The sequence below is a fragment of the Saimiri boliviensis genome, chromosome 4, assembly GCF_048565385.1.
Source record: "Saimiri boliviensis isolate mSaiBol1 chromosome 4, mSaiBol1.pri, whole genome shotgun sequence".
Lineage (NCBI taxonomy): Eukaryota > Metazoa > Chordata > Mammalia > Primates > Cebidae > Saimiri > Saimiri boliviensis.
Window position 1 is genome coordinate 1742879 of NC_133452.1, and position 71087 is coordinate 1813965.

At 49.6% G+C, this 71087-nt stretch overlaps 1 protein-coding gene across 1 annotated transcript; it reads left to right on the top strand.

Annotated features, from left to right (window-relative positions):
* Positions 1–16532: 16532 nt before the first annotated feature.
* On the top strand, positions 16533–52198 carry THBS2 (thrombospondin 2). The gene is made up of 22 exons (XM_003943441.4): positions 16533–16798; positions 19507–19580; positions 20942–21498; positions 23564–23648; positions 25695–25891; positions 27203–27343; positions 28056–28152; positions 30914–31084; positions 31342–31518; positions 33335–33508; positions 35734–35861; positions 35935–36087; positions 36537–36755; positions 39048–39155; positions 40206–40365; positions 42147–42265; positions 42905–43139; positions 44781–45008; positions 45754–46025; positions 46968–47065; positions 48123–48262; positions 50447–52198. The coding sequence occupies exons 2-22, from the start codon at positions 19529–19531 to the stop codon at positions 50452–50454; spliced, it is 3519 nt and encodes a 1172-aa protein (XP_003943490.1). The 5' UTR covers positions 16533–16798; positions 19507–19528; the 3' UTR covers positions 50455–52198.
* The last annotated feature ends 18889 nt before the right edge of the window (positions 52199–71087 follow it).

Consider the following 71087-nt stretch of genomic DNA (forward strand, 5'->3'; position numbering starts at 1 on the left):
GGAGTATCTGGTGGAGGACATTTTCTAAGTAGCAAAGCATTCAAGATATGATCTGGCTGTTTCTAATGGTTCAGATGTAGGAACAGAGAAGTGACTTGAAGCTGAAACTTACATTTAAATTGGAAGCAGAGTATAAATATTTGGAAAATTTGCAGCCTGACCATGTGTCAGAGAAAAAAAAAAAGCTTTAATTAATTTTTGTCCTTGGTAATTAATTTTTGTCCTGCTTGGGTTAACAGTTTTGGTACATATTTTTCTAGTCCACCTAGACTCAGAGGAGTTGGGATGTGTATTCAAGTGGCCTGACTACATGTTCTACCTCTTAGGAATTGCCTAGCGGTAACTGTTTTTATCCCAGCCAGGAAACATGGGATGGAATTTTGCACAGATTTAAGAGGAACAAATCTATTGAGAAAATGATTTCTTTCTTTCTTTCTTTCTTTCTTTCTTTCTTTCTTTTTTGAGATAGAGTCTTGCTCTGTCTCTAGGCACCAGGCTGGAGTGCAGTGGCGCCATCTCGGCTCACTGAAACCTTCACCTCCCAGGTTCAAGCAATTCTCCTGCCTCTGCCTCCTGAGTAGCTAGGACTACAGGTGTGCACCAGCACACCCAGCTAATTTATATATTTTTTAGTAGAGACAGGGTTTCACTGTTTTGGCCAGGATGTTCTCAATCTCTTGATCTCATGATCTGCCCACCTTGGCCTCCCAAAGTGTTAGGATTATAGGCATGAGCCACCACGTCTAGCCAAAAATGATTTTTTCTGCCATATACAGTATTATAAAGTTGAATGAGCTAATGATTATAAAGCACTTTGAAAGGCATTTAGTTGAACACTGTGAAATATGTGAAGAGATTTATTGTGAGCCAAATTTGAGAGACCATGGCCCATGACACAGCCCCTCAGGAGGTCCTGAGAATATGTCGGCACACGGCTTGTTTTTACCCATTTTAGGGAGGCAGGAGACATCAATCAAACCTGTTTAAGAAATACATTGGCTTGGTCCAGAAAGGCAGAACAACTCACAGCTAGGGCTTCCAGGCTACAGGTGAATGTAGACATTTTCTGGTTGACAGTTGGTTGAGTCTGTTTAAAGACATGGTATAGATAGAAAGGGAACGTTCAGGTTAAGCTGAAGATTGTGGAGATCAGAATGATTCTGAAGCTTTATAGCGGCTGCCCTTAGAGGCAATAGCGGACAGACGCTTTCCATTCCGATCTTAGTCCATCTCTTTAGAATTGGGAGGGTTGGAAGGAAAAGATCCAGCGATGTTGATAGAGATTCTCTACAGATGCAAATTTCTCCCCACAAAGACAGCTTTGCAGGGTCATTTCAGAATATGACAAAGAAACATGTTTGGGGTTAAAATATTTTGATTTTCTTCTTTGTTTCAAAATGTTATGCCAGAGTTGGGTTGGAAAGTGAAACTCATCAGAGGGCATGACTCCCAGTCCCCTTAGATAGGAGTGTGGGCAAGATAAAAAGACCAGAGTTAGTCCTCAGTGTCTTGTACAGACGAGTCTGATGTAAGTGACACGTAGGCTGGTAAAGGCAGGTCACATTTTATTATTCGATTTACACATTAACCTTTCCCGTTCTGTAATTTCCTGTGAGATCTTGGCATATTATTCTGAGGAAGAGACTTTGGACTGCTTCTGGGACAGTGCAGATAAAACAGGGTGTAGAGAGACTGAACCCCTTGTCTGGGGGCACATGCTCTGAATGTTTGAATGAGAAACTGACTCATAGGTTTTGCTTCCAATTTCATCTCTTACACCCACAGCAGCTTCCACAGTTTAGCTTCTTTTCTCAGTTCAGCCACTTATTCTGGGATTTCTCTGTTGCTGTCAACTCCCACATCACGAGCAAAAGGCTCTCTCCAACTTCTCCTCCAGCTGACTTTCTCTCGTCCAGCTTAAACTTATTATAGTAAACAGGGCCCAGAGCCCCACCTGCCTCTGTCACTGCAAAACAACTGAGTTGAACCACGTATGAGCAAATCTTGGAATCCACTTATTTTGTTAAATTTTATCTCTACTTCTATGGCAGACGATGAAAGGAGCTTTACTTTCGGCAATGACAGCAACAGGGTGCGCGGCTCCATGCAGGGTCAGCATCCCACAGCCCGTCTCTTCCAGCTTTGGTTCCTGCACCAGCAGGTCTTGGCCCCGGTTTGAGGAGTTGAGCCTGGACTCGCAGTGAGAAGGGCAGCAAGATTCTGGCCTTCCGGGCTCATTTGCATAGGGCATTCAAACTGCCTGGTCTCCTGTGGTTTTTCTACTGGGGTTAATCACCTACTGTACAGGGCAGATGCAAAGACCAGAATGAGAAGGTCACAGGAAAACTCCTCGCTGGTACTTCCTCTATGCCAGGCACTGTTTTAGGCCCTGGAAGAAAAGAGACTGAGACTCTGTGTTCCCATGAAGCTTTCGTTCTAGCAGATCCTTACAAACTCCAAAGCTCTGGGTAATGATAAGGCAGTGACACTTAATCCAGTTAGAGCCAGGGGTCTCTCTACCATATGACTGAAATCCATAGACCTTCCCCCCAGAAAAACGTCCATACACCCGCACCTGTATTTTCATTTGATCTCAGCAGTTTCAGTTGTTCCAACACTGATTCTGCCCTAAAGGCCTCTCAGCATCTATCTGCTCTTCTAAATGAGTGAAATGAAATACTTTATAAAATGACCTTCAGAGAAAGTTCCATCTTTTCCATTTTTCAATGTCTTCAAAAATCAGAAGCACAACAGAATGCACGCACTAAGAAGCACCTTAAGGATCAAAGGTTTAAACTGAAAGGGTTCCTTTTAACCCCTCCTGCCCTGGCTCGCTTTTGATCTACCCCTTTTCCTGAAGCTTTAAGGCAGTTGGCTGGAAGGGTGAGTGTGCGCTCAGTGAGTGTCACTTCGTGGCTCATGGCCCACCTGTGCCCACTGGGAAACTCCGCCAACAGAGGCCGTCCCTCTGCTTTCTCTTCTTTTGGCTTTTAATTTTTGCTCATGTAAGGTGTGAAGGTTAATTTTATATGTCAACTTGACTGGGCCATGGGGTGCCCAGATATTTGGTTCAATGTGACTTCTGGGGTACCTGTGAGGGTGCTCTGAATAAGGTGAGCGTTATGTTCCAATTGGAAGACTGAGTAGAGCAGATGATCCTCCCCAGGGTGGATGGGCCCTGTCCAATCAGCTAAAGGCCTGAACAGAACAAAAATGTTGATCCTCCTCCAAATAAGAGAACTCTTCCTTCCTGATTGCCTTTGGGCTGAGACATTAGACTTTTTCCTTCTTTGGTGCTGGAACCAAAGCATTGGTTTCTCCTGGGTGTTAGCCTGCCAGTCTCCAGACAAGAACGACACCACCAGCTCCCCTGCGGGGACACTTTGCTGATTGCCGATCTTAGGGTCTGGTCAGCCTCCCTAAACACATGACCTGATTCTTCATAACAGATCTCTTTGTCTCTCTCCACACACACATCTGACTGGTTCTGTTTCTCTGGAGAGCCCTGAGTAATACACAAGGTTTGCCAAGCACTGTTCAAAACCGAGTAGAAAATGAAGGACGTAAGGCCTGTTTCTGAGGTCATGCAGCTTAGGGCATCTTGCTAAATGTCACCTTATCACTAACTCGCAGTGACGTTGAGACAAAGGAAGATACTCTAAGCTCTTCCCATGATCGCCTTCTGCAAAAGGTTAAGCTTGCTCAAGTCTGAGAGTCATATTTACATCTGTCATGCTAGCTGGAGTATTTTATAATCACTGGAATTCTTTTGCCCTTTTTGACTAAATAATAAATTCCACAATAATAAGGCGTGCACATGCACACAGCGAGTGAGTGGTGAGCACGCGCGTGATGGCTGAGCGTCCTCAACTTGGTCTCCATGCTCAAATTCCTGCCTAATTACAAAAATATTGTGCAAATGTCAGTCATATGAATTTGTTTGTGAAAACCCCACGGCCATGTGTGCATTCTCCCAGGACACCACACAGAGGGTGACTCAGGACCAGCATGCTTCCCTGCAGAAGACGAGTACTGAGCAAAACACCCCTGAAGTTCAGCAGATGAGGGCGCAGTCCTACTGAAATGGTACGTGGATGTTAATGGTTCTTAATCACATACGAGGGTAGGAAAGAAGCCCATGTGTTTCTAAACAGCCATTCCCATGACCAGTTCTGGTCGGCGTGGCAGACCCTGGTTTTCTCTGTATAATGGATAATGGGTGCCAGCCTCCGGGATTTGACAACCATAAAAGCACCACGAATCTCTTCTAAGTTAAACACCATGAATGCCAGCTAGTGGACCATTGTTGAAGACGTGATGCAAACCCCTTCTTCCCACAGAGCCAGGCTCTGATCTGAGGCTCAACAGCGCATGAGATGCTGTGACTGTCGGCAGAGACCACCCCCCCGGTTTTACCTGGAAATGAGCAGAGATCGCCCGCCCAGATTCTGCGTGGACGTGAGCAGAGACCGGCCGCCCAGATTCTGCGTGGACGTGAGCAGAGACCGGCCGCCCAGGTTCTGCGTGGATGTAGGATGGCTGCAGCCACTCCCAGAGGACCTCTCAGCTGACCCCTGTGGATGGGGAATGACAGCATAGACAACATACCCCTGCCCTGCACGCGGGCCCAGGGACACATGAGCTCTGGATCCAGAGGAAAGTGTACTGGCTTGTCCACGAGAGGAGTAGGTGGTTCCCTTATAACAGCAGGCTTAGGATCCAGTCACGGGAAATGCCTTAATCTCATTTCACTCTAGCTCATTCTTCCATCCCCGTGTTCCCTGTATTCTCCCAATTCCAAGAACCTTCCAGAAATGGGGCCGCCCGGAGCCCAGCCCTCCTCTTCTGCACGGGTCCCTCCTGCTCAGGCCAGAGGGAGGTTTGCAGCCCAGCCTCAGCCTCTCCGGTCCTGGGGCAGCGCCTCTGCACACCCACAACTCCTGGCATGGGCCCACCTTGGGTTTTCTCCATTGAGCTTGGCTCCTCACCAAGTCCAGACCCTTTTAGAGCCTCTGCTGGCTCCTGCAAGGCCCTGGTCCCCAGCCGGGTCTGTTTCTTTCTCGCTTCGTCAGAGGAGCAGCATTGGACTCCTGGTCTCTCCCCACATGTGGCTGCCAGGCCCAGGTGACCCCAGCATCCTCCACCGCCCAGTAGGCTTGCGGGATTAAAGGGCCAGACATCAGGCTTTGCTTCCAGGAAGACTGTGTGCATTGAAGTCCGTTGTGTGGGGCGTGGGCACCTGCCTTTCTGTCCCCAGGACCATGCCAGTGTCTCCAGCCTCATTCTCTTCAGCTCCAGCTGCTCCTCCCCTCCCCCTCCTCCCGTCCTCCTCCTTCTTCCATGGCCTGTTTGGCTGAGGCCTCATGTGTAATCCCTGAGCCCCCGCTGCTGTGACACAACATGACAGAGCGACCATGGCTCAGAGATGGGAGGTGGGAGCCGGGAGAGCCCCGGAGGTGGAGAGACCGTCCTGTGCCTGATGAGCACCCAATCCTGTTCCCCTCCTTCCCACGGACGAGCCATCCTCAGAATTGCTCCCCTGTCCCTGCTGCTCGTGTGCCCACTGTCTGCACTCATGGGGCCGGACACCTGTCTGGGCTGGAAGATTCTTCCTTTGGGTGCCTTCGCACTCTGCCCTGGCTGCCATCCCAAGCCAGGAAAACACCCCTCCCCTCAGACGGGGCTAGAGTCATATGTGTGGGCGCTGCACCTAAAGCTCTGACTCCCTCCCCTTCACAGACAGGGCTAGTCATTTGTGTGGGTATATCCCTGTGTCCACCCCTGTGTTCATCCATGTCCATCCCTGTGCCCTGTGTCCATCCCTGCGATGTGTGTCCATCCCTGCGATGTGTGTCCATCCCTGTGACCTGTGTCCATCCCTGTGTCCATCCCTGTGTCCATCCCTGTGACCTGTGTCCATCCCTGCAATGTGTGTCCATCCCTGCGATGTGTGTCCATCCTTGTGCCCTGTGTCCATCCCTGTGACCTGTGTCCATCCCTGTGTCCATCCCTGTGTCCATCCCTGTGACTGTGTCCATCCCTGTGTCCATCCCTGTGTCCATCCCTGCGATGTGTGTCCATCCCTGCGATGTGTGTCCATCCTTGTGCCCTGTGTCCATCCCTGTGTCCATCCCTGTGACTGTGTCCATCCCTGTGTCCATCCCTGTGTCCATCCCTGTGATCTGTGTCCATCCCTGTGTCCATCCCTGTGTCCATCCCTGTGTCCTGTGTCCATCCCTGTGTCCATCCCTGTGACTGTGTCCATCCCTGTGTCCATCCCTGTGTCCATCCCTGTGACTGTGTCCATCCCTGTGTCCATCCCTGTGTCCATCCCTGTGTCCATCCCTGTGTCCATCCCTGTGACTGTGTCCATCCCTGTGTCCATCCCTGTGTCCATCCCTGTGTCCATCCCTGCGATGTGTGTCCATCCCTGCAATGTGTGTCCATCCTTGTGCCCTGTGTCCATCCCTGTGTCCATCCCTGTGACTGTGTCCATCCCTGTGTCCATCCCTGTGTCCATCCCTGTGACCTGTGTCCATCCCTGTGTCCATCCCTGTGATCTGTGTCCATCCCTGTGTCCATCCCTGTGTCCATCCCTGTGTCCTGTGTCCATCCCTGTGTCCATCCCTGTGACCTGTGTCCATCCCTGTGTCCATCCCTGTGTCCTGTGTCCATCCCTGTGTCCATCCCTGTGTCCATCCCTGTGACCTGTGTCCATCCCTGTGTCCATCCCTGTGACCTGTGTCCATCCCTGTGTCCATCCCTGTGTCCTGTGTCCATCCCTGTGTCCATCCCTGTGACCTGTGTCCATCCCTGTGTCCATCCCTGTGTCCTGTGTCCATCCCTGTGTCCATCCCTGTGATCTGTGTCCATCCCTGTGTCCATCCCTGTGACCTGTGTCCATCCCTGTGTCCATCCCTGTGACCTGTGTCCATCCCTGTGTCCATCCCTGTGTCCATCCCTGTGATCTGTGTCCATCCCTGTGTCCATCCCTGCGATGTGTGTCCATCTTTGTGACCTGTGTCCATCCCTGTGTCCATCCCTGTGTCCATCCCTGCGATGTGTGTCCATCCTTGTGACCTGTGTCTATCCCTGTGTCCATCCCTGTGATCTGTGTCCATCCCTGTGTCCATCCCTGTGTCCATCCCTGTGTCCTGTGTCCATCCCTGTGACCTGCGCCCATCCCTGTGAAACAGCTCAGTGTCCACAGCACAGGACCAGCCCCTCTGCTCCCTCTGCCACCCTCTTAGCCCCTGCTCTGCTCTATCCGACCACGCTGAGCAGCTGCCTTCTGGGGATTCTGCACCTGTGACTGAAAGCTCCACTGGGCCAGTGATGCTCACAGATGTCTGGAAGCAGAAGCCATCCTCAATTCTGGAAATGGAGCTCAGCTCTGTTCCTTGGACTTGAGATTGATATCTCAGATAAAGAACTCTGTAAGAAGCAGCCTTGAAACTCATCATTGCCTTGGATTCTCCCTCCACAAAAACAGCGTGCTGTGAGCCATGTTCACAGCTGGCACCTGCTCAGGGTGCTGTGAGCTACGTTCACAGTCAGCATCTGCTCAGGGTGCAGTATGCTGTGCTCACAGCTGGCACCTACTCAAGGTGCTGTGTGCTGTGTTCACAGCCAGCATGTTCTCAGGGTTCTGAGTGCTATGTTCACAGCTAGTTCATGCTCATTGACTAGCAGAGTCCTGGGTTTACGGTATTTACCAAAACTATGATTGACTTAACAGATGAACAAAGTTATTGGTTTATGCATTTCTGTGTGAAAACCAGAGTTTCTTCTCTTCTGACGGCATGTGCTGAGCATTAAGTCAGTTTCCGGTCCGATCAGCTTGGCTACTTTCCTTCTCTCCCAGCTAAACACCAACACCCCAGCTCACAGCCCAGAGTGGGTCCATCTGCGGAGAGGCTCACGCCCCCGGCCGGGGTCCGTCGCTGGCTCTGTGTCTGTCTGCGGAGAGGCTCACGCCCCCGGCCGGGGTCTGTCGCTGGCTCTGTGCCTGTCTGTGGAGAGGCTCACGCCCCAGCCGGGGTCTGCTGAGCCAGCTGACAGACGGTAAGGCAATGGTGAAATGACCCAAAAAGGAACTGGGATGCAGGGTGGGGTATTTGGTCACAGAAGACCCTGGTGGAGGGTTTGTGCCTGGAGTTTGGGTGACTAAAGACCCAGCCTCAGCCAGGCACAGTGGCTCACACTTGTCACCCTGGCACTTTGGGAGGCCGAGGGAGGCAGATCGCAAGGGCAAGAGATCGAGACCATCCTGGCCAACACGGTGAAACCCCGTCTCTACTAAAAATGCAAAAATTAGCTGGGCTTGATGGTGCGCACCTGTAATCCTAGTTCCTCGGGAGGCTGAGGCAGGAGAATCGCTGGAACCCAGGAGGCGGAGGTTGCAGTGAGCTGAGATCGCACCACTGCACTGCTGCCTGGGTGACAGAGTGAGACTTCATCTCAAAAAAATGACACCCTAGCCTCTGAGGATGTGATGGGAGAAAGGGCAGGGAGAGCTCAAGGGCAGCGTCTGAGGCACAGAAAGGCGGCAGGAGGGAGGGAGCCCGGGCGGCGCGGGAAAGCGGGCAGTGCTGGACTCCAGGAGGAGGCGGTGGGAGTCTGCTCTTAACTCTGAGTACACCGGGAGTTCCATGGGGGCTTTTCCAGCGGGGTCTCTGTACAGACGTCCCTGTGGTCGCCATGTGGGGAGGGGCTGGGGGGAGAATGGGCCCAGGACGGAGGACTGGGGTGCCTGGCACTGGTGAGCTGCTGACCTGTCTCTCCTGTGAGGCTGGGACCTGTTCTGAGTGCTCTGTGGGACGTGGCCTCACGTGGCCTCACAGCTCCCTAGGAGAGGGCCCCATTTTATATGATCTCAGTGCAGGAGGTGGCTCAGTGAGTTCCTGGGGACTCTGAGTGAGGATGTCTTGCTGACCACTCCCATGGCCGGGATCCAGAGGGAGAAGATGGTGGAAGCCTGGGTTTGCAGCAGCTGCCGTGAGGGCAGGAGGTGACGCAGGGGCCTGGGCCAGGCTCAGCTCTTGGGGCTTGCAGATGGATTGGACCCCAGTTCAGGGAGAGATAAGAGTCAGAGGTGACTCAGAGGTCTTGCCTTGCAGAGCCTAGTGGTCAGAACACTTGCTGGTTTGGGGGAGTTTGGGGTGAGGTGCGTCTCTGCCTGGGAATCGGGAGGAGTTTTACATCCATTGGGCATATTTCAGTGGAAGCCGAAGGGATGAGTCTAAAGCCAGGGTGATCCTTGGTTAGAGGCGATGTTTAAACCCAGGGGCAGGAGACAGTGAGGCCACTGGAAAGAGGGGGGAGCGGGAGGGGCAGACGGAGCCCCCAGGGCATGGACCGCAGGTGTGGCGATGGCAAGGGCCCCCTTCTCCCCTGGACACTCCTGCCCCTGATCCTCGGTTTCCGTTGTCCGTGTGTTCACGGACTGCATCAGAATCTGAAAATCCTGGTGTAGCTGTGTTCCTTTCACAGTGGTGCAAGCGGACACGTGGAATGTGTGTAGGCCGGGGCTGAAGACAGAGCATGGCTGGGGGCCGGGGCCAGGCACGCTCGACACAGCCCTTCCAACTCAGAGGTTTTTATGTCACCTCTTCCTGCTTTTCTCTGTGGCCTGAACCTGCTTCCTGCGCACCCCAAGGTGATCTGGGGATACTTGCCGGATGGGTGCTGCTTAGAGCTTGCTAAGATTGTCGAAAGAGCAAGCGGACAGACTTTCCCTAAACAGCTGCTCCAGCTGAAACGCACTCACAGGACACTGGGTCTGGCCCACAGGCAGCTTCTGACTCAGTGGGTGGGGGTTGGGGAATCTGACAGTGGCCTTTGAACAAGCTCCTCCACTCCAAGGTTATGCTTGGTGCAGCAAGACTTGAGTGACTGGAACTCAGCAGGCCACTTTTGTCCTGGCCACCATCCTGGGGTGGGCTTGTTGTCACCCATTCTACAGAGCGGAAAGCAAAGGTCCCAGGGCACAGTCACAGTGGCACAGCTGGTTTGCAGCCGGAGCTGGACTCTGCTCAACCCACCACCTTGCCTGCCTCTCCCGGGAAGAGAGGAGCCTCCGTCTGCCTGTCCGTCCACCGGGCCGTGTGCCTCCGTCTTGCGCAGGCCGAGCAGCAGTCTCTGCGTGAGTGCTCCCTTCACCCCAGCCCTGATTGCGCCCTGCCTCTGTACTCCTGAGCTTTTCAAAGGCATTTTCTTCCTCTTGCTCCCAGTCCAGGCGACGCACTCGCGCTGTCCTCTGTTGGATGGGAGCAGACGCGAGACCCGCTGCCTGCTCACTGAGCCCATGGGCTAAGAGGAACAGATGCCTGCCCCGGCAGCCTCTTAGCATCCAGCTCCCTGTCCCTGCTCTGGGATGCCAGGACCCACTGCTGTGCCCAGAAGACCTGAATGTGCCCCAGGACAGGGAGGTCACCCTGCATCCTGTGCCTCCCGGTTCCTTCCCCTGGGGCCCTCCCAAGGCAGAGAGTCGAGAAGGCGAGGCTGGTGCTGGGCACCCCTGGCTCACTCCCTCCTGGCTCTGGCCTCTCCTTGCCAACCCTGGGGCCCTTGGGACCAGGATCCTTCCCTGGAGAGGGGTCCAGAATTCCCAGGGCCAGGGCAGGGCCAGTCCACCTTGCTTCAGTCCCACCCAAGCTGCACTGACTCAGCATACACAGGAAAAGGAACGGGGGTCACTTTGTCGACAGCCCAAGCCCCCACCCTCTGCCCGAAATGGAGGCAGTGCTTGGGCAAGTGGACATGTTTCCCTTCATCCTCTTGCTCTGAGCTGCCTGGACATCCAGTTCGTCCTCCCTGTCCCAAGGCCTCTTACTTCCTGGTCCATGCCTGTCTCGCTGCTGGACTGGAGCTGCCACATTCCACACTTTGAATGCCTCCCTCACTTCCCTTCTTCGCCTCTCAGTTCTGACACCCACCTGCCTTCCATGCTGGGAGTTTGATTTCCAGACCATAGAACTTTGGTCTGGCTAGTCTGGTGCCCTTGGAAGGCAAGCTACATCCTGCTTGGCAGCTTGGCATGGGCCATTCGAGCGACCAGCTTGGCCACCCTTTTGGCCCTCGAGATCTTTCGCTCCCCAGTGACACGTGTTGACGTTGCCTCGGGGGCTGCCACAGGTGCAAGTTTGCTTGCTGTCTCCTCTGCGGCCCTGGCCACTGACGGGACGCTCACAGCAGGGCTGAGCACAGAGCCCACGGCCTCCTCACATGGTTCTTAAATGGCCACTGCCCTGCCTGCCTCCCCCTCCCTAAGTCGTCAGCACCACACGCACCCACTCTCCTGCCTCAGAGCCTGTCTCTGATCACAGAGCTCAAAATGTTCTACCTCTTTTAGAGCCTCCCACTGTAATGGGGCATCTTTGGGACTGTGTGACCACTTTAGAAACATCTGGAGTAATGGATTTAATCTGTTGGACTTGACAGACACTGTGCAGTGACAGAGGGAGGTCTGTGCCAAGTGTGCAGCTGCCATTTCTCCAACTGCAGGTGCTCGGTTCGTGGCTCTGTGTCATATTTTGCAATTCGTACGATGTTTCATGTTTTTCATGATTATTATGTCTGTGATCGGCGACCTTCAGTGTTAACTACCTTAATTGTTTTGGGCCATCCACAGTTGGAGCCGTATAAGATGGCAACGATCATTGATGAGCATTGTACGTGCTCTGACTTCCCCACGGACAGCGGGTCCCTCTTTCCCTCTCTCTCTGAGCCTCCCTATTCCCTGAGATGCAACAATATTGAAATTAAGCCAATGAATTACCTACAGTGGCCTCTAAGAGTTCAAGTGAAAGGAAGAGTTTTGGTTTCTCTCTACAAATCAAAAACTAGGCATGATTGAGCTTAGTAAGGAAGGCATGTCCAAGCTGAGGCAGGCTGAACACGTGGCCTCTTGCACCAGTGAGCCACATTGCAAATGCAAAGGAAAAGTTCTGAAAGGAAATTGAAAGTCTCCTCCAATAAGCACGCACATGATAAGAAAGCAGAACAGCCTTATTGCTGATAGGGAGAAAGTCTGAGTGTCCTGAAGAGAAAATCAAACCAGCCACAACATTCTCTGAAGCCAAAGCTTAATCTAAAGCAAGGTTCTAATCTCTCAAATTCTGTGAGGGCTGGGAGAGATGAGGAAGCTGCAGAAGAAAAGCTCGAAGCTGGCAGAGATTGGTTCATGGAGTTTAAGGAAGAAGCCACCGCTGTCAGATAGAAGTGCACGGTGAGACAGCAGGTGCTGATGGAAAAGCTGCACAGGTGACCCAAAAGATTCACCTAAAATGACTGATGAGGGGGCTGCATTCAACAACTGATTTTCAGTGAAGGTGAACTAGTCTTCTATTAGAAGAAGAGGCCATCTGCAGCTGTCACAGTAGAGAGGAGTAAATGCTGGGCTTCAAATATTCAAAGGCCAGGCTGTCACTTTTATTAGAGGCTAATGCAGCTGGCGACTCAAAGCTGAAGCTTATGCTCATGTACCTGTCTGAAAATCTTCAGGCCCTTAATAACTATCCTAAATCTATTATTCTTGTGCCCTTTAAATGGAACAAAAAAATCTAGATGACAGCAAATCTGTTCCCAGCATGGTTTGTTAAATATTTTAAGCCCACTGTTGAGAACTGCTGCTCAAAAAAAGATCTGTTTTAGAACATGACTGCCCTTTGTCAATGCACTCTGTCACCCCAGAGCTCTGACGGAGATGCTCCATGAGATGAATGCTGTTTTCACACCTGCCAACACAGGGTCCATTCTGCAGCCAATGAATCAAGGAGCGATTTGGACTTTCAATCTTACTATTCAACAAACACATTTCATGAGGCTATAGCTCCATAGAGAGTGATTTCTCTGATGAATCTGGGCAAAGTCAACTGAAAACCTTATGGAAAGGATTCACCTCTCTAGATGCCACTAGGATGTTCATGGTTCATGGGAGAAGGAAAAATATCAACACCGACAGGAGTTTGGAAGAAGCTGATTCCCACTGTGAGGGGGAAGGCTCCAGGCTTTTGTGGAGGAAGTCACTGAAGATATGGTGGAATGAGCAGGAGAATGATGGAATTAGAAGCTAGGCCTGAGGATGGGACTGAACTGCTGTACCCTCATGATAAAACTTGACTGGATCAGGAGTTACTTATTGTGGGTGAGCAAAGCAAACGATCTACTCAGATGACATACCCTTCCAGGGAAGATGTGAAATGCTTCACTCCTGGGGAGGATGCTGAGATGACAGCAAAGAATTCAGAGCATTACATAAGCTTAGTGAACAAAGCAACAGCAGGTTTCAGAGAATTGACATCAGTTTTGAAAGAAGTTCTTGTGTGGATAAACTGCTATCAAAAAGGATGGCATGCTACAGAGAAACTTGTTATAAAAGACAGTCAGTGGATGCAGCAAACTTCACTGGGGTCTTCCTCTAAGAACCTGCCACAGCCACTCCAGCCTTCAACAACCACCACCCTGATCAGCCGGCAGCCGTCGGCCCTCACGCAAGGCTCTCCCCCAGCAAGATGACGATTCATTGCAGGTTAGTAGTTTTGAGCAATGAAGTGTCTTAGAATTAAGATATGTAGATTGTTCTTTTAGACATGGTGCTATTATGACTAGACCATAGTAGAGTGTAAAGCTCACTTTTCCATGCACTGGGAAACCACAAATCTTTGCAGCTCACTCAATTGCAGCAGTGTGGAGCTGAGCCTGCGGTGTCTCCAAGGGGTGCCCGTCTTAGTCTCCCGGGCCTGCCCTGCTGCGATCATGATGGTATCACAAACAACACACCTCATTGCCCCCTGGTTCTGGAGTCCAGCAGGTTTAAAAGCAGGGGGTGGGGGTGCTGCTCGTCCTTGGGATACTCGACGGGGGCCCCTCCCTGTCTCCCGCAGCTTCTAGTGTTTCTGGCAGTCCTTGGTGACCTTTGCTGGTGGCTGCGTCACTGTGGTCTCTGCCCTCATCAAACAGTGCTCGCCCTGTGTCTGTGTGTTCATAGTCTCTGTTCTCCTTAGAACACTAGGCACTAGCCCTGGGGCCTGCCCTGGTTCAGTTCAACCTCATCTTAACTCGATTTCGTCCCTGAAGGTGCTGGTATTTCCAGTACGTTCATCCACAGGTTCAGGGTGGGTGTGAACTTGTGGGGCAGGATTCCACCTGCTGTGTGTCTGTGCCTGGTCCTCCTGTGCTCGAACGCGCCGCTGCCTCCCCCAGCCTCGCCGGCTCCCCCGCCCAGGCCTCTGCCTCCCTCAGCCTCGCCGGCCCTCCCGCCCAGGCCTCTGGCTGCTTTTTGATTCATCCTGACATCTCTCTTCCTCCTCACTCCAGGGGGCTGGGGAAGACGCTGACCGGGAACTGCCCCTCTACTCCCCATCTGCCCATCTGGCCTCCTGCACATCGGTGCTGAGACCCACCTCAGCCCGCCGGGAACCTGTGAAGGCCATTCCATGCACCTGGGCCTGGGCTCTGCGCCAGGAACCTGCTGTTCTCTGCAATATGAACACCCACCCACTGTCTGTGCCCGAAATCCTTTCTCCCTGGGGAAGCCCTGTCCACAGGCCACGTTCCAATCGGCTTCCTTCTGTCCCCTCTAAAGAGCCTTCCTGATTCTGGCTGCCAGGTCTTAAGGAAGGAGGCCCGTCACCTCTGCTGCCGCCCGTCAGCACGTGGAGGTCATGGCTGTGTTTCTTCCACACGCTGTCACTGCCACGGTCTCCGCCGCATGCTCCTAGGTGCTGAGCAGCAGAGCTGCGTGTCTTCAGCTTTAATCCGGAAATGCGTTCTACAGATGAAGGAACGGGGAGGCCATGGCAGAGCGGAGCAGGGGAGGCCGCCCTCCACATTCTAACCCCAGGAAAAAGTAACCTGGAGGCAGAAAAAGTCAAACAGATGCATGGATGGTGATCCACAAACATTCTCTAAGGGGAACTGGGTTATACTGTTTTGAATTTGAGGTAACATCAATCTATTTAAATTACTTTATAATTCAAATGATGACTTTGTCACCAGTAGCTTAAAAAGCAAACAATGTACCTTAAACACGGCACATACACTCTTGAAGTCTGTCAGAAATCGATGTTTGCCAATAAACAGGTGCCATCAGGAAAAATGGAGGTATTCAAAATTGAAAGCTCCCTCCCTCTCCCACAGCCCGCTTGCATATCCCCCCGAAGACAGAGGCCAGGAAGTGAGGCTGGCTCTCCATGGTGCCAGCCACTCTCTGCAGCTCTGGAGCCCTGTGGGGGGATGGCAGGAGGCCTGAGAGATGTACCCCTGCCACAGACATGGGGATAAGGGCTACGTCCACAGAAATTCGCTCTCATGTTCCCTAACTAAGACCTGGGGGGTCTGTGGCCAGGCTAACAACTCCACACAAATGTGACAGAGCCTGACAGGCAGGTGCCAACAGGAAGCACGTGCAGGGGGCTCTGGCAAAGCAGCCCCTCTCCCACTCACTACCCACCCCAGCTGGGGAAGAAGAGCCTCCCCATCCAAGGCCCACCCTGACCTGGGAGAAGCAGCCCGTCCCCTGTCCACCATTAACCCTGACCTGGGAGAATTAGCCTCTCTGCCATCCACCTTTCACTCTGACCTCTGCTGTCCATCATTAACCCTGGCCTGGGAGAATCAGCAACTCCCACACTTACCATCTACCCTAGCCTAGGAGAAGTAGCAGATCGCTGTGCACCATCCACCCTTACAGCCTTACCTGGGAGAAGCGACTCCTCCCCCATCCACCATCGCCCTTACCTGGAAGACTCAGCTCCTGCATCCCCCATCCACCCCAGCCCTGGAGCAGCAGCTCCCCTTTCCACTGTCCATCCCGACCTGGGAGAAGCTGCACGCCCCCATTCATCGTCCATCATGACCTCTGAGAAGCAGCCAACACCCCTGTGCAGAGAGCACCCTGATTTTGGGAGAAGCATGAGGTGGGCGAGAGGCAAGTCACTGCTGCCCCTTCCTGTGACTCTCCAGGGTCCTGCACATCAGGCTGTCCCTCTGGAGGAGCCCCCTGAACCTGGGCACCGAGGGGCTTGGCCGGGTTTGCACGTCCACTGGGAGACGTCCTTCTAGGGCTCCTCACTGAGCAGATGAAAGAGGACTGGGGTTAAAATAAGTTTTCCCAAAGCTGCAGTACAGCTTTCCGCCCTCTCACTGCCTGAGATAAACTCTGGCAACTTCCTTTAACATTAAATTTTCTGTTCGTCACGTAATAAACTTGATTATTGGCCATAAAAACTTCATTAATACACAGACTACTTACTTATACTCACCGATTTATTTCCTGTGTTATTGAGAGCCACTCATTTGGTTTAGAAAGGCCAGTATCACACTGAGTAATTCAAAACATATTTAAGGCATAGAACTTGCTTTTTTTTCTTCTTAAGCAAAATGAGGAGTTGTAGCCAATCTTGCTGGTGTTATTTATAGCATCTTATTTCCTGAGAGAAGACAGGAAAAGTGAGCCCCTGTCCTCCCTCTCTCTGTCTGGCTCCTCCCAGGCCTGTCTGGCTGGGGCCGGGGTGCAGGAGGAGGAGGAGGCGGCGTCCGGCCGGAGGGGCTGGACTTGGACCCCCCAGCAGGTACTCGGAGCAAATGGTGAGATCAGAAGGGGCATGATGTCATGCCTCCGAAGGAATGAATTAAACGTGTGTGATTGACAGCGCCGCACAGGAGAAGCGCATATAAAGCGTGGCCGGGAGCCGCTCGGCCACGTCCCCGGAGCGTCCAGCGCGGCAGGCCGTCCCCTTCCCACCCGGTCCGGAGCGCTGACGTCGGTCATCACTGCGTCTTCCTAGCAGACCAGGTAAGATCATTTCTTAAATTCTCGCAGTTACTTCATCGTGCTCTAGTTTTAACAAATTAGAGCTCTCCAATCCTAAGCAGGGGGGAAGGAAAAAGCGCAACACAGATTCTTCATTGAAGGTGGGTGGCCGCCTGGGATCCTAAAGTTCGCGTGGAGTTTCCGCTGCCCACCTGAAGAGCAGGCACGTGCACCCCACACTAAGCCTTCCTCCCCTGGGGCGCCCCTTCCCCTTGGAAGCTGTGGTTGCTGCTGTTTTAATGCATATACCTGCCTGGGAACCCAGGTGAATGCTTTAGGGTTCAGAATAAGAAGGTTCCTCTGCACAGTTTGCTACAGGGGAGGGGCTGTGAGAAGGGAATTAGAAACAACTCCCTGAGTATCCGAAAAGTGACCGGAGATGAGAGACTCTGATTGTAAACACTATAAGCAGCTGGAAAGTGGTTTTGAATGTAACTAGCGTGTTTGTGGTGAGTCTATGGAAAGTCCTGTGACGGGCATGCTGTGGCTTTTTACAGTTTTGCAGCAGGGTGCATATGGAAAACGAGCTGGCAGGTTGAATGGCTGCCACTTACGCAAAGCGGTTTTGGCTGCCCCGGCGGGGGGCTGAGCCCTCAGGAGCCTGTGATTCATCAGCCTGCTCTTGGTGGGGGGCAGCTCATAAACAATTAGCTCTCTGCAAAGTTATCTGACTTCCATTGTTCATATGAAAAGACCTTTGCAAATTCAAGCTACATTCTGCTGCAGGGAGGCACTGACATCTTTCTTTTGGAAAATCACGAGCGTGAACGTGGGTGTGTGGCGTGCAGAGGCCGGGCAGGGCATCCGGCAGCTCCTCCCCGGTTCCATCGCCGCCCGTGTCGCTGGAAGCGCTGGGGCCAGGTAGCCTGGCCGCTGGTTCTTTCTGCTGGATGGGAGCCTCGCAGTCCTTTGACGATCCGCAGCGGGGAGGCTTTGCTAGGCTCCTGCTGTTGTAAGAATCCACCTCAAGGCAGAGACAGTAGGATCTGGTTTTGTCCAAGGAGTTTGATTTACTTTTCCTAACCTGTCCTTATGAAGCTGGGTGTCCAGAACTTTCGCATTTACCGGTCTTGGCTGGCCTCCGCAGAGCCAGCCGCACACAGGCGTCCCTGGGGCCCGACATGTGCCCAGCTGGGTGGTCGGATGCGCGATGCCGTCCCGCCAGAGCCGGAGAGGAGGGACGAGCCCGCCGAGGCGGTGCCTGCGCGGCTGACTCCAACCCGTCTCTGCGGTGCTCACTGCCCGCAAGTTCACGGCCAAGTGTTCTCCTTGGCATCAAACCCTCGTAGAGCTCCATAGAGAGGCCCTATCAGCACCACCGTTATGACTGCGGCTGCCTCGGGCAGTCAGAGCAGAAAGCGTCCCAGACCCAGAGGCGCGTTCTGCTCTGGGAACCTGTGCCGGTGGCTTGCTGGGCTGAGTCAGCCGTCAGCCCCCGCAGAGATTCATGTGCTGAACTCATCTCTCATAACCACCTGATGAGGTGGGCGTTTTACATGACTATGGCTTTCATTCTACAGATGAGGAAACGGGACCCAGGTGTTAAGTCAGTTGCCTTAGGCGGCGCAGCTGGTGCTCAGCTGGTACTCAGCATTGCTGGGCCTGGTGCTCGCAGCCGCCGTGGGTGTGGGCCGGTGATGCTTCTGGAACCGGGATGGGTGCCCCCATCACTCAGGACCCTGGGGTCAGCACCGGGGGGAGCAGATGTGTGGGGGAGGCTCTGGAGGGGCTGCCTGGCATTTCTCTCCTTCTGGGGAAAGTTCGTCTTTCCTGGAAGGTGAGCATTTCCAGGTTACCAAATGCTGTTTCTGGAAAGTCCTTGGATTAACAATGAGAAGTTAATGGCCTTTGATATTCTAAATATGGGAAGAATGGGGGTCTCCTTCTTAGCTTCATCCTAGAGCACGGTGTGATTGGTTGCCAGAAGGGGCTTGGGGAGCTGTGGGACCCGCAAGCCCGATCGGGAAAGGAGAAGCTGAGACCCACGGGGTTAATCTGCAGCCGGGCTTCAGGCCAGGCCTCCTGACTTCGGGTCCAGCCTCCCCTGAGCTGTGCCAACTTAAAATCCCCAAGAATGGAAAAACAGGCCTGCAGGAAACTGAAAAGCCAGGGTCAAAATGATGGCTTAGTCAAGTGTTCTGTGTTTTTGTAAGCATAATTCACCAAATTAAGTTTATTTCTTTTATACAGTTAATATTTATTGTATTTTATTAGGTTATGCATAACTTTTTTTTCCTGGATATTTACACAAAATGCTTTCACAGATTATTTTTGTCAAGCTGGATATTTTTCTAAATTCAAACTTTCTAGATCTAAGTCCTGGCCACGTGTCCTGTGAACAGAATGACTCCAGGCAAGCGCTGAACTTGCTCATCTGTAAAATGAGGACAATTAGAACACCACTCGCCTCCCCCGCCATCGTGAAGATGAGACTATGGGAGTATTTAGAACCTGATGAGTACGGTGCAGGCCAGCAGATGCTGGCCCAACAAATCTTAGCTTCAATTGGAAGAATCCTGCTTGAAAAGCAAATCTCTTCCTTAGCTCTTAGCTTCCCACGAATCCAGTCGGTGCTGAGTTTCAGATGCAAACTGTTTTTCAATGGTCATGTGAGGCACCGGGCCAGAGTCTCTCACAGGCAGGATTCCAGCTGTCGACTCATCACTAACAAGGGGTTCTTGTATTCCCAGGAGACAAACTGCAGGAGGCAGCATGGTCTGGGGGCTGGTCCTGCTGGCTTTGTGGGTGTGGCCCAGCACGCAAGGTGAGTGTCTGCACAGTAACTTACTTTTGAGGCAATATGACATGAGATAATTTATCTTTGGAAAATTCAGGTGTTAGAGAAAAACACCATTCCACCTAGAGCTGCAGTGTCTTTCTGTGCACAGTTCACCTCGTTTCTGTACAGGATGTTCACAACACTGCAAGGATTTGGGGTGGGTGACTTCTTTTATCTCACTTTCTTCCTCCTTTAAATATTTTCCCATGTTTATCTTTCTACAATACAGTTTTTAATGACTGCATAATATTTCATCTCAGAGAAAGCCTCGTATTTTTCAACCAATTCCCACTTAGATTGGCTTATTTTCATTAGCATAAATGATGACACAAAACAAGTGAATAAATCTTAATAGCATTTGTGATTTTATCCTTTGGGTAGGTTGCAAAATTAGAATTGCTGAATCAAAGCTTTTAATTTTTTAAATTATTGCCAAATAGCTGCATGGAACTTAGTTGAATGCCCATATCTATCCGCAACACTGTGTATTACACTGTTGTGATTTGCCAGACGTTAGATGGGAAGGAAGTCTTTGTTTAAACTTTCCGCTCAGGGTATGACTTTGAACCGTTTAAACTGTTAGGATTTTGGTGAGGTCTGATCACTTTTCTCGCCAACAGTTTAGGTGGTGACTGAAAACCATTTGTTTTTCTACTTGAGACCCATCACGGTTTTGGACCCTTACCACAGGGTGCATTATGAGTTGGAGAATACATTTTTAAGAAATAACAAGATGCTGACATAACTGGGTTAAGGCAGCTGATCTCAAGAAAACAACATACAATTCAGCCGCTTTCTGACACTCTATCAGGAGGAAGGCTGAAGATCATGCCTTTCCTAGTTCATTCATTTATTTGATGTTTTCCGGAGCCACTGACTGGTAGAGGGGAAGGCTGGTTCTCAGCCTCAGATCTCAGATGCGAGAGCCAGACTGCGCGCTGTCTCAAAGTCACGGCCTGGGACGTGTGCCAGAATGTCAGTTGGGGCATGGCTTCCCTGGCCAAGAAGGTCGTGCCATGCAAAGGGCCCGTGGAATAGGCAGGCAGGGCACTGCCTGGCTCCACGATTTACCTCCTGGCACACGCTCCTCGACAGCCAGGGACAGAAACTGACCCACAAACCTGCAGCCGTGTTGGGACTACACTCCGAGTAGCGCCACTGGCACGGAGGACGGTGACTTTTCATCCACGATAGCTCTAGCCTTCCTGTCAAAGAGGGGGAGATGCTGCGAAATGGGGCTGGCCTTGTTCATCTCCTCGCACGCCAGGCTCTGGTTTGTCACCCTGGGTGGGGCGAGCTTCGCCCTCTTCCCTACGTCACCCTTCTCTCCTGTGGTTCCTTTGCAGCTGGTCACCAGGACAAAGAGATGACCTTCGACCTTTTCAGTGTCAGCAACATCAACCGCAAGACCATTGGTGCCAAACAGTTCCGAGGGCCCGACCCCGGCATGCCAGCCTACCGCTTCGTGCGCTTCGACTACATCCCGCCTGTGAACGCCGAGGACCTCAGCAGGATCACCAAGCTCATGCGGCAGAAGGAAGGCTTCTTCCTCACGGCCCAGCTGAAACAGGACGGAAAGTCCCGGGGCACGCTGCTGGCTCTGGAGGGCCCTGGGCTGTCCCAGAGGCAGTTCGAGATTGTCTCCAATGGCCCTGCGGACACGCTGGACCTCACCTATTGGGTGGATGGCACCCGGCACATGGTCTCCCTAGAGGACGTGGGCCTGGCTGACTCCCAGTGGAAGAACGTCACTGTGCAGGTGGCTGGTGAGACCTACAGCCTGCACGTGGGCTGCGACCTCATAGACAGTTTCACACTGGACGAGCCCTTCTACGAGCACCTGCAGGCAGAAAAGAGCCGGATGTATGTGGCCAAAGGCTCGGCCAGAGACAGTCACTTCCGGGTACGCCCTGTGGGGGGCAGCCCAGGAGGGAGGAGAGAGCTTTGCTGGGAACGGACCCGTGAGCGCAGCTGGTGATGCAATGTTGGGCTTGAGCAGGCAAAGCCTGGCCTTGGAGAAGCACATGGCATGTTCACACGTGCACACCACACACAGCCACAGGCATGTGCACACATGCATGCACACCACACCACACACACGTGAACACACACATGCAAAGACATATACACAAACACTGCATATGCACTCACACTCATGTGTCTATACATCACACACATGCACAGACATATACACACATCACACCACACACATGTGAGCATGCCCTCATATAGGCATGCCCATGTGCACAGAAACACCATACATGGGCACACACATACACCTGCATAAACACCAGGCATACACTCATGTGCACACATGCACACCACACACAGCCGTGCAAGCACACACGGGAACACATGCACACATATTTACACATAAACACCATACATACACTCACATCCACAGACGTGTGGGCATACCACACATGTACACAATACACACCACACACAGCCACACACATGTGCACACAAACACCTGACATAGGCACGCATACACACACATAAACACCACACATACACTCACATTGACTCACATGTGTGTACACACCACAGGCACACCACATACATACATGTGAGACACTCTCACACATGCATATGTGCACACAAACAGGTGTGCACATACTACACACGTGAACACACATGTGCACACAAGCATCATATAGTCACACACATGCACACATAAACACTATACATAGACTTGCATTCACTCATATCACACACACATACAAACACACAAACATATAGATGCAGACACAGAACCACACGTGCACACACACATACATATGCACAGACACCCATACACACATACACAAACACCACATGTGAACTCATGCATACACATAGCTCCAGCACGCCGGTGCACACACACAGGCACCCGTGCATACACCACACATGCAGAGCCACTGGCAATTGCAAGCACATACATACTTTCACACATGCACTCACCCCCACATGCAGACAACACACACAGCACACACGCAGACACAATAACGCTCACCTTTCTAAGCCGTGATTAATCAGAGAGCGTTGTCCCAGGTGTGCTTTCCTGACTGGGCTGATAATCATCAGCTGAGACTGAGGCTCCTTTGATGATCAAGGAATCAGTCCCATTTGAATATTTCTAACAACCTCAGACTCTAGATCACACCTGAAACCACTTCTAAATGTTTGCTTTAGTGGCAAAATGATGGGAGAGCAAAGTAGCAAGGGTCCTTTTCCAGGGGAGAGGGCGATTGATTTATGAGGGAATAGTGTCATGTCCATTTTACTTAAAACATGTTTGAAAATGAATCTTCCTTAAATCGCAAGCATTTAGAATCATGATGGTGTGTTACTTAGGACATTGGTCTCTCCTGAACATGGAGGTCTTGGAAAGAAATAAATACAAGGTTAAACTCAGTAATTTGAGTCAAACTCTAGCTAAACTCAGCCTAGAGACGTGTAGCTTGCTGAGTTAATCTCTCGAGGGCGTCAGGGAGTTCCACACCATGTAGGATTGGCCCAGCCCCACTGTGACTCAGCTGTGGAAGGCGCTTCTATAGGCCAAGATCTGTGTCTCTGAGTGGACCAGTGGGCCTCCGTGAGCCCCTTGGCCAAACGCAGGAACTCACTGATCATGAGTGACTTGCAAGGGAAGAATGGCCTTCACTGTCCTTGGGAAGTGCCCAGAGACACAGCGGGCCACCTCCTCCAAGGGCCATCCTCACTCTTACTGACGCAACATTTCCTTCTTCTAGTTTGTAGATTTCTTGCATTCCACTTCCATTTCTTGTGTCATGCTTAAAAACAAAATTTCAAAAGTAGTATATATAGAGAACCTGATTATAAAGATGTTACAAACCTGTTACACAGAAGGACATAGTCTCACTACTTGAAGATTCCGACTTGTGTTTTTAGAATGTCAGTTAGCTTGGCATCAGACATTGGATGTTTACCTGTCGCTCTCTTTTTCTCCTTATATCTATTTTCAGGGTTTGCTTCAGAATGTTCACTTAGTTTTTGAAAACTCTGTGGAAGATATTCTAAGCAAGAAGGGTTGTCAGCAAGGCCAGGGAGGTAGGTGTGCTTTCAAAAATTGATTTCATTATTTACTGTCTTGGATGGATTTCTATTGTGACATGGTGTGTGTGTGTGTGTGTGTGTGTGTGTGTGTGTGTATTTAAGTAAAATATTTAAGTAAAAATATTTGGATAACTACCACTATTGTCTTTGAGTGAGTTAGCTGGTCAACTAAGACATGTTGATATTTGAAAAAATAAATTGATTATAAACAATTAATTTTGAGTAGATTTTAATAATCCAAAAAAGTTTTGTTATACAAGACTAAAAATAAATAACTGGTCCTTTAACATGACTTTAAATACAGACACCTGCTCCTGTGTATTAACGTGCGAGGATTGCCTGCCTAAGGAAACATCACAGATGTTTGTCGAACTTGACTTACAGGACTTCTCTTACATGTTCATAGTTGTTGACTCCATCATATTATGGGACTCAGTGCTTCTTAAATCATTGACAGATGATGTGACCTTTTCTAAAAGTTAGTTACAATTGTGAATGATATTTCTAAGCATACTTTCCAGTATTGAGCATTTAATTACGAAGGTCGCTATGACAGGTTCATTCAATGCCGTACATTATTTAATCTTCAGAGTGGCCATGTGAGATGGGCACTTTCACTCTCCTCGTCTGACAAAAACGAAGGCTGGTGCCTCAGGGGGTTCTGTGTGGCTGCTGCGTTCAGCTCCTGGTGAGCAGGGAGCAGGGTGGCCCCGGGTCTGATAGCCTCACAGCGGGGCTGGCGTCTGCTACACGGTGGCTGTGTGTACACGAAGGCCACGCCATCTCAGTTCCAGATGATGACAAGTGTCGGTTGTCATTGTGTGGATCTGCACATCAGGAACACGTGGAATTTGGTATCTTTGACGCACAATGACTGCGACCCCGCCGCCCGCCTCAGGTCTGCGGTGCGTAGCCCGCTCTCCAGGTGTGCTTTGCCCGTCCTTGGCACTGTGCCTGTCCTGCGAGTAAGGAGAACAAGGAGGCATTTGATCATCAGCGCGGGGAGAGAGGGGCTGTAAGTCCAGTCCTCATCCCAGCGCTGACTCTCACCCCACCATCACGCTGGGCGTGCCTGTTGTCTGAGGGGTAATTTGTGGCACAGGCGGAGTTATCTTGGCTCCAGCCCTCTGAGTGCCAGGGCCTCAGCTTCATGAGGCTGAACTCTTCCAGGGGCTCCTGGGGTATAGGTGGCTGTGAGGCTTCTGGATACTTTTATTTTGCAATAATGTTTTCTCAATCTGATACATTATGTGTGTGTGTGTGTGTGTATGTGTGTGTGTGTGTGTGTGTGTTATCAGCATACACTGCTGTCTCCTGTCCTTGCTCTTCCTGGTGTCACCCAGCACGAGGCCTCTCTGGGAGCCAGGGCAGGTGGTCCTCCCTGTGATACTCTCTGTGCTCCTCCCTGTGTTCCCCCCTGTGGTGCCCTCTGTGGTGCCCGCTGTGATCCCCCCTGTGGTCTTCCCTGTGTTCCCCCTTGTGGTCCCCCCATGGTCCTCCCGTGGTCCCCCTGTAGTCCTCCCTGTGGTCCTCCCTGTGATCCTCCCTGTGGTCCCCTCTGTGGTCCTCCCTATGGTCCCTTCTGTGGTTCCCCCTGTGGTCCCCCTGTGGCCCCCTTTGGTCCCCCCCGTGATCCCCCCGTGGTCCCCCTGAGATCCTCCCTGTGGTCCCCCCTGAGATCCCCTGTGATCCTCCCTGTGGTCCTCCCTGTGGTCCCCCCTGAGATCCTCCCTGTGGTCCCCCCTGTGATCCCCTGTGATCCTCCCTGTGGTCCTCCCTGTGGTCCTCCCTGTGATCCTCCCTGTGGTCCCCCCTGTGATCCCCTGTGATCCTTCCTGTAGTCCCCTGAGATTCCCCCTGTGGTCCCCGCTGTGGTCCCTCCCCGCTGTGATCCCTCCTGTGGTATCCCCTGTGATCCCCCTGAGATCCTCCCTGTGGTCCCCCTGTGTTCCCCCCAGTGTTCCTCCTTGTGGTCCTGGCCCCTGCTGCTGGCCCCATCCGCGATGATGCTCACCATCTTCTGTGCTTCCTTCCCCTCAGCTGAGATCAATGCCATCAGCGAGAACACGGAGACGCTGCGCCTCGGGCCTCATGTCACCACCGAGTACGTGGGCCCCAGCTCGGAGAGGAGGCCGGAGGTGTGCGAGCGCTCCTGCGAGGAGCTGGGAAACATGGTCCAGGAGCTGTCCGGGCTCCACGTCCTCGTGAACCAGCTCAGCGAGAACCTCAAGAGAGTGGTGGGTGCCCTCGCGGGGACCGCCGGGGATCACAGGGCACGGGCAGTGTCGCCACCGGCCCGTCTCATCGGGTCTCCACACTCCCTGGCCTGGTGGCGGCTCATGCTGCATGTAAAAACCCACAGTTCACAGGGAGCTTGATGCCGGGCTCCTTGGGATCCCTGCTCAGTACTCAGTGTTGCGAGGGGAGTTGGCTACCTCGGGCAGTATTCTCAAGGAAAACGTCCCGGGCAGAGTCTTCAAAGTGAATTCTTTCTTTTTGTTTTTGAGATGGAGTCTCTCTCTGTCACCAGGCTTGAGTGCAGTGACGCGATCTCAGCTCAGGGCAACCTCCAACTCCTTCGTTCAAGCGATTCTCCTGCCTCAGCTTCTCAGGTAGCTGGGATTAGAGTTGCCCGCCAGCACGCCCAGCTAATTTTTGTATTTTTAGTAGAGATGGGGTTTCACCACGTTGGCCAAGATGGTCTTGATCTTCTGACCTTGTGATTTGCCTGCCTTGGCCTCCAAAAGTGCTGGAATTATAGGCGTGAGCCGAAATTCACCTCTTCAGTAAACATACACGTGTGAGTGTATACACACACACACACACACACACACACACACACACACTCACAGCCCTGCAGAGGAAACGTCTTTCCTTTCAGGCGGGATGCGCAGTTCCTGTGAGGCTGACATGCGTGAAGTGGGTTTGAGTAGTCCAGCGTGTCGGAGAAGAGAGAGGGATGCCTGCGGGGGTTCAGGATGGGCAGCTTGCAGTTTAGAGAAAGGGACTGAACGTGACGAGGTGCCCTGGGCCGCGGTGGCCTGAGATATCCCCATGGCTAACCAGGGTGCAGGAATGCTGACTGTACCTCATACTCGGAGGACACGAAGTAAATCACGCCAGGAGTTGGAGCCAGGGGCAGGGAGGGCGGCAAGGCCAGGAGGCTGGCTGTGTCCCTGCCAGTCTCGTGGCTGCTGCCTGGGGACCTCGTTCCCCGCCCACCAGTCCTCCCTTGTGTCCGCAGCTAAAGGAGCCCCAGTGTGGCTCCCACTGGCCCGGGTGTGCTGTGAGCCAGGCAAGTTCCTCTCCCCTGGAAGGCAGGAGGATGGGGCGCCCCAGAAGCCCACGCAGTGCTGAGCCGTGGCACGGGCCGAGAATGCTGCATAAGGAAGGAGGGCAGCTCCTGCATCGTCCTTCCAGAGTCAGGTCAAGTTCTACTTGACTTCAGAGGATCTTAATGAAGAAGGAAATGTATTTTCATCCTCAAGCGTGATGACTAAATGTGTTGTATGACCGTCTGTGCTTAAATGTTTCACTTCATTTTCCAGTCGACTGATAACCAGTTTCTCTGGGAGCTCATTGGTGGCCCTCCTAAGACAAGGAACATGTCAGCTTGCTGGCAGGACGGCCGGTTCTTTGCGGAAAACGAGACGTGGGTGGTGGACAGCTGCACCTCGTGTACCTGCAAGGTGAGGCCCCAGAGCAGGCACCGCCGGACACTCGGCACAGCTGGCCTGCCGGGAAACGCCAGCGTTCAACGCCATTGTGCAAAACCTATTACACTGTGTGAGGAGATCCGAGGGTAAGAGCCATGGAACGGCCAGGAACGGTAACTATGACTTGAATCAACCTCTTCGTTTGCACACAAAGAACCAGATCCCAGAGTGACGGAGTGACCCAGCCAGCGTTGCCAGTCAGTTAGAAGCAGGAGGGACGGGAAGCCAGGTGTGGCTCTGGTGGAGCCCTGAGGCTCGGCAGAAACATTTGGGGAAATAGAAGTCCCTGCCTGAAGTCTTACAGACAGACCATTCAGTTTCTCTCCGTAGTTCACATTACTCTGTTTCTGCTGACAGTGGCCTCAGCCTCAGCTCACAGGAGCTCCCGCTGCCCATCCTTTCTTCCCTCCTCCAGAAAACGTGAGACTCTGTTGCCCCTTTGCTGCTCAGTGAAGGGAGAAAGGAACAGAAGGGCTGCAAGGAGCCATCTGGGGGCCCGGCTCTCATTAGGCTCTGAGCACTCATGGGAGAACAAGACGCCCTTATGTCCACACCTCTGTTTGTGATGTATGGTCCGTGGGATGGAAGACATTCAGCCGTCCCGTTCACCCTTCCAGTCTCAGCCCTGTGCCAGTGTCCCCTGCTCTCGAATGAGAGCCCCATGCATGCCTTTTTTTACTTGTAGAAATTTAAAACCATCTGCCACCAAATCACCTGCCCGCCCGCGACCTGTGCCAGCCCGTCATTCATTGAAGGCGAATGCTGCCCTTCCTGCCTGCACGGTGAGTATCGCCAGCCCGCAGGCGCATCCTGCATTTTTAGGAGTTCCATGCTTGTGTGTTTAATAATTAATTGGTTAGTTTCAGAGAACAAGAGTGAGGATTAGCCTTGTGAGGACAGGTGAGGGCCACCCCAGCCACTGGTGATCCACTGTGGACTGACTCGTGGCCAGAAATGAATGTAGAAGCTCTGGGAACCCAGGGGAGGGAAGGCCTGTCCTGCCGCTTCTCAGACGCGAAGCTGAGCCCAGATGTCAAGCAGGCGAACCCAGAGCAGGCCCCGACGGAGCCCCAGCTGAGAGTCAGAGAACACACCCAGATCTGTGACCGTGTTGTCACCGCGAGTGATCCCTGCACACACACTCGTGGAAAAGAACAATACAAAATCAGACAAACAAGAACTGAAGACTCTTACCCAAGGACTATGCACTAAGTGATAGAAATATGTTTCAAGGAACAGAAACGGAGATGGAGGGGAACCACGCGTGGACACCCTGGGGGCCCCCAGCCACCCTGAAAACTCAGTGCATTTTCAGAGACTGGGTGGCCCCAGTGCTGCCTCCCACCTCTGCACTGAGTTCCATTCCCAGATTGGCTCTGCTGACTGCACCCAGAGCTCCTGAACCATCAGTGGCTCCCCAGTGCCATGCCATTGGGAAGGTGCTTCAGGTCCACACCCTGAGTCAATGCTGCACTAAGACAAGGCAGTGCTTCTCCCAAATGAAGCTAGTCGCCATCCCCCAAACATTCCTGGAATTTCCCTCTGGCCCCAGAGCTGTGTCCTCCTCGGGACACCTGACCTCTAGATGTGGACAGAGAAAGCAGAGGCTCAGAGCTCATGCTCTGCCACTCTGTGATTTTGAATAAGATGGGATTTTTCTGAGCTTCAGATTTATTACCTGTAAAATGCAGAAATTTAATCCCCTGTACAGTTAGTCTTACAAATTAAAATCGACAATTCGATTTTAATTTGTAAGAACAAATTTGTGAAAACACCTGTTAGATATTCACAAAGTTAGATCGCTCCTGGCACAGCATAAAAATATAATTGATTATCAAAGGGCCCACATTAGACTCAAAGGAGACAGTTTATGTTTTTTTAAGTTATTTATTTATTGCACTTTAAGTTCTGGGATACATGTGCAGAACATGCAGGTTTGTTACATAGGTATACACGTGCCATGGTGGTGGCTTGCTGCACCCATCACCCCGTCATCTACATTAGGAATTTCTCCTAATGCTGTGGCTCTCCAATACACCCATCCCTTGCTATTCCTCCCTTAGCCTCCACCCCCAGGCCCCAGTGTGTGATGTTCCCCTCCCAGTGTCCGTGTGTTTTCGTTGTTCAACACCAACTTAGGAGTGAGAACATGAGGTGTTTAGTTTTCTGTTCTTCTGTCTGTCAGTTTGCTGAGAATGATGGTTTCCAGTTTCATCCATGTCCCTGCAAAGGCCATGAACTCATCCTTTTTTATGGCTCCATAGTATTCCATGGTGTTTATGTGCCACATTTCTTTATCCAGTCTATCATTGACAGACATTTGGGTTGGGTCCAAGTCTTTGCTTCTGTGAACAGTGCCACAATAAACATACGTGTGCATGCATCTTTATAATGGAATGATTTGTAAGCTGTTGGGTATATTCCCAGTAACAGGATTGCTGGGTCGAATAGTTCAATTTCTATATCTAGATCCTTGAGGAATCGCCACACTGTTTTCCATAAAGGTTGAATTAATTTACATTCCCACCAACAGTGTAAAAGTGTTCCTCTTTCTCCACATCCTCTCCAGCATCTGTTGTCTTCTGATTTTTTAATGACCTCCATTCTAACTGGCGTGAGGTGGTATCTCAACGTGGCTTTGATTTGCATTTCTCTAATGACCAGTGGTGAGGAGCTTTTTTTTTTATGTTTGTTGGCTGTGTAAATGTCTTCTTTTGAAAACTGTCTGTTCATTTCCTTTGCTCACTTTTTGATGGGGTTGTTTGTGTTTTTGTTGTAAATTTGTTTAAGTTGTCTGTAGATTCTGGATATTAGCCCTTTGTCAGATGGGTAAATTGCAAAAATTTATGTTATAAAGAGCATCATAACCAGAAAAAGGCCTTCTTGACCATTTACCTTTTCTTTTCTTTTTTCCCTGCTCTCTAGAGCATTTTGTCATAGCACATTCGCTGGATTTAGCTCCTTCTGGGATTTTTTTCTGGCATTAAGTTGCTGTGTTTCCTCCCATGCAGGGGCTGTGATTACCGATAAAGGATTTCTTTACAGGGAATTGCCTTGTTATTCGCTTGTTTCAGTTTATTTGGAAATAAGCGAGCTGTAACTTTCACCAATAACTGAATGTTTCACTACGTTATGTAAATCAGCGGACAGAGGTTAAATGGAAATACATCAAATCTTTATAACTTGGATGAAACTTCATGTAGACAAGATCAAGCACTGGTCTTTGGCATGCTAGTTTATAAAATCGATTGAAAGAGTTTCCCGGACACATGGGTTTAGCTCCCCTCAGCACCCACCGGTAGACCCAGAAATGTGTGTTTGCTCTTCCCTGGAATGGCAGCCCCTGAGCTCCTGTGCAGGTCACGAACTTGGGTCACAGGGAGCCACAGGCCAGCCAGAGAAATGTCCAGCTGCCCGGCCAGGCACTGGCTCCTCGGACACCTGGATGCACAAACCAGGGCCCACGCAGCTGCCCTGTGCCTGCTCTGGTCTGTGGCACACCCGCCAGGCGGGGCCTGAGCCACTGCTTGCTTCCTCCCGCAGCAGCGGACGGTGAGGAGGGCTGGTCTCCGTGGGCAGAGTGGACTGAGTGCTCCGTGACCTGTGGCTCTGGGACCCAGCAGAGAGGACGGTCCTGTGACGTCACCAGCAACACCTGCTTGGGACCCTCCATCCAGACGCGGGCTTGCAGCCTGAGCAAGTGCGACACCCGCAGTGAGTGTCGGGCGGGTGGCGCCCGCTTGCCTGTGGGGTGGAGCCGGGCTTCTCTCAGTCACTGGAGACCTTTGCAAAGGACAGAGCTGCCTCTGGAGGATTCTGGCCAGGCGAGGCTCTTTCTCCCAGCTGTTGGTAGGGGCGCTCCTTCCCTCTCCTCTGCAGCTGTGAGGTGCTCCTGAGTTGGTAAGGCACAGGCTGATAGGCGCACACCCCTGTGGGTGGCACGGCCTGATCCTCTGTGCTTCTTGTGTTAGTCCGGCAGGATGGCGGCTGGAGCCACTGGTCACCTTGGTCTTCATGCTCTGTGACCTGTGGAGTCGGCAACATCACACGCATCCGTCTGTGCAACTCCCCAGTGCCCCAGATGGGGGGCAGGAACTGCAAAGGGAGCGGCCGCGAGACCAAAGCCTGCGAGGGTGCCCCGTGCCCAAGTAAGTGTGGGGAAGGCGTCCCCTGGATGGGCGGGTTTGCAGGTGGCTCAGAGTGAGCAGCCTCAGCTGGAGCCCAGATCCAGGTGCCACGGCCTGTTCCAGCCCAGCCCAGCCAAGCAGCACAGGAGGCTGCACCCAGGGCCTGGCTCCGTACTGGACCCGTCCTTTGTGACTGATTCTGCTCACCTGTGCTGAGCACCAGCCTCCTCTGAGGTAGCCCGTTTCATCCCTGCTCAGGACAGACTAAATGATGCGTGAGGCAGCACTGCAGGTGTCATGAGAGTGACTGTGGGTGGGAGTGAGTGGGTGGGAGTGAGCGTGAGTGGGAGTGGGAGTCGGTGTGAGTGAGTGTGGGTGTGAGTGTGGGTGTGAGTTTGGGTGGGGTGAGTGTGGGCGGAGTGTGTGTGGGTGTGAGTGTGGGTGGGAGTGAATGTGAATGGAGTGAGTGTGGGGGGAGTGCATGAGTGTGGGTGGGAGTGAGTGTGGGTGGGAGTGATTGTGGGTGGGGTGAGTGTGGGTGGGGGTGTGAATGGAATGAATGTGGGCAGAGTGAGCATGGGTGGGCGTGAGTGTGGGTGGGAGTGATTGTGGGTGGGAGTGAGTGTGGGTGGGGTGAGTATGGGTGGGAGTTAGTGTGAATGGAGTGAGTGTGGGGGGAGTGAGTGTTGGGGGAGTGAGTGTGGGTGGGAGTGAGTGAGTGTGGATGAGTGTGAATGGAATGAGTGTGGGTGGAGTGAATGTGGGTGGGAGTGAGTGTGAATGGAGTGAGTGTGGGGGGAGTGAGTGTGGGTGGGAGTGTGGGGGGAGTGAGTGAGTGTGGGTGGGAGTGAGTGTGGGTGGGATTGAGTGTGGGTGGGAGTGAATGGGTGGGAGTGAGCGTGGATGGAGTGAGTGGATGGGGAGTGAGAGTGAGTGTGGTTGGGAGTGAGCGTGTGTGGGAGTGATTGTGGGTAGGGATGAGTGTGAATGGGGTGAATGGATGGAGTGAGTGTATGGGGAGTGAGTGTGAGTGAATGTGGTTGGGGAGTGAGTGTGGATGGGGTGAGTGGACGTGAGTGAGTGGGGACACGGAGTAAGTGTGGACAGGGGACACCGCAGATGCACTGAACCGTGTGTCCCTGGAGTGACCTTTCCCTGAGTCTGTGCACCCCAGGGTCGGAGTTACAGAGCACTTGGCCCAAAGCGTCAGGGCTTCCCCAGGGAGACCTGGCTCAGGACGTGCATGAACATGCCAGGAGGAAGAGCGTGTGCAGCGGTTGCTTTGAGCTCTGCCCACGCCTCTTGGAAACTGCTTATGGTGACGTTCCGTGTCACAGCAGGCTTCTGAGTGGAGGCCAGCCTCCATGACTGAGGGACACCTTGGTGTGGAGTTCTGAGCTTCTCGGGATAAAAGGGGATGGGGGCTGGGCACGGTGCCTCACCGTGCCTGTGATCCCAAGGTTGTGGGAGGCTGAGGCAGGAGGATTGCTTGAGGCCGGGAGTTTGAGACCAGCCTGGACAACATAGTGAGACCTCTGTATTTAAAAAATTATTTTATTAAAAAGAAGAGGCTTTATGATTTTTCTTCTAGAGGCCAAGAGATCGCAGCAAAGCCGCTGGAAGTGCTGTCATCTGCAGCAGTCCCCAAATCCACCAAATCTGTAACAGGCTCAGTGGTGTGGTGACTCTCTGAACCTTAGTCAGCCATCCTGGGGAGAAACAGTTTGTGGGGCTGCGCAGGGAACACCAGGCCCCACCTGCTCTTCCCTCGCTCAGCCAGCTGGCGTTCTCCGCCCTGGCCTTGCTCTGAGCTACCCCTGCTTGGCTCTCCCCACAGTCGACGGCCGCTGGAGCCCCTGGTCCCCATGGTCAGCCTGCACCGTCACCTGCGCTGGAGGGATCCGGGAGCGCACACGGGTCTGCAACAGCCCGGAGCCTCAGTACGGAGGGAAGGCCTGCGTGGGGGATCTGCAGGAGCGCCAGATGTGCAACAAGAGGAGCTGCCCCGTGGGTGAGCGAGAGGCGCAGCGGGTACCGAACCCCAGGGTTCATTCTCATGAAAAGTGCACAGGCACTGGGAAGCCATATGAAAAACAGACAAGAAAAGTCCATTTTAGTTTCACACGCAAAGATAACTGCTTTTCACATCTGTTTCAGTCCTGCTGTATTTCTCATGCAAAAACAAAAAAGATGCCTTGTGGTTTGGCCTGTGGGATGTGGCTAGTTGTGTGTTGTGGAATGTGGTGTGTGGTTATCTGTGCAGTCTGAAATGTGGCACATGGGTAGTTGTATGGTCTGGTGTGGCATGTAGGTGGTTTTTAGTGTGGAAAGTGGCATGTGGGTAGTTGTGTGGTGTGAAACGCAGCATGTAAATAGTTGTGAGGACTGGAGCATGGCACGTGGGTAGCTGTGCAGTGTGAAACATGGCACATGGGCAGATGTGTGGTCTGGAATGTGGTGTGGTGGAAACATGGCACATGGGTAGTTGTGTACTGTGAAACCTGGCATGTGGGTAGTGTGTTGTGAAACATGGTGTGTAGGTAGTTGTGTGGTGTGGAAGGTGGCAGGTGGGCAATTGTGTGGTCTGGAACATGGTGCATGGGCAACTATGAAGTCTGGAATGTGGCAAATGTTGTGTGGTCTGGAATGTGGCACATGTGTGGTCTGGAATGTGGTGCATAGGTAGTTGTGTGGTGTGTCAGCTGGTGTGTAGTTATGTGTTGTGGTCTGGAACATAGTGTGTGGGCAGTTATGTGGTCTGCAAGCAGACACATGCTAGTTTTGTGCTGTGGAAGGTGGAACACAGGTAGTTGTGTGGTCTGGAACATGGCATGTAGGTAGTTGTGCAGTGTGACCCCTAGAGTATAGTTGTGTGTTGTGGAAGGTGGCATATGGGTAGTTGTGTGGGCTGGAATGTGGTGCATAGGTAGTGTGGTGTGGAACCTGGGGTGTAATCGTGTGTTGTGGAACATGGTGCGTAGGCAGTTTTGTATTGTAGAAGGTGGTGTGTAGGTAGTTATGTGGTCTGGAATATGGCTCATAGGTAGTTTTGTGGTGTGGCACCTGGTGTGTAGTTGTGTGTTGTGGGAGCTGAGGAGTGGGTAGTTGTATAGTCTGGAATGTGGTGCGTAGGTAGTTGTGCAATGTGGCACATGGCATGTAGGTAGTTGTGCAGTGTGGAAGGTGTAGTGTGTTGTGGAAGGTGGTGCATGGATAGTTTTGTGGTCTGGAACGTGACACATAGGTACTTGTGTGGTGTGGCACATGGCATGTAGTTCCGTGTTCTGGAAGGTTGTAGTTGTGTGGTATGGCATGTGGCATGTAGGTAGTTGTGTAGGTAGTTGTGTGGTGTAGCACATGGCATGCAGTTGTGTGTTTTGGAAGGTGGTAGTTGTGTGGTGTGGCATGTGGCATGGAGTTTTGTGTTGTGGAAGGTGGTAGTTGTGTGGCATGGCATGTGGCATGGAATTGTGTGTTGTGGAAAGTGGTAGTTGTGCAGTGTGGCATGTGGCGTGTAGTGTGTTGTGGAAGATGGTAGTTGTGTAGTGTGGGATGTGGTGTGTAGCTGTGTGGTCTGGAATGTGGCATATAGTTGTAAGGTATGGCACGTGGCGTGTAGTTGTGTGTGGAAGGTGATAGTTGTGTGACATGGCACATGGCATGTAGTGTGTTGTGGAAGGTGGTAGTTGTGTGGCGTGGCACGTGACATGTAGTTGTGTGTTGTGGAAGGTGGTAGTTGTGTGGCGTGGCACGTGACATGTAGTTGTGTGTTGTGGAAGGTGGTAGTTGTGCTGTGTGGCATGTGGTATGGAGTTGTGTGTTGTGGAAGGCAGTAGTTGTGTGGCATGGCAATGGCATGTAGTTATGTGTTGTGGAAGGTGGTAGTTGTGCGGCGTGGCACGTGGCATGGAGTTGTGTGTTGTGGAAGGTGGTAGTTGTGCGGCGTGGCACGTGGCGTGAAGTTGTGTGTTGTGGAAGGTGTAGTTTTGCGGCGTGGCATGTGATGTGTAGTAGTAATGTACATGTGCTCCTGTCACCCTTTGCACTGCATCCTCCTGAGCAATGCGTTCTCGGAGATAACGCCTCTTGATGATGGTGCAGCGTCACACCAGAGCACTCCTGACTACACAGTTTTATGGCAAGGACGTCCCAGAGTGTTTGGTGGCACACAGGGTTGGCTTCCTTTTGTGCTGAGCAGGCTGTGTGGTTAACTGTGCTTCGCCTTCTCCCGCCCAGACGGGTGTTTATCCAACCCCTGCTTCCCGGGAGCCCAGTGCAGCAGCTTCCCGGACGGGTCCTGGTCCTGCGGCTCCTGCCCCGTGGGCTTCCTGGGCAATGGCACCCACTGTGAGGACCTGGATGAGGTGGGTGACCCCGCCCCGGGCTGTGGGTGCCATGGAGGTTGGGAGTGGCCTCTCACGTCCGCTTGTCCCACAGTGCGCCCTGGTGCCCGATGTCTGCTTCTCCACCAGTAAGGTGCCCCGCTGTGTCAACACGCAGCCCGGCTTCCACTGCCTGCCCTGTCCGCCCCGCTACAGAGGGAGCCAGCCCACCGGGGCCGGCCTGGAGGCCGCCCAGACGGAAAAGCAGGTAGGCAAAGCCGGCCTTCCCTTTGTGTTGTGAAAGTCTTTGGAAAAACCAGATGAGTCCAGAAAAGCAGCAGGAGAAAGAAGAGGCAGCAGCGGCGTGGCCGGGAGGGCTGCGGGAGGGGGGTCCGGGAAGCACCTGCCGGGCTCGGGGCTTCTCGCATGGCTGCGGGCCGAGTGCTCGCCCAGGCGCCCGCGTCCGCCCACCGCCTCTCGGCTGTCAGCGGCGTCCTTGGGGAGCCGCAGTGGAGGCTCAGAGACGACGGCCGAGTCGCTCTCCGAGCCTTGGGAACGTCGGGCACCTCAAGCGCACGTCCGGAAAGCCCGTTCCAGTTCAGGACTCTCATCTGCCTGGGATGGGGCCTGCCGGGGCCCTCGTGCCCCGACGCCCCACCCCGACGCCTCCGGAGCCACCGTCCTGCCTGTTGCTAACCACATAGCCCTTCTCCGCAGGTGTGTGAGCCCGAAAACCCGTGCAAGGACAAGACACACAACTGCCACAGGCACGCAGAGTGCATCTACCTGGGCCACTTCAGCGACCCCATGTACAAGTGCGAGTGCCGCACGGGCTACGCGGGCGACGGGCTCATCTGCGGGGAGGACTCGGACCTGGACGGCTGGCCCAACCTCAACCTGGTCTGCGCCACCAACGCCACCTACCACTGCGTCAAGGTGAGGGCACGGGGTCGCAGGCACCCGGTGCCACGGGGTCCTCGTCCAGGTGCCAGGGATGCTGCGTCCAGCGGGGGAGCACAGCGAATTCGGAAGCATGGCGAATTTGGAGGGAGCGTTTCTCAGGCCTCCCGCCTAAAGGTAACGATCACCAGGTTGAAGGCATCCCCGTTGGTCCCCTTTCTGGGGGTCCTTACTGGACGCAGCCACATCTTGGTGCTGCCCACTGCTGGGCACCTGGGAACGGCGGGCGTCGCGGCCCTATTCCCAACTGTGTGTGTCATAACACCTGACGCCGTGAGCAGCGGGAGAGGCAGCCAGCTCCACGCTCAGCTCCAGGCTGTGCAGAGGCCGTGGTGTCTCAGGCAGGTGGGGACTGGCTTGGAAAGACTTAGGACATGGTTTTCTCCCCAAAGCGAAGCGTGCTGCAGTAAAGGAGCAGCTCAGCTGGCAGGGAGGAAGAGCTCGGTCACAGCCCATGGCAGGCTGGATGGCTTTCATGAGCGCCACGGCCAGGAGGCTTAGAACAAGATAACTCTGTTATCTCCCAGCTCCGGAGGCCAGAAACACACCGGCCAGGTGCTATCGGGGCCTTCCCTCTGCCTCCTGCAGCTTCTCCAGAGTGGCAGTCAGTGGGCTTCTGGGGCTGGTGGCTGCGTCACCCGGACCCCTGCTCCGCCTTCATCCCGCTTTCTCCAGTGCCTTTCTCTCTGGAAACTTCTCCTTTGATGAGAACACCTGTGGCTGTATTTAGGCCCCACCCAGATAATCCAGGATGAGGCTCCTTTCAAGGTCCTTGACCTGATTGCACGTGTTACCATACAGATGAAATTCACTTCGGCCATATCAGGTGACATTCCTGGGCTCCAGACAGCAGGTCATGGACATCCCCTGTGGGGACTGCCACTCAGTCCACCGCACAAGGTGTTCCAAGATGTTTCAGTGCAGTTTTATGCCTGAAGAAAGTCAGACATGTAAATGCCACAAACCGACACAAAATGTCATTTGAAAGTGTAAAGAGATTCCTGTATTTAATATTTAGTCATTCTCGTGAATTTTGTGTTAATTTTTCTTTCGGTCCCTCTTGATTAAAGGTGGCGAATGCTGACTGAAACAAAATATGAGTACGCTTTAAAATCAGTGGGGCACCGACCCCACCTGTGTTGCACCCCGTGGCCGCCCCGCCTACCCTTCCCGCAGCTCCTCACTTCAGAAAGTCAGCTGCAGCCGCATCCATGCTGCTGGAGACATCCTGATTATTCTTTTCATTATGGTGGAATTTTAGATGAAAATTTAATGACTTCAAAAGTGGTACATAATTTACGAAGTTACATATGTAAATATATAATTTATGAGAACAAAAAGATTTAAAAGTGAGACATGACAAAGGGCCCCTGTGCTGGTTCCCATGTTCCCCCGACACATAGGCGCTGAATCCTCCCCGTTGCCAAGGGCCCCTCTCGGGGACCTGGGTCCTCCCTGACCAGCACCATGCTCGCCTTTTTTAATCTGTGAGTGCTGAGACTCTGGCCTCCAGGACGGGACCCCAGGAGCTGCCCTCTGACTGAACGAGTGATGCGCTTTGAGCCACAGGGAGGAGACGCCCCTTGCAGCTCTTGCACGCGTGCTCGCGAAGCTGAAATGGATGATCTCCCTTTTCCCGGATCTTCAGTTCCCTCCAGCTGTTAAGGTCCGCACAGCTCAGCTTTAAACTGGTGTAACTGGACCGAAACGAGATGAGCTTTTTTCCCAGTTACACATTACACACTCACCGTGAAGGCCTAAGTTAGCAGAGAATTGCAAGGCCTCAGCCCTGGTTTCTGAACGTATCACATACACTTTCAAAAGACTCTTTTCTTGGAGATTGTGTAGGGGTTGAGGGTGAGACGTTTATAAGCTTTGGCTTTGGATTTATGAGTGGAAGTCCGTGGGAAGGAAAGGATCACCAAAGCCTCTTCTCTCTCCCATGTTCTCTCTGAGCAAAAGCTTGTCATACTCTTGTGTCTGAAGCTGTTTGGCAAAACCTCGCTGGGATTCTGGGTTCCGAACACTAGTTGCTTCTGTCTCCCTCACGAGTGGTGGTGACATAATTTCCAGGGCAGGAGTTGAGAAGAAATGCCTCGCCTCTGGCCTCCTGGCCTCCTCCTTGAGCTCCCGGGAGCGTGCAGTCCGAGCCGGGGCAGACGGGGCATGCTTCCGTCCCAGCGCTCTGCTGACTTCGTGTCGCCTGCGTTCCTGAAACAGACGCTTTCCAAAAGGTTTTTCCAAGCATTCTTCCTTCTCCCATTGCAGGATAACTGCCCCCATCTGCCTAATTCTGGGCAGGAAGACTTCGACAAGGACGGGATTGGCGATGCCTGTGACGACGACGATGATAACGACGGTGTGACCGACGAGAAGGTAGGAGCGGCTCGTGCCGCGCACCTGCCCTGGTTCCAGGAGCAGCGGGGTCCGCGAGCAGCAGGGTCCACAGAGGCCACTTTATGCCCAAGGGTCGTGGGCCACCGTCTTGCAGTGTGTGTGCGTAAGCAGCTCCCAACGGCCACTCTAAAGTCAGTCGTTTCAAAAGCAGATTTCCTCAGGGCGCGGGGCTACCTAGAGTGTGCTGCTGGGAATGTCTGGAAGAATTTCATCTACTTTCACTGCACAAAAATAGAGGACCTCCCCTCCTTCTGCCGAGGAGCCAGTGATGGGCAAGGCTGGCACCACCATGGGTGATAGACTTGCCTTCATGGCAACATTTAAAACATGACCGTTCTTCTGAGAAAACTGCTGCAAACACAAATGGTTTAACGTGTTTGTACCCAAAACAGCTGTGGCACGAGAGGATGAATCTTACTTACTGCTTTCTTACATCTGACTTTGATGGAGGCCCTGACTCGCTATCCATCCATGCATCTCATATTCACATCTCTCCTCACCATGAAGTGTCTGCCTTAGCAGTCTCCAAATTCTCAACAAAAGACAGATGCATCAATAATGATAAAATGATTTGATATTGAGAAAGTGTTTGGCAAGGGCTAACTGGCGTTTTTTTTCTTTAGACGGAGTTTCAGTCTTGCCCCCCAGGCTGGAGTGCAGTGGCACAATCGGGGCTCACTGCAATCTCCATCTTCTGGGTTCAAGTGACTTTCCTGCCTCAGTCTCCTGAGTAACTGGGATTACAGGCAAGCACCACCAAGCCCGGCTAATTTTTGTAGTTTTAGTAGAGACAGGGTTTCACCATGTTGGCCAGGCTGGTCTCGAACTCCTGATCTCAGGTGATCTGCCCATCCCAAAGTGCTGGGATTACAGGTGTGAGCCACCGGGCCCAGCCCTAACTGGCTTCTTTGTTTGTTTGATTTCCATATTGATTCTGATGCACTCTGAGCACATAACTTGTAAGTGATAACGGGCGCGACACACATTCCTATGATCCTTGCTAAAGTCTTTCCTTTCTCGGTTTCCCAGGACAACTGCCAGCTGCTCTTCAACCCCCGCCAGGCTGACTACGACAAGGACGAGGTTGGGGACCGCTGTGACAACTGCCCGTATGTGCACAACCCCGCCCAGATCGACACTGACAGCAACGGGGAGGGCGATGCCTGCTCCGTGGACATCGACGGGGATGGTGAGAGCGCCCGCCCCTCCCACGCGGGCGCCTTTTTTTTTTGAGATGGAGTGTGGCTCTGTGGCCCAGGCTGGAGTGCAATGGTGTCACCTCCACTTCCCAGGTTCAAGTGATTCTCCTGTCTCAGCCTCCATAGCTGGGATTACAAGTGCGTGCCACCACACCCAGCTACTTTTGTATTTTTAGGAGAGATGGGGTTTCACCATGTTGGTCAGGCTGGTCTTGGTCCACCTGCCTCGGCCTCTAAAGTGATGAAGGTATCACAGGTGTAAGCCAACCGGCCCGATGCATGCATTTAAAGGGTCACCATTGGAGGCATTTGCAACCTGCATGTTTTCTGAATTTGGATAAGCTCGTTTCATCTTTACATGACTGTAAGATTAAATGACTCATTCAGTTATTCCTGTAGGGGCCCAAGCTTATTCTGCCTTGCCTTTTCCCACGGGTCAGGGGTCCCCGGCCACAGCCTCACCTTGTGGAAAGCCGTGAACTTGGCGCCCTCCTCTCTCCGCCCCCAGCCTTGCAGCGCTGGGCCTTGCGCTTCTTCGCAGTGTCTTCTCCTATGTTCATTCTTCATCCAAAAGTTCCAAGAAGCCACAACATGTTTTCATCAAACGGAGCTTCCGGGAGCCATGGGTCTGTCCTGTGTCCTGGTCCTGGGATATCCGCCTCTGCGCCCTTATTTCTAACTGTGTATTGGAAACCCCTCACACACGGCTCACTTAGAATAATGTGGGTGTATCGTGGTCGCCTCTGCCACTGCTCCCAGTGGATGCTTTACCCGGACGAGCCCTGCAGCCCCGTGCCACCGTCACCACATGGCTGTTCCTTCTTTCGGGGTGCCTGGAGCAGCAGGAGCTCGGGCCAGCCTCAAGTGCAGGCTCGGGCTCAGCCCCAGCTCCCTGCACACTGCACACTGCACCTCGGGGGGTCCTCTTCCCAGCCTGGTGCCAGCCTCGCCCCTTCTGAGCCTCCCCAACCTGCATCTAACCTTTTCCACCGATTTCTGCCTCCACCCTCATTGTGGTCTTAGGAAACATGGTGAGCTGCCGTCTGAGGGCTCACTGTGGCCAGGAGGCTCATCTGCTTCTCACCCGGGTGGCGTCCATGACGTGCTGGATGCAGATCCCAAGCCCCCAGCCCCTTCCTTTTTTAGTTTTTAGGACCTCCTTACTTCCCTTCCCCAGATCCCACCTGAGCAAAGCAAGGCAGACATCTCAGCTCGGTTCTGGCTCTTTCTGTGGACTCGCTGACATGTAATGCTTTGCTTTGTTGTCTGTAATGCTGTTATGGATGGTAGTTTAGTTCAGCACTTGTTCCTATTTTTATAACTTCAGTATCAGTGCCATTCGTCACTTTCAGATTTCTTAAAACATTACATCTAAAAACCCTGCCAATCTCTGCCATTGTTATTTTCCCACTCATGTACATGGATGATAAGCTCCTAGGAACTCCGTGAATACTTTCTGAGTGGATATTAGGCGGAAATAAGCAACTGAGCAAGCTCAGATTTACACGGTGACAGCACATTTAACTACTCCTTCTGCAAAATTGCCAGGAATTCTTCAAAAGTTGGTTCTATTTCAAATGAAGGGAATTTGAATTGTAATAAAATATGTCATATGTTCTTCCAGAATCTAGTCTTTATATTTTACTATATTCTTAGGCTTTTTATTATCATTAAATAAGAGTGACTGTAAGCAATTTAATATGATAGGAAAAGCCGTGTGCTTTCTCTAAGCTCACCTGTCCTTCGTTTTTTTTCTTTTCAACACCAACAGATGTCTTCAATGAACGAGACAATTGTCCCTACGTCTACAACACTGACCAGAGGGACACGGACGGTGACGGTGTGGGGGATCACTGTGACAACTGCCCCCTGGTGCACAACCCCGACCAGGTGAGGGCAGCCATGGGCAGCGGGGTGGGGCTGGGGGTCCTCATCAGAAGGACATGCACAGCGACAGTGTGGGGATCACTGTGACAACTGCCCCCGGTGCCTAAGCCCGACCAGGTGAGGGCAGCCGCAGGCAGCGGGGTGGGGCGTGCTCACCAGCCCCCTGCACGGGGCCTTGGTCCTTTTCCATGAGCTCCTCCAAGGCAGGACAACATGGCGTTTTCAATGATTTCAGTTGAAATCGATCGATCTCAGTGGCCACAGGCCCCATGAATAGACGCCTTCATCTCATCAGCTGGAGCGAGGCTGTGCCTGACGGAATTCTGTCCTCATTTTCCTGATGCCAGCATAGGATACATTATAGCAAATGGTGCAGGAAAGAGACTTAATTACCCGGTACTTCATGCTTTCCCAGCGGAGAAGCTCAGGCATCTTCCTTTAGGAAAGTGAATCCCTGCAGAGAGGTGGCCGAGGGTGGGGCGGTTCCTGGACCGAGGGTCCGGGCCCGGTGCCGGTCCCAACGTCGGGGTCGGGGTGACCTCGGGCCAGCGCTGCCGCAGGAAGGGGAGACGGCGCTCAGGCTCCTCTCCGCCTCCTCCAGTCGGCGCCCCTCTGCTGTCTCCCTCACGCCCTCTCCCCCAGACCGACGTGGACAACGACCTGGTCGGGGACCAGTGTGACAACAACGAGGACATAGATGAGGACGGCCACCAGAACAACCAGGACAACTGCCCCTACCTCTCCAACGCCAACCAGGCCGACCACGACGGCGACGGCCAGGGCGACGCCTGCGACCCCGACGATGACAACGACGGCGTCCCCGACGACAGGGACAACTGCCGGCTGGTGTTCAACCCGGACCAGGAGGACCTGGACGGTGGGTGCCCCCCCCACCCCCGGGCGTGGGGGACACGGCCTCCGGGCAGCCGGCCGGGGCGAGATCTGTGTGCGTGGAGATGGTCTAAGTTTCCTGCTGGAAAATGCGGTCACTTTGGGCAAGTCAAGCTGCTCGTGGGCCGTGCAGCGTGAGCTCCTCTGCCCTGACGGCGCTGCGCATTCTCGGCTGCGTGCCTGCCCTCCAGCAGGGGTGCTGCCTCAGGCGTGTGTGCCCGCCAGGCAGAGGAGGAGAAAGTGCTTCTCCCTGTTACTTCCAGGATGTTGATGGTCTCCTAGAAAGAACGCTGTTATAAACGTAGGCTGAGTCAGGGATTTGGCATATGGGCCCAGGCAGGGGACACGGAGGACATTTTTAAGAGCAAAGCAAACAACAGTGGCAGGAGTGTGAAGTGGAAGAGGAAGAGCTGCTTTGCTCAGTGGGGAGCATGGATAGGTGGCCGGTAGCCACGGGCACCGAGGAAGGCGCTGATGGGCAGCAGTCCTCTAAGCCAGCATCAGCATCCCCAAGTAATAAACCAGGGCTCAGCTGTGCTCCAGGGCTTCCAGGACGCTGCGAGAAGGTGGCCCTCGGATGGGGTCAGGCTGATGCAGGCTGCCTTTGGAAGGCACGTCCTGGACAGATGGAGATAAGGACACAAGGGGTGTCTGAGCCAGCATGACTCAGAAGCACGTGGGAGACGCTGGGATCATAAGGGCAGCCCCCGGGCCCTCCCTGAGCAGCGTGAAGGGATGAAGCCTCATCTGGACTCCACGCTTGGGCGGGCGGGGACTTGTTCCCCAGGCAGTGTTCCCCCAAGGAGGGGCTGGGACGGGTGGAAGCCGACAGGCAGAACGGCGTTTTAGCATTTCAGCGTGCCCTGACACCAGCTTTGTGCCTGCCACGCAGCAGGTGGAGCACGCTCTTGAGCAGAAAACTAGTGGAAGAATATGATGAGACACATGCAATCCGATTGCCTTTTCTCCTAAAACAGTAGGCCATGTGATAGCTAATTGCGTCCATTGCAATCTGCCTGCCAGGTTATCATCATCGCCATACACTAATAGACGGGACACGTGTGGCAAATTCGTGGTCCCCCCGTCTGCACCAGGCCCACCTCACCCCCACTCCCCTCCATGCCACAGCCCCACTGAAAGCCCGAGCACAAGGACCCCTAGACAGCACTGTCCATGTCTTCCCAAGAGAAGCCATGTTAGTGTGAGTCCCGCTTTAAAGCCAAATAGACTGTGAGAGGCAAAGATGATTAAGGAAAGTCATAACAAACATTTAGAAAACTATTCACAAACACAGCTGGGAATGCAGGCTGACCTTGCTTGACAGCCATTCCGGTTTATCCCCTCAGCACTGGGTTTGGAACATGGTGAGAAATGGCTGTCTGTCCATTCGCTGTGCTGGCCTTTGCTGCGTATTTATCATAAAAACGTTCTGAAAAGTGTTGAGGCTCCTCGCGGCAGCGAAGTCAAACGTTCTGCAGATTGCAGAGCACGAATCCACAAGGCACTGCAGGGCACTCAGCGTCCGATGCTCCGAGGACGATGCACTCACGTTTCGCAGACACAGAAAGCAGAGGCAAACCACCGACTGCTGCTTTTTTCCCCACTTTTGTTTGTTCTTTGTGAATAGGTGACGGCCGGGGTGATATTTGTAAAGATGATTTTGACAATGACAACGTCCCAGATATTGATGACGTATGTCCTGAAAACAACGCCATCAGTGAGACGGACTTCAGGAACTTCCAGATGGTGCCCTTGGATCCTAAAGGGACCACCCAGATTGATCCCAACTGGGTCATTCGCCATCAAGGCAAGGAGCTTGTTCAGACAGCCAACTCGGACCCTGGCATTGCTGTAGGTGAGTCTCTGAGATAGGCGATGGTGCCGGCATTGCTCTGGGGAGGCGCCCGCAGAGGATGCAGACCCCACTTAAAGATCCTGCAGGTGGGATGATGTGGTGTTGTCTTTCCGAAGCCCCCATCCTTCCATGGTCTGTGAAACTGTCTGTGTAAATAATCTTGACGGGCGCATGCACCTGCCTCTCTGAAGTCTCTGAAATTTCAGTAAACCATTTTATCTTACAGACTTGGTCTGTGAAATGGGACCTCATAACTCTCTCAGAACTCTTTAAGTTGAATCTTAAAAAAGTCTCTTCAATTACACTAATCTCCTGGTAAAAGAGTCCGGTGGGGTGGAGAGGAGAGCCCGCCCTGCCCACTGGGCATCCACTGTCAGATGGTCAAGCTAGAGATTGCCTGAAATGTGTTTCCTTTTTTTTTTGAGAAGGAGTCTCACTGTTGCCCAGGCTGGAGTACAGTGGCACAATCTTGGCTCACTACAACCTCAGCTCCTGGATTCAAGTGATTCTCCCGTCTTAGCCTCCTGGGTAGCTGTGATTACAGATGCCCACCCCCGTGCCCAGCTAATGTTTGTATTTTTAGTAGAGACGAGGTTTCTCCATGTTGGTCAGCCTGGTCTCGAACTCTTGACCTCAGGTGATCCAACCGCCTCGGCCTTCCAAGGTGCTGGGGTTGCAGGCATGAGCCACTGTGCCCGGCCACCTGAAAGGTATTTCTAATGAAACGTTATGGTGTTGCACCCAGGTTTTGACGAGTTTGGGTCCGTGGACTTCAGTGGCACCTTCTACGTAAACACTGACCGGGACGACGACTATGCTGGCTTCGTCTTTGGCTACCAGTCCAGCAGCCGCTTCTACGTGGTGATGTGGAAGCAGGTCACGCAGACCTACTGGGAGGACCAGCCCACACGGGCCTACGGCTACTCCGGTGTGTCCCTCAAGGTGGTGAACTCCACCACAGGGACTGGCGAGCACCTGAGGAACGCACTGTGGCACACGGGGAACACAGCGGGTCAGGTGAGCGTGGCCAGCCCGGCCCATGCGTGTCCTCGGTACCACTGCACCATGGGGTGTTTCAGTGGGACTAGCCCATCCTGGAGACCCCACTTTTGTTTGGATTAATTTCAACTCCAGGCTCATTTTAATATTCTTACTTTGTTATAGACAGCATGCCTGGGGTTACAACTAAGCTTTAAACACAGTTGCTAATCCTCCTACAAATTAAACCTATTTTACCGTCTTCTGGAGATAGGCAGTGAGACTAGAACATAATGATCAAATATATAATTTAAAAAATTTTTAAAAATTAGAAATAGGAAGAACTGAATATCCAAAACTTTAGGTATTTTGCCCAAGATCCTGTATCAAGGAAAGAGAAGATCCAGACGTGAACCCAGGAATCTGAGGGTCAGATTCCTGTGATCTCAAATCCTGGAATGTGAGGGTCAGGCACCTGTGATCTCAAATCCTAGAATCTGAGGGTCAGGCACCTGTGATTTCAAATCCTGGAATGTGAGGGTCAGGTTCCTGTGATCTCAAATCCTAGAATCTGAGGATCAGGCACCTGTGATCTCAAATCCTGGAATGTGAGGGTCAGGTTCCTGTGATCTCAAATCCTAGAATCTGAGGGTCAGGTTCCTGTGATCTCAAATCCTGGAATGTGAGGGTCAGGTTCCTGTGATCTTAAATCTGGAAGTCTGAGGGTCAGATTCCTCTGCTCTCCAGTCCTGGAATGGGAGGGTCAGGTGCCAGGGGTCTCAGCCCTGAGTCACACTCCCTGTCCATGGACTTTGATCCACAATAGAGGTTTTTAAGATAAACGCATCAGAGAGCGATGGAGCACCATGAGCCTTAACAGTGAACTTGCAGGATCATGTTTTGCTTCCTGTGTGGTGTTAGGGAGCTGTGGTTAAGAGCCTGGGTGCCAGTGGCGCTCAGGAGTGCTGTGTTCTCCCTCAGGTGCGGACCCTCTGGCACGACCCCAGGAACATTGGCTGGAAGGACTACACAGCCTACCGGTGGCACCTGACTCACAGGCCCAAGACCGGATACATGAGGTGAGGTGGGGTGCGGGGTTCTCCGCGCGGCTTCCTGTTGGACGCTGGTTGGAGTGTTAATGGACAAATCTGATCAAGTGAATTCCAACCTTCTGTTTTTCTCAGGATTCTTCAGCATTAGCTGCCTCCTCTTTTCTACACTGCATCTGTAGTAAATATTACTTGTTTTTAAAAAATGGTTGAGAAGGAGAACAATCTGCTTTGTTTTTAAAATAACTTTGGATGATAAACGTATTTTCTCCTAATGAATACCCCAGGCAGGGGAGAACACCTGATATTAAAATAACTGCATCTTTGCAGAGTTAGCTGGTGCTTTATGGAGACTGGATTTGTATCTGTTTCTGATGATGTAAATGGCTGAATGTAAAACACGGTCGTATGAAGTTTTTATACCATTAGCGTAACAGAATCTTCTCTCCTGGCTTAACAGAACTGGTAATCGATTTTTACTGAAACAAAATGTGGACTATTTAAAATCAAGGTGTTTTTTTTGCAAAGTTGATAAGCACCAAGATCAGGCTGACTCTGCACAGATGCCAGGAGTGTGTGAGTCCCCAGCAGCAGTGGGCAGATCTGTGTGGGTGACGTACAGGCTGGTGGCCTGGCCGGACGTTTCCCTGTGTGTATTCACACGCCGAGGGCGTGGTGCATCAGGCCCTGCCCCGACGCAGCTTCCAAAGTGGGGAGGAAAGCCGGTGAGCACAAGGGGAAGTGGGGAGAGTCCGGTGCGGCTTCCCAGGAAGGGGGAAGCTCCCTCCTCACCCCACCAAAGGCTGAGTCTCCTCTCAAGCCCTTGCCCGGGTGACTGTAAATGAACTCACAGATTGTGACAACTGTACGGTTGCAGGAAGGTGTGCCCTGGTTCAGCGCTGCACCAGGGGTGGCCGCAGCTGGAAGGGAACAGCCAGCAATGCCCCCTAGGGCGCTGCAGCCCCAGGCAGAGGGCTGGGTCCCCAGATCTACAACCTGCGTCTGGAGCCGACCTTCCACCACTGGTGAAGCCTTCACAGAGTTCATGTTCTCTTTCTTTCTTCTTCTTTTTCAAAACCATTTTTAGAGTCTTAGTGCATGAAGGAAAACAGGTCATGGCGGACTCAGGACCTATCTATGACCAAACCTACGCGGGCGGGCGCCTGGGTCTGTTTGTCTTCTCTCAAGAAATGGTCTATTTCTCAGACCTCAAGTACGAGTGCAGAGGTGAGTGTGAGCACCTCGGGCCAGTGGGGAGGGCGTGCGGCACCCGGAAAGGGAAGGGGTACACAGTGTGCTTTTCCGCTTACAAAAGCGGTACCTCGGGAAAAACATGGTCGCAGTAACACGCAGGACGCCCTGCACTTTCGGAGCAGCCATTTCGTTTGGTCAGCCTGGATTGTTTCTGTTTTTAATTGCATTTGGATGCCTCTGGTTGGACACTTTCCAATTATCAACAGACCCACCCATCCTCATTGTGCCATGTTCTACATCTTCCCGATTTTCTCCACCTTCCAGGCTCCCGAAGCCATTTTAGATTGATCTTCTTGTATTAACAATGGCAGGCAGCCAGGCAGAAAGGGAAGAAGGAAGGGCTTCTCTACAGTTATCTCACTACAAGTATATTGAAATGAAAATATTATAGACCTGGAAGAGAACTTGAATCCCATCTGCGTAATTCCACGCCTTCAAGTGGATATGAAAACATTCCCTTCCCAGATACAGTAAATAAAGCTCAGGATGCTTCTTGAAAACCACACAATGAAAATCACGTATTGGGCCAGTTAGTGACTCATGCCTGTAACCCCAGCACTTTGGGAAGCCAAGACAGGTGGATCCCCTGAGGTCAAGAGTTTGAGACCAGCCTGACCAACGGGGAAAAACCCCGTCTCTACTAAAAATACAAAAAAATTAGCTGAGTGTGGTGGCACATGCCTGTAATCCCAGCTACTCGGGAGTCTAAGGCAGGAGAATCACTTGAACTCAGGAGGCGGAGGTTGCAGTGAGCGAAGATTGTGCCACTGCACTCCAGCTTGGGCAACAGAGTTAGACATCCTCCAAAAAAGAAAAGAAAAGGAAAGAAAAAAGGAAAGGAAAGGAAGGGAAAGGAAAAAGAAAATCATGTATGAAGTAAAGAGAATAAGACAAGAACCTTGATTTCTCTGCTTGCTTCTGTGGAGATTTTCTTCTCTTTATGTTAGGATGCCTTTTAAGGCATCTGATTTCCTCCCACCCATCCATCTCATCTATCCACCCACCCACCCACCCACCCATCCATCCATCCATCCATCCATCTGCCAACCATCTCATCCATTCACCTAATCTATCCACCCATCCATCCACCCATCCATCCATCTGCCAACCATCTCATCCATTCACCTAATCTATCCACCCATCCATCCACCCATCCATCCACCCATCCACCTACCTATCTCATCCATCCACCTACCCATCCACCCACCCATCCACCCATCCATCTACCCATCCATCCATCCACTCACCCATCCATCCATCTGTCTCATCCATCCATCCATCCACCCATCTGCCAACCATCTCATCCATTCACCCAATCCATCCACCCATTCATCCATCCATCTCATCCATCCATCTATCCACCCATCCATCTACATATCCATCTAATTCATCCACCCACCCACTCACCCATCTGTCTCATCCATCCATCCATCCACCCACCCATCCACCCATCCATTTCATCCACCTCCACCCATTTAACTATCTTATCCATTAATCTATCCATCTCATCCACCCACACACTCATCCATCCATCTCATCCACCCACCCACCCATCAATCCATCCATCTGTCTCATCCACTCACCCAACCACTCATTTATCCACCTCATCCATCCATCCATTCATCCACCCACTCATCCACCCATCCATCTCATCCACCCACCTATGCACTGATCCATCCCTTCATCTCCTCCATTTACCCACCCATCCACCCATCCACCCACCCATCCATCCATCCATCCATCCACCCATCTGCCAACCATCTCATCCATCCACCCATCCATCCACCCATCCATCCATCCACCCACCTCATGCAACCACCCATCCATCTACATATCCATCTATTTCATCCACCCACCAACCCATTTATCTCATCCATCCATCCATCCACCCATCTGCCAACCATCTCATCCATTCACCCAGTCCATCCACCCATCCATCCACCCACCTATCTCATCCATCCACCCACCCATTCACCCATCCATCCACCCATCCATCCATCCATCCATCCATCCACCCATCTCATCCATCCATCCATTCATCCATATTGTAGATCTCATTTTTAATTAAAGTAATTGTATTTCAGGTTCTAGGTAAAATAAAACACTACAGATGGTCCAGTTATCCTAATTCTGTTTATTCCTTTTTTTTTTTGGTAGATGTCTAAACAAGATTTGCTGCATTTCTGGAAATGCCCTGTGCATGCCATGGTCCCTAGACACCTCAGTTCATCGTGGTCCTTGAGGCTTCTCTCTCCAGCAGCCCCTCCTGTCCCTTGACCTTAACTCTGATGGTTCTTCATCTTCTGTCAGCAAGCCCAAACCCAAGTGCCTTCAGAGGATAAATATCAATGAAACTCAGAAATGAACATCTAACCCACTAGAGGAATCCAGTTTGGTGACATATAAGACTTTATGTGGAGTGAAAATTGGGCATGCCATTACATTGCTTTTTCTTGTTTGTTTAAAAAGAATGACGTTTACATATAAAATGTAATTACTTATTGTATTTATGTGTATATGGAGTTGAAGGGAATATTGTGCATAAGCCATTATGATAAATTAAGCATGGAAAATATTGCTGAACTACTTTTGGTGCTTAAAGTTGTCACTATTCTTGAATTAGAGCTGCTCTACAATGACACACGAATCCTGTTAAATCAATTATAAAGAAGGTTCAGTTCAAATTTGAAGTGATGTTATAGTAAGGAGAGATGAGAAGACAAGAGGCACAGCAAATGACATAAGCTGCCAATTAACTAATTGGAACATGTAAAACAGTTACAGAAATAAACAAACACCCTTCCCCACTCTCCTCTTGTCCAACAATCAAAGCCCTCATGTGCAGTAGACATGCAGTTTCATCAAAGAACAAGTATCCTTGCAAAATGGGTGTGACGCGGTTCCAGATGTGGATTTGGCAAAACCTCATTTAAGTAAAAGGTTAGCAGAGCAGAGTGTGCTGCCTTCAGCTGCCGCGTGTGCTGCTGTGGCGCCGGGGGTGGGGCCTCCTGCCTGAGCTTCCTTCCCCAGCTTTGCTGCCTCAGAGGAGGCAGAGCAGACGCAACAGCCGGAGAAGGGCACTTGGCATCGAACTCATAACTAGGCTTTGGTAACTGCAGAAAAGTTGCTTTTACCTAATTTGATAATGCATTTCATTAAGGTTCCAGTTATAAATGTGTTGTTAATATTTATTAAATGAATATAGAATGCAGCACCATTTACCAATAACTTATTTTAAATATGCCTAGTAACACATATGTAGTATAATTTCCAGAAACAAACATATAACAAGTATATAATCCTGTGAAAATATGAGGCTTTATACTATTAGGTCGCCATGATGAAGCATGCTATCAGCTGTAACAGAATAAATAGAGAATAATGAGGAGTTTATAATGGAACCTTAATATATAATGTTGCCAGTGATTTTCATCCAATATTTGTTACTGTTATCTATCTGCTGTATATGGAATTCTTTTCATTCAAACGCTGAAAATGAATTGGCATTTATTCTTGCCAGACACACCCAATAACCAGTCATGTGTAATATGCACAAGTTTTGTAGTGTTTGTTTTTGTTTGTTCGTTTGCTTTAAGCTGCATGAACTTTCTGCAGGAAATAGTCGCTCATCCCACTCCACATAAAGGACTGAGTAAGAGAAGTCTGTCTGTCCGATAGGGGACAAGGCGTTCTCCCCTTTCTGTTAGTCACATTTCTATGCCAAATAGGAATGATCCGTAACTTTAGTCTTAATGTACACTTTGCATTTTGATAAAATTATTTTTGTTGTTTCCTTTGAGGTTCGTTGTTGTGTTGTTGTTTTGCTGCACTTTTTACTTCTTTGTGTGGAGCTGTATTCCCAAGACCAACGAAGTGTTGGGAAATTTCATTAAATGTAGCGACTGTCAACAGTGTGCAGGTTTTCTGTTTCCGTGCTGTGGGGCCAACCGTACAACGGTGTGGGAATGATGATGATGTGAATATTTAGAATGTACCATATTTTTTGTAAGTTATTTATGTTTTTCTAAACAAATTTCTCGTATAGGTTGATGAAACGTCATGTGTTTTGCCAAAGACTGTAAATATTTATTTATGTGTTCACATGGTCAAAGTTTCACCACTGAAACCCTGCACTTAGCCAGAAGCTCACTTTTAAAGATTAACAACAGGAAATAAATTGTAAAAAAAAAAAAAAAAAAAAAAAAAAAAAAAAAAAAAAAAAAAAAAAAAAGGTTTTCTACACATGATCTCTCTCCCTTTTTTTTAAAAACAATTAGCAGGGTTTCTGCTGGGGGGAAGGGTAGGAGGAATTGGCATTTTGCTTCCTGTAACGTAAGCAGGCCTGTGGAATGGCCACAGACTATCCCCTTGAAAGTCACAGGTTAAAATGCAGGCTGAAGGGCCTGGTGGGGAAGGAAGCCCTGCTTGACACAGGTCTCTTTCTGCTGAGCCTCCCAGCCCTGCTGGATCCGACCATTGCCTCTACTCGGCGTCAAACAAGGGAATAGAACTTCGTAGGGAATTTGGCAAGCATGACAGAAATGATTCAGAAAAAGGCAAGAACACAAGGGACCCTGTCCCTAAGTCGAGCTGCTCTTTCCTCCTGACTCATTCTTCTGAGTCAGGGGGAGGGAAGCAGCTGACCCCAGAGGAAAGACCCATTTCCAGCCACAGCGCTGCCTAAAAATGGGTGATTGGGCTCACCAGCTGGAAGAGGCAAGGGTGGCAGCACAGGACACTGGGGTTTCTTTCGAAGCTCCAGCTGCTCTTCCTGGGATTTCTGAGTAACGGAGTCACAGATACAGGAAAGACAGAGAGGAGTAACAGGGAAAGAAGTAGTCCGGAGAGGAAGGGGAAGAGAGGGAGGGATGCGGAAGAGAGAAAGAGACAGAGGGAAGGAGGGGAAGAGAGTGAGGGATGGGGGAGAGAGACAGAGGCAGAGAGACAGAGGAGGGAAGGAGGGGAAGAGAGGGAGGGATGCGGGAGAGAGACAGAGGAGGGAAGTGGGGGAGGGAGGGAGGGAGGGAGAGAGGAATGAAAACAGGGATATCTGGCTGAAACTCCCTGGAGTGAGTCAGACAGTGAAGCAGTAAGATGTAGGAAAGGCCGTTTGAGGCAACAGGCTGGAACTGAAGGCCCTAGCTTTGAGCTGTGAAATGGGTGAGTTTTATTTCAACAATATGGAGGAAAAAGCTAGACCTACCTGTGCTAAGGAAAAGTTTAGAAACAAAATAACGATGGCAGTGACGGTGGCTGGTGTATGGGCAGCTACGGGAGGAAGCGCAAAGCACGTTTTACTCAGGAAACAAAACATGCATACAATCTGTTGAATAAGGATGCTTAGAAGTCAAGCATTAAAAATGAGATACATTGGTCTGTGCCTTGGATTTTGTCGTCATTTATTGAGAACTTGAAGTTTCTGGGCAGCCTTGTTCCCTGTCGGTGGCTGTAGCCACATCAGAATGGTCATCGCCAAGGACGACTGTCTGGAACCTTTGTGAGCTGACCTGGGAGGGAGGTGACCCTGGGACCTGCTCTGTGCCCCTCCGTCCCCCGTCCCCCTGCTGCACCTTCCCTCTGGACAGCGAGGACGGTGCCGAGGCCGCAGCTCACCGGGAGGGGTCCAGCCTGCACAGCATCGGCCACCTCGCCCTCAGGGCAGCCGCAGACCTGGGTCGTGTGGGGCGAGTCGGTGGGTGAAATCACACGTCTTCATTCCCAAGTGCCGGGCTTGGGCTCTGTGATTGCAGCAGGAGAGAAGGCTCCACATCGCGCGCTTTGTCCTTGCTGCAGGCCACACGGGGCAGGGGCTCTTCTGAGGTTCCTGCAGGAGCAAAACCTTAGGCCGCTTCGCGCACTTAGTCCCAGTTTTACCCAGTGATGCTCTTGGCCGTGGAGTAAGTAGTGCCGAGGCCTTGGGGAACGCAGGTGTGGGGTGATCCAGGAGCTGCCAACCCCCAAATGGGACGGTCCTGCTGAGGGCTGGAGTCACCCACACCAGGCCCTCGGCGGGGGCGCGGGCGCGGGCAGCTGCGCTGATGCTTCCCACTCTCTTAGGAAGTTCCTTATGGAGCCACCAGCCTGGGGAGCCTGGGGAGGAGCTGAAGCCAGCGGGGCATCTCTGGGGATACCCTGCTGCGCCCAGGGGTGGGCCCCGCACCCAGGGAAGTGAGTTCCGGGCCGAGAGCAGCTTGTGGCCCACGCAGCGGGCGTTAGCTGTGGGGAGCCCGCGGACATTTGTGCCGAGAGGTGCGGGCCCGAGCTCCCTGTGCAGCACCGCGGGGACCCCTGACTCACCCCTCCCCGCCGTCGCTCAGGGCCCGGCCCTCCCGCTCCTGCGAGGCTGCGCTTGGTCCCCGGCGGGTGGGCAGTGGGCGCGGAGCCTGGACTGTGCCCTGGCGTGGCCCACCCAGGGCGCCTGCCGCCCCTGCAGCGCCAGCAGGACCTCCCCCCGCCCATCGGTCCCGCGCCTCTCAGGCCCTGTCGCAGTCATCGCGGCCCTTGAAAACTCTTGCCACTTTGCAGACCCTTTTTACCCCAGAATGGCTTTTTCAACCCCAAAGCACGGCAGATGCATGATGGGAAGTGACACTGGACTTTCCCGCTTCCAGGGGACTCCCCGGGGACCCCCCACCGCCCCAGCGCGGACAGCTCGGCTTTGGTCTGGGCGTCCCGGGGAAGCTGCGCGCGTTCAGCCCGGCGACCCCGCCCCGCGCGCCCCCCGCCCCGCGCCCCCCACCACCCCCGCACCCTCCTCCCTGCGCGCCCGGCGCTCCTGCGCCAGGACTGTGTTTAGGGGCAGCCTGACTGCAGATGACCGGGAACCTTCCAAAGGTCGCCTCTGCAAACCAAATGGGGTAGAAAGAGGAAGAAAGTATCAGTGCAACAAAACTCCATTGCGCTTCGTTTTATGTACGATTTATTCACTGTTAAATACTTTTTTTTTTTTTTTTTTTTTGAGACGGAGTTTCGCTCTTGTTACCCAGGCTGGAGTGCAATGGCGCTGGGATTACAGGCTTGAGCCACCGCGCCCGGCTACTGTTAAATAATTTATATACACATATTTTAAGACAGAGTCTCGCTCTGTGGCCCAGGCAGGAGTGCAACGGCACCATCTGGGCTCACCGCAGCCTCTGCCTCCCGGGTTCTAGCGATTCGCCCACCTCGGCCTCCTGAGCAGCTGGGACTGCAGGCGCCCACCACCACGCCCGGCTGGTTTTGTATTTTTAGTAGGGACCGGGTTTCGCATTGTTGGTCAGGCTGGTCTCCAACTTGTGACCTCATGATCTGCCCGCCTCGGCCTCCCAAAGTGCTGGAATTACAGGCGTGAATCACTGCGCCCGGCTTTTCTGTTTTTAGATTTATTTTTCTACCGGCAAATTGTTGAGTTATCTTGAGGTGGGGCAAAATTCTGCATATATGATTTTTACCATTGAAAAAATGTCCTTGTTTTTTTAATATGGTTTTAGGAATAAATTACAGTTGTTAAATTGGAGATATGTATTATGTATATTTATGTATTGATTATTGAATGGTATATACGCAAGCAACTTACATGTGACTATGCATGCATCATGGACACACACCCTTCTCCTTGTCTAAGGCCATATTTATTCTGGATTTTAAAAAGTAGAGAATTGGGCAAAGTTGCAGAGAACAAGATCAACATACAGAAATCAGTTGTGCGTCTGTATACCGGACACAAACAATTTAAAACAGAAGTTAAAAATACAATACCATTTGCAATAACATACAAAACAATCAAATACCTCACGACAAGATGTAACTTGGGAGACAGAAGACTTGTACTATGAAAACAGAAAAACAATGCCAAAATAAATTAAGGAAAACTGTATAAATGGAAAGACACCCCCTGTTTATAGTTTGGAAGATTTAATTCTAATGTATTATAATATCTGTACATATTCTGGGGTTATATATGATATTTTGATACCTGTATGAAATGTGTAATGATAAAGTCAGGGTAATCGGGATACTCATGACCTCACACATTTTTGTATTCCTTTGTATTGAGAACAGTACAATTCTTCTAGCTATTCTGGCATGTACAATAAACTATTAAGTAGAATTTTCCTTCTATACCGCATGTGATAGCTCATTCCTTCTGACTGTATTTCTGTACTCCTTAACCAGCCCTCTTCATCTCCTCTCTACCATTCCACCCCAGCACCTGGGATCCGCCATCCTACTCTCAACATCCACAAGACACCCTTCTTAGTTCCCACATACGAGTTAGAACAGGCAATATTTGTCTTTCTGTGTTTTGCTTATTTTACATAACAAAATGACCTCCAGATCATCTACCCTGCTGCAAATGACAGGACTTAATTCCTTTTAATGGTTGAATAGTATTCCATTGTGTTCATATACAACATTTTCTTTGTCCATCTATCGATGGACACTTCGGTTGATTCCATATCTTGGCTATTGTGAGAAATGTTGTAATAAACATGGAGAGCCGATGTCTCTTTGATACACTGATTCCCTTTCTTTTGGATGTATACCCAGTGGTAAGATTGCTGGACCACACGGTAGTTCTAGTTTTAGTTTTTGGGAAACCCCATACTGTTTTCCCTACTGGGTGTACTGCTTTACATCCCTACCAACAGCGTGTGAGTGTTCCTCTTTTTCCACCTTCTCATCAGCATTTGCTATTATTTTTGTCTTTGCGATAATTCTAAATGGGGTCAGATAATATCTCCTCATGGTTTCGAATTGCATTTCCATAATGATTAGTGATGTTGAGACTTTTTATTCATGTACCTGTTGGCCATTTCTTTTGAGAAATATCTGTTAGGTCTTTTGCCCAGTTTTTAATAGGGTTGTTTGTGTTTCTTATATATTCTGGTTACTGATCCCTTGTTGGATCGGTGGTTTGCAAATATTTTGCCACATTCTGCATGTCATCTCTTCACTTTGTTGATTGTTTCTTTTGCTGTGTAGAAGCTTTCTGGTTTGATATAATATTATTTTTCTATTTTTGCTATAGCTATCTGTGATTTTGAGGTCTTATCAATAAATCTTTACCCAGATCAATGTCCTGGAAAGTTTCCCCCCATTTTTTTTTTTAGTGGTAGATCTATCATTTTGGGTCTTGCATTTAAGTTTTTAATTCATTTCAACTTGATGTATGTATATGGTAAAAAGTGGGGGTCTCATTTCATTCTTCTGCATGTCTAACTTTCCCAGTAGTATTTATCAAAGAGACTGTCCATTCCCTAAGGTATGTTCTTGGTGTCTTTGCTAAAAATGTGTTGGCTATAAGTGCATGGATTTATTTCTGAATTCACAGTTTTATTCCATTGATCCACATGGCTGTTTAGTACTGGTACCATGCTGTTTTGGTTACTATAGATTTGTAGCAAAATTTGAAATCAGGCAGTGTGATGCCTTCAGCATTTTTTCTCTTTTCTCAGGATGGCTTTAGCTATTTTGAGTCTTTTGTGGTTTCCTACACTTTTAGGATTGCTTTTTTCTGTTTCTGTGAAGAATGTCATTGGTATTTTGCCAGAGATTACAGTGACTCTATTGATCACTTTGGGTGACATACGATATTCATTCCTCTAGTCCATGAGCATGGGATATCTTTCCATTTGTGTCTGTGTAGCCCCCTTCCATCTCTTTCATCAGTGTTTTAGTTTTCCTTGTAGAAATCTTTTACTTCCTTGGTTAAATATATTCCTAGGTATGTTTTTTGTAGCTATTGCAAATGAGATTGCTTTCTTGATTTATTTTTTAGATTGATCTCTGTTAATGTATATAAATGCCACTGATTTTCATACTATTTTTTAAATTCTGAAACTTATTGAATTAATTTATCAGTTCTGATTTTTTTTTCTTTTGATATAGTCATTAGGTTTTCCTAACTATAAGACTGTGTCATCTGCAAACAAGGATAATGTGATGTCTTCCTCTCCCCATGTGGATAGCCTCTCTTTCTTTCTCTTGTCTCATTGCTCTGATCAGGACTTTGAGTACTTTGAATAAAAGTGGTGAAAATGGGCATCCTTGCCTTGTTCCAGATCTTAGTGAAAAGGCTTTCCATTTTTCCTTGTTTATTATGATATTAAATGTGGACATTTCAAATATAGACTTTGTTGTGTTGAAGTACATTGCTTTTATGCCTTCTTTATTGAGAGTTTTTAAAAATCAAGAATGGATGTTGAATTTTATTAAATACCTTTCAACACCTACTGAAAGGATCATATGTTTATTTTCCTCAGTTCTGCTGATGTGCTATATCATGCATATTAATTTGCACATGTTGAACCATCCTTGTATCCCTGGAATGAATCCCACTTTATTACAGTGAATGATCTTTTTAATGTTTTATTGAATTCAATTTGCTACTATTTTGTTGAGAATTTTTCATCCATGTGTATGAGAGTTATTGACCTGTAGTTTGTGTGTGTGTGTGTGTGTGTGTGCTTGTCTGATTCTGGTATCAGGGTAATGCTGGCCTTATGGAATGAGTTTGAAAACATTTTCTCCTCTTCAATTTTTTGAAATAACTTCAGTAGAGTTGGTATTACTTCCTCGTTAAATGTTTGACAGAATTCAGCAGTGAATCCATCATGTCTTGAGGGTATTTTTTTTTTTTTTTGACAGAGATTTTTTCTTTAGTGCTTTAATGTTGTTACTTATTGTTGGTCATTTCTTCATGGTTAAATATTTGTGGGTTGTATGTATGCAAAAATTTATTCATTTCTTGTTTTCCAATTTGTTGGCATATAATTGTTTAGTTTCTAATTATCTTTAGAATTTCTGCTGAACAAATTGTGATGTTTCTTATTTCTGCTTTTATTTATTTGTGTTTTATCTCTTTTTCAGTTGGCCTGGTGAAGGGTGTCAATTTTGTATACCTTTTCAAAAAAACGAACATTTTGTTTTGTTGATATTTTGTATTCTTTTTAGTTTCAATTTTATTTATTTCTCTTCTGTACTTCATTTTGTCTTTCTATAATTTTGATTTTGGTTTATTCTTACTTTCCTAGTTTCTGCAGTGCATTGCTAAGTTGTTTATTTGAAGTCTTTCTACTTTTCTGATATAGACATTTATTGCTATGAACTTTCCTCTTAAAGGTATCCCATAGCTTTTGATGTGGTTTATTTCCATTTTTGTTTAATAAATTTTGTAACTTCTTTCTTAATTTCTTTATTGATCAATCGGTCATTCATGAGCATGTTGTTTAACTTCCACATATTTGTACAGGTTTGAAAGTTCCTCTTATTAATGATTTCTAGTTTCATTCCATGTGGTCAGAAAAGATACTTGATATGATTTCAATTATTTTAAATTTGTTCAGACTTTATTGTCTAACATGTGATCTAGCCTGAAGAATGTTCCATATGCTGAGGAGAAGAATGTAATTTCTGCAGCAGTTGTATAAAATATTCTGTAAATGTCTGTTTGGCCCATTTGATCTAGAGTGTAATTTAGCTCCAACATTTCTTTGCTGGTTTTCTGCCTGGATGATTTGTCCCTTGTCGAAAGTGGGGTGTTGAACTATCCTACTATTATTGCACTGCAGTTTATGTCTCCCTTTAGTTCTATTGGTATTTGCTTTATATATTTGCATGCTGAGGTGTTGAGTGCTTATTTATTTATTTATATCCTCTTGCTAAACTGATAAATTTCCTTACCATAATATTATTTTATTTGTCTCTTTCTATAGTTTTTGACTTAAGATCTAATTTATCTGACATAAATACAGTTACTCTTGCCTTTTTTTTTTTGGTTTGCATTTACATGAAATATCTTTTTTAATTCTTTCACTCTCAGTCTATGCGTGACTCTATAGGTATAATGAGTTTCTTGTAGGTAGCACATAACTGTTTTTTCTTTTGAAAAAGCAGTCATTCAGCCACTCTATGTCTTTTAATTGAATAATTATTCCATTTACATTCAATATTATTCATAGGTACAGACTTTCAACTACTATTTTTTGTACTTGTTTTCTAGTTGTTTTGTAACTTGCTTCCTTTCTTTTTTTGTTTTTCTGCCTTCCTTTGTGGGTAAGTGGTTTCTTCTGGTTGTATGTTTTAATTCATTGCATTTTATTTTTAGTGTACCTATTACAGGTTTTGGCTTTGTGGTTACCATGATTCTACAAAAAGCATTCTATATTTATAACTAGTTATTTAAAATTAACCAACTTAATCTTGATCACAAATGAAAAGAAAAAATAATGAGGAAATCTGTATACATTAACTCCCTTCTCCCACCACATTTTAAATCTTGATGTCACAGTTTGTATTTTTAATATTGTCAATCTCTTAAAAATATTGTATTTATTTTTACAATTTTTTTCCTTTTAGTCTTCCTAGTAAATAAACATATAGTTTATATGTCATGATTACCATATTAGTGTAGCAATAACATTAGCATAATTTTCTTTCAGTTTTAAGAACTCCCTCTAGCATTTTTTGTAGGACATGTTTGGTAGCAGTAACTTTTCTCAGCTTTTGTTTTTCTGGTCAAGTTTTTATCTCCCCTTCATTTTTAAAGGGCATATTTGCTGGTCATAGTATTCCTGGTTGACAGTATTTTTTTTCAGCACTCAATATATTCTCCCATTCTTTTCCTACTTCTGAGGTTTCTGCTGAAAAGTCTGCTGTTAGGCACATTGGATCTTCCTTATATGCCATTTCCTACTCTTTTCTCACTGCTTTCAAGAGCTTATCTTTGCTTTTGACCTTAGAGTATAGTTGTAGCATGTTTTGGAGTATTTTTATTTTAGTGGAATATGACTGGTGATTTTTCGACCTTTCTATACCTGGATATTCATATCTCTTTCCAGATTTGGAAAATTTTCTAGTATTATTAATAATTAGTAATGATAATTATTATTTTGAGACAGGATCTCACTGTTGCCTAGGCTGGAGTGCAGTGAAGAGATTCTGGCTCACTGCAGCCTTGCTCTCCCAGATTCAAGGGATCTTTCTACCTCTGCCTCCTGAATAGCCAGAAGTACGGCATAAACCACCATACCTGGCTAATTTTTTAAAAAAAATTATTGTACAGACAAAAACTCACTGTGTTGTCTAAGGTGGCTTCAAACTCCCAGGCTCAAGTGAGCTTCCTGCTTTGGCCTCCCAAACTCTTGTGATTATAGACATGAGTGATGGTACCCAGCCTTATGTTTTTGTATAAGGTTTCTACCCCTTTTTATTTTTCAATTTTCTTTTTATCTTCAATAATATGAATATTTGATTTTTTGATTTTGTCCCATAGAACTTACAAAGCTTTCTTCATTCCATTTCACCTTTTTATTCTGTTTTCTTTCCTTTTTTTCTCAAATAGTCTTCAAAACTCACTGATTATTTCTTCTTTTGATCAATTTCTGCTATTGATGCTATTTCATTTGTCATTTTATTAATTGTTATTTTCTTCACAGTATTTCTGTTTGATTTTTTAAAAATTTATTTCAATCTCTCTGTTAAATTTCTGAACTGATTCTTTGTATTTTCTTGAAGTTCATCAAACTTTCTTAAAACAGCTTTTTTTTACTTCATTGTCTGAAAAATTACATTTTAGGGTTAATCTTTGGTACCTTAATATGTCAGTTTGGTGAAGTCATATTTTTCTGAATGTTCTTGATGCTTGTAGACATGTGATAATATCAGCACATTGAAATATTAAGTATTTATTTTAATCTTCACAGTCTGGCTTTGTTTGTGCCTATCCTTCTTCTAAGTAGAAAAAGTATATTATAAGTAGGTTGACTGCTGAGTTCTCTGAACCTGTGACCACTGCAGCCATATTTGCATTAGAAGACACTCTAAGTCTAGTTTTGCTACAAGTCTTGTGAAGACTCTGAGGTTGACATGGCTTTCCACCTGACATTAACTTGGGCAAGACCCAGGGAAGGTACTTGGCTGTGTAGGAATGCTGGCTAGCAAGCTGAGTCCAGAAGACTGTATCAGTGGCCCAGACGTCACCCAACAGATCTCTGCACAATTGGGATGGGTTCCCAAGTGCAGCAAGAGTGGCTGAAATTGAGACTGGGTCCCCTAGAAATCTGCTGTTGGAAGAAGGCTTGTGGGTCTTTCACATTGGCTCCAGTGAATGTATATCTCCCAGGCGGTTCTCACACAGATAAATCAATCCCTAACTGCAGCAGAAGAGGCTGGAACTGGGACTGGGCCCCCTTGGAATCTGCTATAGGACAGATGCTGGAGAGCCTGATGTTGGTTCAGAGTGATGCATGTTGCCCATCAAGTTCCTACATCAATGAGATAGTTCACCAACTATAGCAGGAGAGGCCAAAGCTGAGCCTGGGCCCCCTGAGGATCTGCTGTGGAATGCAGGCTGGAAAACCTGGTCTCATTTTCTCAGAAGGGTACAAATCTCCCTGCAGGTGTCAGTATAGATGGGATGGTTCTCTGATTGTAGCAGAAAGGGCCAGAACCGAAACTGGGTCACCTCAGGATCTGCTGTGGGAGAGATGCTAGCAAATCTATCAGGGAGGCTCAGACACTTGGGCTGCAATATATAGGCAAATCTGTCTCTGGGTTCTTGTGCAAGCAGCTCTGAGCTGACATCTCAGCTGGGGAGCACTGGGGCTGAACCACAGGACCACTGTCAGTTTCACTGCTGAGACTGAGGATAGCGGGCAGATGCGTCCTTCTGCCAAGGCCCTAGTGTGTGTGAGTCCTTCCAGATCCCTTGGTAGGTGGTTTGGATTGCAACTTCAAGGCCAAATGGGGCTGTAGCCAAACCTGTTGGAGGACTGAGTCATTTTTGGGTTTGAACTTGGGAACAAGCTCAGCAGATCAGCCACCTGTGTGTGGGTCTGAACCCTTAAAATGATCCTCAACAGTGTTGGGCTCCAAACTTCTACCTCAATCCTGAGGCTCCAGCAGAGACTTGACTGTGGATGCATGCAGAATTCTTATGGTTATGGGAGGATATGAGCTGGTTACCTTCTATTTTGCCTTATTGGTGATATCACCTCCTTAATATTGTAAAGATGGTAATACTGCCCTCACAGTAATCCACTGATTCGGTACAATTGCTATTAAAATTTTGATGGTTGGATGGTTTTTTTTTTTTTTTTTTTGGCAGAATTAGAAAAGATTCATGCTCAGATTCATATGTAAATACAATGCCCTCTAAAAATTCAAAACAAGATTGAAAAAGAAGAACAAAGTTGGCGGCTTCACAGTTCCTGATTTCAAAACTTACTACAAATCTACAGTAATCAAATAGTGTGGCATGGACATATAGATAAACATACAGAGCAATAAAGCACAACTGCGAGTCCAGAAAGAAACCCATATATGTATGGTGAATTGATTTCAACAGAGTCTCAAGATAATTGAATGAGGAAAGAGCAGACTCTTCAACCAGTGGCACTGGGACAACTGGATCTCTACACACAAAAGAAAGAAATGGTCCCTACCTCATACCATATACACAAATCAACTTAGAATGTATTGGTGACCTACTGTAAGGGCTAATACTACTAATACTATACAACTCTTACATAAAAACCTAGGGATAAATTTTTGAGCCTTTGGATTTAACAATGGATTTTTATATATGCCACTGAAAGCATGAGCAACAACAAACAAAACTAGATAAATTGGTCTCTATTAAAATAAAATTAAAAACTTTTCTGTAATCTCATAAGTAAGCTATTTACTTATGAAAGTAAAAACATGAGTCACTGAATGGGATGAATATTTGCAAACTATATATTTGATAAGGTTCTAGTGTCTTGATTATGTAAAAAAACTACAACTCAACAACTAAAAGACAAAGAACTCAATTCAAAAATAGTCAGTGGATTTGAATAGACATTTCACCAAGAAAGCTATACAAATGGCCAAAAATCACAAGAAAAAAACTTCGACTTCAGCAGTTATTAGGGAAATGAAAATGGAAACCACATTGGGGTGCCACCTGCCACTCACTGGGATGGTGATAATAATAATTATAAGGCAAGTATTAGTGAGAAATTGGAACGCCCATATACACTATTGGTGGGAATGTGAAATGGTGCAGCTGTCCTGGAAAACAGCTTTGCATTTCCTCAAAAAGTTAACTGTGGAATTACCACATGATTCAAAAATTTTATTCTTAGGGATATATAGCCAAAATAATTGAAAACAGATCTACAAACATCATTTCATTCCTTGATATAGCTGAGAAGCAGAGGCCAGCATGTGGACCACAGCAGACCCAGCCATGAGGAATCCCAAGTCTCCCTGCTCCACCACGTCCACCTGTTCTCACATCTGCTGCTCTCCAATGGTGATGGGAATGTGGAGGGAAGGATGGAGTCTGGAGTCGGGGCATCTATGTGTGACGTCAGCTCTGCCACATCAGCCACACTGGAACTTAGGTTCACCAAGCTCACTGTTCCCACCTCTAAGATGGGAACACACCGTTTGCCTCCTTGAGTTTCCACGAGGCCAAACAAGGCTGCATATTTAATGCAGGGGTGTGTGCAGCACAGAGTTTCCTACACCACGTGTTCTTTTCCCTCCACTCTGCTTTTATGCACAGAGAAGTTTTGAGAGGCAGAGGAGAAGCAGTGGCGGGAGGCCTGCGCTGGAGGCCAGGAGCAGTGCAGGTGGCTGCCTGGGCCTGCCTCTGTTTTCGAAAGAAGTGCTAGAAAAGTAGCTAGGGAGAAAACTGTAACCTGAGGATCTTCATTCTGAGGTGATGCTGGGCAGAATCTCCTGTGGCCTCCCCTAAAATTTCCAGTGACCCCTCTGCTCAGCCCTCTGTAGTTCCCATCAGGTACCTGGGCCTGTGGCTAAAGATGTTGGCTCATCTCTTTCCCATGGAGATTCTCCACCTACTGCCTGGCTCCCCAAATGCTCCATACTGGATTATTATATATACAGTGCCTGTTTGTGTTTCTGGCTGGTGATTCTGTTGCTTTCATTGTGTCTTGAAGGGGTCATGATCTTAAAATATCTAAAAATTATTGTATTGGACAGAATTTTTCTTGACATACCATAGCGCTTAATGTGTCCGTGCACATGCCTGTGTGTGTGCATATATGCAGTGACTGAAGGCCGTGTGTCCAGCCCTGAGATACATTCTACATGCCTATCGCATTTTTATTTCACTCCTGTGTTCACTATTTCCAGGTCTCACATGAGGAAGCTGGGGCTCAGAACAGTGGAGCTCCTGGCTGAGGTCCCCCAGCCTGCACCTGGCTGTGGCAGCACAGGGATTCTGGACTTTGCTGTGGGCACTGTGTCGTGTGTCACACCCAACGGCACAGATGAGAAGGTGCTAAGGATGTTCTGCAAGCTCAGGGCCATTTGGAATTTTCTCATGAGGAATTCCATCTTCTCCCCAGTTTGGATTTTGGGAAGCCGATCTTTCCTGCCAGAATAATCATGGTTTCTTTTGATGAGGAATGAGGGTGTGAACTTCCAAGCTGGCCTTGGGGATGGATGCTCCTCTTGGCTGGCGTTCTTGGACTGTGCCCAGAGGGCTGTTTGATGGCTTCACCATCTGCCTCATCTCCTTCCTGCCCTGTCAGGAGCAGAGTGTGGCTTCGTGGCTTCACTGGAGGAGAATGTGCTTGCCTGCCTCAGCTGGAATTCTGGCATGTCTAAATGTTAGTGCATCTGATACCATCCAAGCTTAGCTTAGTTCAGTTGTCGCCTGGGTAGATAGTGATGACAAAACCTGTGTACCTGGAGAAGCTGATGGCATGAGGGTGGGACTCCCACCTGAGGTAGGGATGTGTCAATTCCAGTGAGGCCACTGCCTGGCCTTCAGTAAGTTACTAGACCCTGGGTATCTCCGTGTTCTCATGCGTGGAGTGAGGGGCCCCATTTCAGCACCTGGCTGAGTGTTTTGATTCCAGAATGATGGGACATGGGTGAAGCTCTTTGCAGATTCCCTGATGCATAATATACAGTGAAAATTATTATTTTTTATTTGTAGGGAAGTGTTACTGACTTCACCTTTGAGGAGATTTAAAGCTTTCTGGGAGCTTCTATTGTGTTGAGGCTGCTAGGACAGGGGGCTGTGTCCTGCATTCTGCCTCAGCCATGGGCTGCCTGTGAGAGTTGCTAGCTTCCTGCCTGTGAGAATTGCTAGCTTCTCCTGTCCCTGGGAGAGTTGCTAGCTTCCCCTGAGCTTTAGTTTCCTCATCTGTGATACGGCGGAAATAACATTCCTCATGTGGCTATTGTAAGAATTAACTCAAATTAATGCAATAGAAAAAACAAAGTGGCTAATTCGAAGTGTTTTAGAGTAGCTTTAGATGAATAATAAAACAATGGATAGCAGGAGCTAGAAGGTGGGCAGAGGGGCGTGGGGGAGGGGCCGAGCACAGAGCCACCCTTGGAGGGGGCGATGGAGAGTGGGGGCAGGGAAGTGCTACCCAGGGGAGAGCTGCAGGGAAGACACACGGCAGGGCCCCGCAGTGGAGAGTTGTAGGAAAGATGCTTCCCAGAGGAGTGAGCAGTGCTGCGATGAGCACGTGGGTGCAGATGTCTTCATGGGAGAGTGATTGACACTCCTTTGGGTATCAAAATCCCAATCACTAGTAATGGGATTCCTGGGTCGAGTGGCTAAGTTCTCTGAGAAATTGCCGGGTTACTTTCCATATGGCTGCACGAAGTTGCCTTCCCACCAGCAGTTTACACGTGTTCTCTTTCCTCCACAGCTGTACCAGAACCTGGTATTTTTCATTTTTTAAAAAATAGCCATTCTGCCTGGTGTGAGTCAACTCAAGATAGATTAAAGGCTTAAATGTAAAACCTAAAACCATAAAAACCCTGGAATATAATCTAGGAAGTGCCATTCTGGACATAGGCCCTGGCAAAGATTTCATGACAAAGACACCAAAAGCAACTGCAACAAACACAAAAATTGACAAATGGGACCTAATTAAACGAAAGGGCTTCTGCGCAGCAAAACAGACTATCAACAAAGTAGACAGGCAACCTACAGAATGGGAGAAAAATTTTGCAAACTGCATCTGACAAAGGTCTAATACTCAGAATCTGTAAAGAAACTTATAAGCTAAAAATAACTCCCGTTAAAAAGTGGGCAAAGGACTTGAACAGACACTTTTCAAAAAAAGAAGACATACATATAACCAACAAACATAAAAAAATGCTCCACATCACTGATGGTTACAGAAATGCAAATCAAAACCACAATGAGATACCGTAACTGGTTTATAATGAAATCTTCCATTACACTTTCAGCAGGAATAAAAGTAGGCCTGAACTAAAGGATACATTTCAGGCCTCAGTGGCACGCACAGTACTTTCCCCTCATGTTAGGCAGTCAGGCCTCTTAAGGCCTAGGTCTCTTGCCAGCCCGGGGAGAGGTGTAAGAAGCCCAGACAGGAACGTCTAGGCAGGAACACAAGGTGGGCCCCTTGGAGAATTTGCGCAGGATAAACCAGTGTGGGTGGATGAGCTCAGCCATCACAAAGGCAACTGCCACGCAATAATCTCTGAATGGAACACTGAAGAGTTTAAGAAACACCCAAATCTTAAAATGTCCTGGGTGTAACTTTCCAACGGAATGCACTTTCAAAACTTAAATGTGTTCCATTGTAGCCGACTTGCAAAAATAAACCACAAACAAACATGTGTTACTGGAAAAAGGATTGCCCGCCCTAGGGCTGAGGGCTGGGGGGAGGTGAAGAGAGGGTCTGAGCCCAGCTGCAGGGGAGAGGGCTTCCCACTAGGCCCACGAGCATCCATGTGGGAGCACTCTCTGGGGCCTGCACGATCCTGGTTTCATGTTGAAGAAACCGTGATAATTATAGCCTTGATGATAATACAATTGGTTTCCTTATGTGGATTCTCTCACCACCAAGAAAACGCTCAATGGGCTTTGTCTTAAAGCAGCGCATTGGACCTGAGCTTGGGGTCAAGTCACTTATTTTGGAGGTGACCCCACGAAGCTGGACCTGGGAGCAGGGAACGTATGAGAGGGAATTAAAGTATACGTTATTGAGCTGGTTACAGCTGTGGGCCACTGCAGCTGGATTTTCCCAGGATCCTGTTGAGGAACCAGGAAGAAACGTTCCTCTGAAGGAGGCTGAGGCATTTATTCATCCGCTGAACTCTCATCCCCCCTTTCTCCTCCAATTGCCCCATAATTCTGGGCTGCAACCACCTGTAGGCTGAGCATGAAGAAAATGTGAGAAACATGGTCTTTACTTGAGGTGGACATCATAAAGAGTGATGGGAATGTCCATTGTCACTGTAGCTCCCATCAGAGCTGGCTGAAAAACATACAGCCCAGGGAACTGAGTGTTGGTGATAGGCAGGCTCTCCTGGAAAGGGAGACCACGCTGGCTGGGGCCCCAGTGCCGGCCGGGGCAAAGCTCAGCTGTGCCTTGTATCCTGGATTCCAGGCAGTTCTCCTCCAAGAGTGGCTGGTGCTCAGCAAAGACCTCTGAGTGGACAATTAGAACTGCAGTGATGTGATCAGGTGCTGAGAATGTTCTCTGGTCTCTAAACTGTGTTTCTGCCACTTTCATCCAAAAGAGCTAGAATTCAATGCACCTAACTTAGAAGAGTCTTTCGAGTTCACCGTTTTGAATTCAAAATGGCATCTCATATCATGGATTGGGATTCCCTGGAGAGAATAGAATCTGTTTTGGCCAAAAGATTACCCAATTACTGGAAGGGGCTCTGCATTATTTGTTGAGGAACACTGACCACCAGAAAAATGGAACAGGAATTGATTATAGGCAGCAAGAATGACATTGGAATGAGCATCCTTGCATTTCCTGCTGCCTTTCCAGCGGTTTATGGAAACTGGGTAGAACATGGCATGATGTTGGAATGGGCACCCTGCAGTTCCTGTCACCTTTCCAGCTGTGCACGCTCCTTCTTCATCTTGGCTCCTCTCCTCTCCTTTGGAGCAGTGCCCTTCTCGCAATTCTTCAGCATCCCTTCACGGGCAGGGTCTGTAGGTTTCCCATGGGGCTGTGCCAGGGGAGAGATCTCTTTACCCCCTGCTTCTCTTCACATGGAAGCCAACAAAAGTGGGATTTGAGGAGAGGCTGTTCTGCCTGGAGGTAAGAATGGTAATGGCACCCTAGAAGAGCGAGTTTCCCGGGGACGGCTGAGCACAGCTATCGAGAACATGATATACAGAAAATGGGGCAGGAGAGGTTAGGGAGGTCCGTCCGTGGGCACCACCTGCCCTGAAGAGGTTCATCATGAAAGATGGAGGAAATACAGAGTGGGTTTGGGGAAGCAAAGGCATAGAGCCCATGATACAGGAAGATGGGGCAACGGGAAGAGGAGTGGGCAGAGGAGAATTCAAAGAAGCAGAAGGTAGAAAGAGAGGAACACTCCTCTGATTCTGAAGGCAAGATCAAGGATTTGATTACCAGGGTTTGGTTTTAGGGAAAACTGACATGTCATCTTTGAAGCTGGCGTTGAGGAGAGAATTGGGGTCTGAGGGCAGAGGGAGCTCACTGAGAGGAAGAGGAGGGCACTGGAAGAACATTCCAGATGCACCAAGTGAAGTAACTTCAGTTCAGTCCATGCATGTCTTCCAGCCAAGAAAAGGAGGCGTCCCAGTGCTGGGCCATGATTACCTCCTCCCAGGGTTAGGTGGAGCCCTGGGTATATCCTCCTAGGATTACAGCATCCATGATTATCTCCTCCTAAGATTACACAGATTATAATTACTCCTCCCGGGATTACCCGGGGGCTGTGGTCGTCTCCTCCCGGGATTAGCTGGGGCTGTGATCGTCTCCTCCCGGGTTTACTTGAGGCCATGCATGCCTACATCCTCCCAGGTTTACGTGGGGCCATGATTTTCTTCTCGTAGGGTTATGTAGAGCTGGAGCAGGGTCAATGCCACAAATAAGAACAGCAAAAGGGGGTTTCCAGCCAGATCTTCAAAACTAATAGGAAATTTGATACCAGAGATCATCAGTTTCTATGATCATGGTTTAGAGTCCATAACTGCTTTCACAATATCCTGTTGTTTATTGTGTTTAACAGCAAAATGACGTAAAGAAAAATTGCCATCAAAATATATTCCAGATGAAATGATATTTGAAGCAAGAGTCAAATATAAAAAGAAAAAATACCAATCTGCTACCTTATTCTTGCTTCACTTTAACAGCAAATGAGCTGGTGCGGGTTGGCGGAATTACCCTTTTCTGTAAACGAAGACCCTAAGAGGAGGCGTGGAGGCCGAGTGAACGAACAGCGTAATGTCTTAAAGCAAGTAAGTGAGGGCCAGGACCCCTAACTCTGATTCCTGACTCTTAAGTAGCTGTTACAACCTTTCCCTTAAAAAATCCTCATGCACGATTGGAAGCTAACGTTTGTATGAAGCAGGCGCCATTATGTCATAAGAGGTGCAGTGTTGGAACACACACTCCAGGGCTGTCATCTGCTCTCGCGTGACTCTAAATCATTCAGCCCTCTGGAAACTCGGTTTTCTCATCTGTGCAGTGAAGCAGAGTCATCAGGTCTGCAGAGACAGGGTGAGAATTTCAGGAGGCCCACAGTGGGTGCCAGGAGGAGGCCCGCAGTGGGTGCCCAGCCCTGGGGCTCTCCTCTCCTCTCTTCACTGAATTCTTTGTGATATGCTCACAATCCCACACTGATTGTTATCAGGGCTGTGTTGGGGTTTCAGAGACCATACCTACTTTTTTATGGTCAGACTTAGAAATTTTTGAGTTTTCTAAGGTCCGTTTTAGCTGCAGCCACTTTTGTATACGTAGCTTTTTTTTGAGCCTGGGTTTCTCTTAGGGTTTAATAAACTGTAAGTTTTACATGTCTTAATAACATTGTTATGCAGTAT

Bases quoted from the DNA above. Each gene is read 5' to 3' on its own strand.
- THBS2 (XM_003943441.4), top strand. From the start codon at position 19,529: ATGGTCTGGGGGCTGGTCCTGCTGGCTTTGTGGGTGTGGCCCAGCACG. The intron at 25,892-27,202 runs GTGGGTGCCCTC...TTCATTTTCCAG, and splicing joins GCGAGAACCTCAAGAGAGTG to TCGACTGATAACCAGTTTCT. The intron at 40,366-42,146 runs GTGAGAGCGCCC...CAACACCAACAG, and splicing joins CGTGGACATCGACGGGGATG to ATGTCTTCAATGAACGAGAC.